This window comes from Argiope bruennichi, chromosome 4 (genome assembly GCF_947563725.1).
Source record: "Argiope bruennichi chromosome 4, qqArgBrue1.1, whole genome shotgun sequence".
In the NCBI taxonomy this organism is placed as follows: Eukaryota; Metazoa; Arthropoda; class Arachnida; order Araneae; family Araneidae; genus Argiope; species Argiope bruennichi.
The window spans coordinates 17463877-17535965 of NC_079154.1; the positions used below are offsets into that span (position 1 = coordinate 17463877).

General features: G+C 29.1%; 1 protein-coding gene across 1 annotated transcript; it reads right to left on the bottom strand.

Moving 5' to 3' along the window:
- Positions 1 to 38283: 38283 nt before the first annotated feature.
- On the bottom strand, positions 38284 to 50158 carry LOC129966063 (U6 snRNA-associated Sm-like protein LSm4). Its single transcript, XM_056080426.1, has 5 exons — positions 50008 to 50158; positions 49838 to 49879; positions 44666 to 44764; positions 42643 to 42820; positions 38284 to 38493 (listed from the first exon to the last, which is right to left on the bottom strand). Exons 1-5 carry the CDS (start codon positions 50008 to 50010, stop codon positions 38405 to 38407), a joined length of 411 nt encoding a protein of 136 aa, XP_055936401.1. The 5' UTR covers positions 50011 to 50158; the 3' UTR covers positions 38284 to 38404.
- Positions 50159 to 72089: the final 21931 nt, after the last annotated feature.

Below are 72089 nucleotides of genomic sequence, written 5' to 3' on the forward strand. Positions count from 1 at the left end.
TTAATATCTAAAAATATTTTTTATCGTTATGTAGTAGAAACATAAAATAAATCAGTCATAATTAATCCGTTGTTGTCACGAATATATTTAAAGTTCATGTACAGAGATAACTAGTTAATAATTAATCTTTCTAAATGCTTCTTTTACGGATAAACAAAATGAAACTAATTGTGTGAAAAAGACTCCATCAGAGAAGTTGAAGTTTCAACAGAAAGTATCTAAATTGAATTTCGGTACTGGAGAGTAATTACGGTATATCACGTAAGGCTACGTTATTAAAAATTTTCAATAAATAAAGTTCTTATTGTTCAACGTTTTTTACTTTATTATAGAGAAAGTATAGTAATTGTCAAAAAAAAAAACTCGAACTCCAGATTTTGGCGAAACTTCTCGTTTTAAACTTGACTGAGTTCCAAAAATATATTTTTTAAAAAATGTCTGTCGGTCTGTGACAAAGATTGCTCAAAAACGCTTTGAGCTAAAGAGATGAAATTTGGTATACCGTCTTTAAATAAAATTGGCAGATTTCTATCAAATTGTGAGAAAAATCTGTTCAGAGGAAATCCGTCTGTCCGTCTCGTCGAATATAAGTTAACACGCTAATTTCAAAACGAGGAGAGATAGATAAATAAAATTCGGTACACTTATTTAACATTTATATTGTAGACATATGTCAAATTTTGAGTAAAATTCAACAAAGGGTTGATTGTCTGTAGGTCTGTAATTTCAGAAACATATAAACACGATATTTAAAAAATGCAATGACTAAAATATATCAAATTTGGTACGGGATTTTGTGACTGCAAGTGCAATTCGGAGTTCACGCCTAAAGTTAATATTTTGTAAATATTTTACACCAATGCCATGCAAATACCAATGTTCTCTGGCATTACAAATTGATTAGAAAGTATGACACAAAGTTTTGGAAAGATCACTCCCACTAGTTTTATTGTAAAATTGAAAGGGGAATTGTTTATTGCGAATTATATTTTCAATATTTAACATAATAAAAAATCGTTTCATTCTGGTTAATTGAAGCGAATTAGTTTTAATAAAAAAAAAAAGTTTCAGAATTTCACCTTAACAAAACGAGGCTTTATTTCTCATGCTTTTCTCAGATTGGGTTTATATCTAAGTAATCTCATTAAAATTTTCTTATTCACATATTTTATCGAATGTTAAAAAAATGAATACTTTATTAAATAATTATTTAATGAAATATTAATTTAATAAATTATTTTAAATCCAAATATTTATTTTCTTCTACAGAAAAATTATTCTCGAAATACAATGAGAGATCATGAAGGAAATCATATAATAAACTAAAACAATGTTCTATGATAAATTCTTCAATTCTATGGTAAAGTTTTTATTGCTTTATAGCTTTAACATATCTTTTATTCAATTTATACTTCTTGAAATTTTAAAACTTTGTCTGCTTTTAGTAGACGAATAAAAGGAAAAACTGAAAACTTTTGACAATCTGAAAGGTAAAATTTCCTTTCATAAATATTCCGAAAGGAATTTTATACAGTAAGAGGTAAGCATTCGAAAATCAAATAGAGCAGCCAGACGTTGATTTGCAAGTATAAAGATGAAAGAGGTTTATTTTTCTTTGCAACAAAATTTGTTTCACGAAATTCTAAGTAGACTGTGATAATTTTTTATACTACACTCTGTTGAAACAGGATAGCAAGGCAGAAATTGCCTTATGCTAAAATAGAGTTTCCAAGTATCTTACAATACTCCAAGTCAGGCAACCACTACTATTTCATCGGGTTAAGGATTTAACCCTTTGCACTCAGGTGGTGCCTCTCCTTCACTGTCCAAGACGGGGCATCATTTTGAATCTTTATATTTTCATTTTTCAATTTTGATTGTTAAAAACGTCTAAAGAATGGTAAAAAGATGTAGATAAATTTTTCAAGGAAATTCCCCTTAAAAGAATTATATATATATATATATATATATACAGTGGCTCAAAAAATTGAGAATACACCTTATTTTTACTTGATAAATCTGACTTTCAATATAAATAACACATTACCGGGAAATGCAAATATATTTTTATTTTTACACATAACAAATAGTTTAATTTAGAGTAAAAATAAAGAAAAATCAACGGAAAACTTCTAAATTGAAAAGTTTCAGAAGCATTTTAAATAGACATACTCAGAATTTTGCCTCAAAAAATTGTGAATACACCAATGAAATTCTTTTAATAACTCGCAAAGAATGAACGTGTCAATATTTAGCTGCATGCCTTTTGACTTTTATAATGGCCTCTAAACGTCGGAGTATCGATTCGACCCATTTTTGGTGGTATCTGAAGATCTTTTAACCCATTCTTCTTGCATCACTTGTTTTAAATGGGTTTTGTTTCTAATTTTGTGTTATTGGACTATTACTTCGATGGTGGCCCACAGATATTCAATGGTATTGATGTCGGGTACTGTGGTGGTGTGTGTAACTTCTGTTTACAATGAAAAAGGACACCATATTTTGACGTTATGTGCATTCTGTTAGGAGTCGTTGTCCTACTAGAAAATGAAATTTCCATCTAAATCCAAACTTTTAGCGCTTTCCTTTAGATTGCTGCGAAATATATCCAAGTAAACCATATAGTTCATAACGCCATATGTTCCTAGCCCGGATGAAGCCATGCAACCTCAAATCATGACGGAGTTACCATCATGTTTAACTGTAGGATGTAAAATTTTTTGGATCCAAAGCAGTATTGGGCTTTCTCCATATGACGATGACTGTCACTGCCAAAAATGTTGAGTTTTCATTCATTACTAAATATAGCTTTCTTCCAAAGGTTATTGGTCTTCAATAGACGAGTTTTTACAAACTTCAGATGCTTTTTCTGAATTTGCAAGCCTATGAAAGGTTTCTCTCTAACAATGCTACTTTTATATCTAGCTTGTCTAATGGCATTTTGCAGAGTTTCAACACTTACACTTCTGCCTGTGATTTAAAAAATTTCTGCAACAAGTTGGGTGAACTATATGATTGCAACAATCTAAAGGAAAGTGTTAAAAATTTGGATTTAGATGGAAATTCCATTTTCCAGCAGAACAATGACCCCAAACAGAATGCACGTAACGTCAAAATATGGTGTGTGTTTTTTTCATTGTAAACAGCAGTTACGCACATCTCCACAGTACCCTGACATCAATACCATTGAATATTCTTGGGCCATATTCAAAAAAGTAGTTCAAAAACACAAAATTAGAAATAAAACCCATTTAAAACAGGTGGTGCAAGAAGAATGTGATAAAATATCATCAGATACCATCAAAAATGGGTCGAATTGGTACCGCGACGTTTAGAGGCCATTATAGGGGCCAAAAGACATGAAACTTAACAGTGACACTTTGTTTCTTTGCGTGATATTGCAAAAATTGCATTGCTGTATTCTCAATTTTTTGAGGCAAAATTCTGAGTATGTCTATTTAAAATGCTTCTGAAACTTTTCAATTTAGAAGTTTTCCGTTGATTTTTCTTTATTTTTATTCTAAATTAAACCATTTGTTAAATGTAAAAATAAAAACATATTTGCACTTCCCGGTAATGTGTTATTTATATTGAAAGTCAGATTTATCAAGTAAAAGTAAGGTGTACTCTAAATTTTTTGAGCCACTGTATATATATATATATATATATATATATATATATATATATATATATTCGGAACAATAAACAAGTCCTTATATTTGGTGAATAATTTTGCAGCAAATTACTTTACCGAGTTTAAAGGGTTAATAGAAAGATATTAGTCAAATAAGTGGTATCTGTACGCTTAATTGAGAGTTTGCAGATAATGCTTTCAGTAGCTTTAATGTTTTAATAAAAATTTGTGTGTCTATAGAATATTCAAAAATACTCTTTTGGAAGAAAATATTTTTTTTTTTCAAATGTAGCAACTGTTGGTTAATTATAAAAAAAATTAACATTTTTTATAAGTGTAGACTCGTCTGTTAGAGCTGCATAGATGCACCTCCCTTCCCTCCGCTCTCCGATAGTATTTTCTAAACTTGCATTTTCCGGATATGGTGGAGGTGGGGGGGGTCTTATTTATTTAATTTTCCACTCTGTGAGTTTGATTAATTTTTGTGTTAAAAATTAAATAACGAAAATAGAAGGAAAAAACAATAAAAACGTAGTGAGAAGTCAGAAAATGAATCAATAATCAGAAGAAAGACAGATCGATTCTAGTTCTCGACCAATGAAAATTCGCTTTACATTCAAATAATCAGTTTTCTTGAAGACAAAATGATGCAATCCTTTTAAATTGGTGATTATGTGTGATGCAATCCTTTTCAATATTCTGAAGAAACCCTTTTATAAATTATGTTCATAAGAAAAGTTTGACTAGAATATTGCAAAGTAGTTAGACAATAGCACTAAGAAATATTTTATTGTAAATTGTTCAGTGGACGATTGGTTGGTTGATTCGGGTGTTTTTGGCGCAAGAGCCAAATTTGACGATGCTGCGCCAAGAAAATGATAATACCATAAAGCAAACTATAAAAACACACATGTTAAAATATAAAAGCAAATAGCATCAAAATAAAAATGGAAAAAATAACAGTGCCAGAATTTTTAATGTTAATAAATTTAAATGAAACAGCGATGCGTAAAAAGCGTTACAATGAAGCGAGGTAACAGGCCAAACAAGAACAGAAGGGGAAAAGTGCGAAATACAAGTATTAAAGCCAATGGTTTTTAAAAATTTAAAATTGTTTGGGTGGAATTTCTCACCAACCACATTCTGTAAATTTAATGACGAATACTTAAAAAATTATGAATTAGAAGAATTAAAAGTCGGACATTAGATTAAAATATCATTGATGGAAAATCTACGCGACATGTGGGGCACTGTGAATTGCTCAGTGGAATAATATTATGAAAATTCAAAGAATTGCAGAACGCAGTGTAGAAATGAAGTAGATTTATCTATTCGAAGTATATCCTAAATGAACAGAACTTATCTGATATTCAGCATTTATATATTTAAAGAATATTCTGGAATAATTTCTCCACAGTTGTAAGAATATATCTTCAAGTCAATAAATTGTGATTAAATAACAATAGCAAGCATATTTTAAGATCAAAAATCCAGTCTTCGGATTGCACTATTATTCAAAACAGGATAATTCAACTTACAGTCCAAAGCTGCTATATCTTTTTGCTGTCTCTTTGTGTGCCAATTTTTAACAAAATGAAAAATAATTTCATACCAACCGTAGTACGTAGTTTCATAAAAAAACCAATAATATATTTTTTAAAGCAAAAAAAAACTTTTTAAAGAAATTATTGAACAATCCATTCTTTCCTCAAAATATTTATTTCATGTGGTTGTTTATTATACATTTTTATATTTAGATAAGAAAGTATGGTGAATTAATAGAGAAAGTATCAAAACTACGTCTACTTCAGATATTTTTTTATTTATTTATTTTTGAATAAGATATATGTATTTTATACGATTTAAGTAAAACTATTGATAGAAATTTAATTGATATCACCATTTATTCGATAGTAAAGATTTGAAACATCAAAAATAATTTTTTTAAATGATAGTACCTCTAAAAAATATTTAAAAATAATTGTCAATAGAACGATAAAAAATCTTAATTTTTTTTTTTCTCTCTGTGAATCTTTTTACTATTTTATTCAAATTCCATACTTTGAAAAATTTCGCATTATCTGATTATTTCTTTTAGAAAAATGAAAGGATGCATTGGAGCATATAAAATATCAAAGACCAAAATTTTATGCTATCATTTTTCTCGGAAATATTTAACAACAGAATAGCTGAACGCTAGGCAATTAAATATAACAACCAGACTAGAAGAAAATGCATTTTCCTTTTTACTCAGATTTAAATCTTGAAAAATCCGAGAAAGGATGCGATAATTTCCTATTATATCTGGGCGTGACTTGAAAACAAAATAAAAAAATGGCCTTTTGTTAAAGTAACTCGAACTATGTAATTTATTATATGGTTTTAACAGAATTATTTAGGGGTGTTTCATTCAACTAGGTATTTGAGAGAATAGGTTTATGAAAATGTATGGGATCTTGATTTGCTAAAAAGAGTGTTTATATGAGATGCACGCGATTTTATAAGAAAAGATTTCGTGTTTAATGGTAATTTATCAATAGAACTTTTGAAGAAATCCATATTTTTAACTGAAGTAGCGGCAATTGAACATTGTATAAAAATAATGTTACTAAATGTATTAACTAAAATTTGATCGCTGCATATTACAAAAAAAAAAATGAAGAGCAATAAAAGTTAGTCATAATGAATCAGTTTTTATCACGAATAGATGCCTTAAATGCAAGCAATAAATTTTAGTCAAAATTTATTAAAATTGATAATCATAAATTTTTGTTAAAAGTTATGATTATGATTCTTCTTTTTTTTCCCTGTGTCGGAAAATAAAAAAGAAAATAAGAAGTATTCTACATGTGCGTAAAAATAAGGCAATCGAATTAACCTTATAAATGGAAAAGGTTCTTAATAATCAGTATTAATATCACATTCACATATGAATTATTTTCATAATTAAAGAAAGCTAGTATAATGGTATTTCATCGCTTGAAAATAATAAAGCAAGAAAGTATTCTACCTTTTTTTACTTAGTTCACATATATTTTAGTGTTGCATGTTACAGTAAAAAACCGAAATTTTAAGGGGGTCCGGGACACATTTTGAAAAAATTTCTATTAATTAATTTAAAATTTTGAAATTTTTTATACTGATCAACCATCTTATTAATAAGCAAAATCACAACACAAAAGTTTTAAAAAATTTTTTTAACTTAAAATTTCAATTTTTTTTGAAAAAATTGACGTTGTTTTAAATCGATATAACTTAAAATATTTTTGATCAATTTTCAAAATTTTTTCATTAAATCAAACACAAATATATATTCTTTCATTTTGATTCGGCAATTTAAAAAATATTAATTTTAAAAAAAATTTAAAAAATTTGAATGAAAATTTTGAAAAAATCTTGGGCACTTTTTTTAAAAAAATTCATATCTTGAAAAGTAAATTTTTTTTTTTTAATTTGCTGAATCAAAATTAAGGCAAACAGTTGGAAAAGTATGTGTTTCAAATTTCAGACCTCTATCTTTATATGATCTGGACTTATATCAATTTGATCACAACAAATAATGAAAAAACGCAACATGGTTAAAAATGCGTTTAAAGTTTAAAAATAAAATTTATAAGAATTAAAACTATTTCAATACATTTAAAAGCTTCCAGATGCATAAGAGACGCCTCCCTTCCTCACAAGTGTTTATTTTAATTTAATTTTACATTTACAATTAAGAAAACAAACTTTAGAGCAGAAAATTAAAAAGCACGTTGTCTCATGAAATGTAAACACAGAGGTTCTAATAAACACTGAATCTCTTCGTTTCACTTCATTATTGGTGGAGTTGAGTTGCATACAAACTAAATCTAGGATTTAAAATAAATTCTTTAAAAATTTATTTCAAAAAAAAAATCAAAAATTAAGCTAAAACAGTGCCGGGAAATGTATGTTTACATTTAAAGAGATGAAGTTGCCATGGCAACGCCTTTTTGACAGTTGGAATTTCAAAGCAGTGGTCAACAAAAATTATGATATCTCTCGTTCTAATTAAGACAGAAACATGATTTAAATGTTATTTTAAGCAGAAAAGCATGCAGAATTTTTTCAGCTAAAAAAAATTTCGAAAATTTGACGATTTTTGTGTCCCAGACCCCCTTAAAATGTTTATATTCTCAACTTCGACTTATTGTTACATTCCATATAAGTCGACGGAATACCGAAATTATTGTTTTGTTGATACATTTAGACCATCATCGGAGTATGAAGATAAGTACAGATAGACTCCCAAGGGAATACAAACTAAAAGCAGATACCTTTGAGTTATAAGTACATCAACTTTAAAGAGTGAAAACCTTTTGCTGAGGAAGCCGTTTACAAGTTGCACCAAAATATTTAATTGAAATTTCCACAACTGTTAATTTCGACTAACCAACTGGTAGCCAAAAGCAGCTAGTCCATTATATATATAGAGAGAGATAGATATAGATAGATAGATAAAATCTTTAGTATATGATAAAGTCGATTAAATAGCACTCCCGTATGTTTTTGTTCATGGTGATCGACTTGAAGAAGAGATGTGTAATCTAGCAACATTTACTTCTTAAAATTAGCTGTTTCGTTTTTAATTGTTTGAATGTTCTCCGAGAATTGTCGTCGTCTATTACGTTAAGCTGACCGAATTCACCTGCAAGCCCTTAAATAAATCGTTCTTTTGATAATTTTTTCACATTCCGAGAATATCGCAAGAGCCATTCAAAGAATTCCAAAGAACCCATTTCAATCGCTCTAATACTGCAAGAAAAATAAGTAAATAAATAAAAGAATTGAAACAAAAATAAAAGATACAAGCTCAGAAAGAAACTTTCGAACTCAGCTGGTTTTTGCGGAAAACGAAATAAACGCTCGAGATAAATTAAGAAGGCGATAAAAAAAACGGATGCGAAATCTCTTAATGTTCATCTTTAAGGTCATGAGCACAAAGACACCGCCACTTTTTGCCCACATGATTACTATGTCAGCCAATCAACGCCTGTCAAACGAAAACATTTGTATGATGACGTCCGGCTAATACGAGACCGTTAGTCTTTTCCTTCTTTTTCCTTGTTCTTTTTTTTTTTTTTTCGTTCTTTTTTTTTACATATGTGGGGTGCAGCTGAAATCGAATTACGTTGTGTGCGTATGACGTAGTATCCTAAGTTTAGAAACGTTTCGAGTTATGTTTTGCTGTATGTAGAGGCCTGGCAATGCTCTGGTTGCTTTTTATAGCTTAAAGTCATTCGCGGTTGTGTATGGTAAATAAACTTTTATTTTAATTGAGTTTTGAGGGCTTACTGAATTTCTGCTTTCCATTTTTTATAGTATATTTTTAAGGGTGAACCTCAGTTATGGAATAGCGACTTAGAATAAAAAATAAAAAGAAAATGTGATAAGTTTGCCAAAAGATAAAGCCTTGATATTCAAAAATTATATATATTCTTTTTAAAAATAGGTATACGTATCCTAGTGGTATCTCAACAAAAAATTAAATTATAATGCTAAAATTTAGATAACAAAGCTATCATTAAAGATATTCAAAGACTCTCACAACTTACCAAATCCACCACAAATCGAAAGTTATTCGAAAGTTATTTATTGCTGGATTTATTGAGTTTCAATTTTTGATACATTATTTGATATTCCTCAATTTTTATTTGTAAATATCTAGATTAAAAATTCATGCAAATTTAATCACATTTTAATTTTAAATATTTGCTTTATTCATAGTTGATAAGGTTCAAGTTTCGAATTCTGTCTAGGCTGAACTATCCTTCTAACATCCGTAATTTTCTGGAGTAAAACGCATAAATTTTTGCCATTTAAGTTAAAACTACAAACGTACCTTGGACATTTACTTCGTTTATATTTTTAAGATTGAAAGTAATAAAACGTAATATATCTTTTTTCATCGAAAATTTATACGGCTTTACTATGGTTTATAGATATTATACAATTAAAATTAGTGAAATTTAAATGCGAAATCTGAGAAAAAAATGAGAAAAATTCAAATGAAAATTTGTACTTAAAATTAATGATGCTTAAGAAGTAATATTATTTGATGCAAATAAAAAAAATATCGTTTGTAATGATGAAACGCTAGGAACAAAAATTTTGAATTTATCTCTATTTTCTTCTCTGAAATTAAAGTGACAAATAACAGAGATTTAATAAGATATGTATTTTAATTAAATAATACTCAGTTCAACCAACGAATTTGCTTAAATTACTTAAAGAAATGAAAAGTTTTTCAAGATAAGTCATCGAATAAAGCGTTTAAAGAAACGCTTTCAATTTTTTATTCGATGTTCAAATTTTAATTCAACTTTCTTTAATTTTTAATTCAATTGCGTTTGAATTTTCAATTCAAACGCAAATCAAATTCTCAAATATTAAATACCAGTCGTATTTGGTAATTAACTGCTTCACTGCGGTGACTCGTCATTCTAATTTCACTTCAGTTGTTTAAATATACGATCATATACATGATTTCGACAAATTGTCAGATTTTAAAGCTTTGTTATTTCAGTTATTTTACATATGTTCTGTTCAATGTGTACATGAACCCATTTAATGAAACCCAGCTTAATGATATCATAGCGTACCGTTGAACATAAAATTAAGCTTTCTCTTTTGAATCTGTCTTTTAACTCCGCAGTATTTATTTATGTAAATTATATAAATATTGAACAGAATTCCTCTTTTATAGCTTTCAGTAATAGTAGAAAATTATGCGATTAAATATTTGGTGAAACAATGAAGGCAGTTTGAACTTCAGTACAATGATATAATCTATTGTAGAAAACTGCAAAAAATTTTTTTTTAATTGCAAACATTTTCGAAGATTTTTCACTGCTAAAAAATTATTTTTTCGTTGTCATATTTTCAAAAGTTATAACTGAAAAACTTCAAAATTTTGCTCAATTTTTAAATAATTGAATTTTTAATTCATCTGTCCTTCACATTCGTAGTATGTATTATTTAAATTATATAGATATTAAATATAATTTATCTTTTTTAGCTTTCAGCAATGTTAGAAAATTATGCGATTAAATTTTTAGGGAATCAATGAAGACAGTTTGAATCTCAGGAAAACGATTTAACCTATTGTAGAAAATTAAACAATTTTTTTTTTTTTTAATTTCGAAAAATTTTTACAACTACAAAATTATTTTTGTAATTTTCAAAAGTTATGATTGAAAAGAACCACAGAATATTGCTTAATTTCTAAGCAATTAAAATTTTTTTTAAAGTTTCTCTGAGGTGCACATTCCTATCCTCCCAAATATTTTGTGTCAAGTTTTGTAATTCTAATCAAATCATCTTGCCTACAGAGCACCAACACACACACACACACTTTCATCTTTATTATTAGAAGAAATCGAGATACGAGATAAAGTCTTAGCAAATACATTTTTTTTCGTCCATTCAAAAACAAAATAAATTCTCAGACTTACATCAACACATTCCTATTTATCTACTTAACCAAAAAAAACTTCTTGAAAGAGTGGTCTAGTGTTTAGGGCCATAAAAAAATAATGCGAACAAAATAAAGAAAAGACTCTTCATCAAATTGCAACAGTATTTCATCTAGAATATTATATTCCGTGCAACTCCATCTCCGAACTGCAGGCAAACTACGCATATCGTTTATAAACATGGTGTTCGGATATTTCAATGCTGTTCGAACGATACTTCGTGAAACGTAATCACGCAATACCTTATTTTGAAAAATGAGAACTTCAGCAATATCTATTTTCCTTCGTATTCGTTCTGCATATTTGTTTTCTTTACGCAGGTGCTTCTTTTTTATCGTACAAGATCTGTAGATAAAAAGCAGATACGAATCATTTTTTATTTGTATTTTCTTAATATTTTTTTTTCTTCTCTCTTTTTATTTATTGTCTAGGCGAGGAATATTTATGCTTAAATGTGTTGTTTCAACCATAGCTAATGTAAATAATTTCAGCACGATTTTTGCAGCTTTTGTTTTATGTTCTTGCATATTTTTGTGGCAAGCATATGAAAGGTGTTGTTATTAATCTAAATAGTGTTACACTGTACAATTACATATTGCACAAAAATAAAGCAAGATTATTATTATATTGTTATGCTGCAGAATGCGGATAAATCAAGAGTTTTCAATTTGAAAGTTCTCTTTGGTCTATTGATTTTTCTTATCAACGTAATGCTCAAATATCATCCATAAGTGAAGTTCATTTTGTTTGATACGAAATTAAAATTAAAAATGGATTTTATATTATTTTTTTCAGCTAAAAAAGCATGAACAGAATTAAAATTTATTAATTTCTCGCGAAGATTTTATTTTTAAACACAGCAGTAATCAAAAAAGTAATGAAACATTCTTAACCTCATTAAATAAATTAAATAAAATTTATAACAAAATAAATGTAAATTTTATTATTCATTATGAAGTTTTATTATAAATTTACTTTACCTCATTTCTTGATGTGCCACAATTCTAAACTTTTGTACAATCATACGTTTCCAATGACAATATGGATTTTCAATATTTTTAGAATATTTTAAACCGTTAATTGGTTAATTTAATAATTTTTTCTTCCATAATGATGGTTGTTGTTGTTACTTATGGCACTTGCCATAGACAAGCTCGCTGACCCTAGTGATGGTTCCACTTCGTAGAGAATTTGAGTAAAAGATTTATAATTTCTATAACATTTACAATAATAGATGATAAAAAAAAGACTGAAAGATGCAAAACGATTAAAATAAAAATTTCCACTTTTCAGTGCAATAATAACGAAATGCTTTAAAAAAAACTATTTTATCAAATTTACTTCACAAATATTGCACTCAAAAGGCTGTTTTTGTTTAATGAGATCTTAATCAGAATTATGAATTTATAATTGTATATTTAATAAATTATTACGTAATTTATAATTGTAATCATAATAAATTAATTTATTAAAATCACATTTGATTTACGTACTAATTATGTATTATTTACAGAATTAGAAAGATAAATTCTATTTACTTACTAAGTAGTAATTCAATTTACTTACTAATTTTGTACCTATTAAATAGCAAATTCTGTCGTCATATTTACGTCTAAATTTGTCGTTTTTTCCTTGCAGTACTCAACTCTACACTCTCTTTTAATTCAAATTTTAAAAAAAATTAAATTACTGTTGTTGTCCAGACGACTTTAAAAGCTACTAAATTTCACTATAATATTAGGTTTAACACGATTTCGAAGTCTTTCATTCCCTCAGACATTCTGGGTTCGAATCAAAATTAAAACTTCAAAGGTCAATGATTTGTAACCAACTTAATTAAAATTATTTAGTCTACTGAAATAAATAAGATAACACTGGATAGTAGTTTGTTTTATGATTACCATGAATCATTTTGATGTTTTATCATTTTGAAAATGAGTGTAACGGATTTTTTTAATGCTATCCGAGTTTATGATGAGCCACCTCTTTGTATATAAGCAAAAGCTGTTTATTTGAGTACTAATAGTAATTTAGTAACAGTAGATATGAATTTCAAGAATAATATTCAAAATTCGATAAACAGTTTTCATTTTTTTTTATTTCGTTATTTTAGAATGGTTAAATTTAACTGATAAATGATTTAAATTTTAGATAAAATAAATAATCGTTTGGCGAAAAGAATCTTTCAATATAAGTAGTTTGTCCAGATTAGAAATAATTTCATCGTTATTTTAACTTCATTTTCTAAGGCAGTTTAAGCTGATAGAATTTTCAAATAATTTTTCTGAAAATTATACATTTTAACAGATATAAATAAATTTTTTTAAAAATTTAAGGTTAAACGTAAGTCAAACAAAACACTTTAGATACTTCATTAATGGAAGTTCCAAGAAAATAGCTAATAACTATTGCTTTTTTTTTAATTTTAAAAAATATTGGCTTTCTTGTAACACATTAACAAGGAGGAAAAAACATGTTGAAATAATTTCATAGCATAAAAAAAAACATTGTTGATTAAATCATAAAAGAGAAACAACAGGTAAAAAACACAATGCAAAATTAGTAAATTCACAAAATATATAAATGGGATAGCAGCATAGAAAAATGCGAATAAAATTCCCAGTAAGCAAATAAATATATTTGATAACCCGGTTATAAGACGAATATGTGCGTGTGTTTCCGTTTTAACATATCTTCCGTAAACTGAGACATGCAGGTTGAAAAATTTATTAAAACGACTTATTATCAGATCAAACTTAAAGCTACCAAAGTTGACGTGTAATTATTTCTTGAAAAGTAGGTACTTATAAACAAATGCTTTTTCAAGATTTTAACTATATTTTAATTTAAAAAATAAATAAAATGTTTTACTTTTTTATCAGTAACTTCTTATCATATTGCGGAAGTTAAACAATTTTTATAACATTTTAAAATTCAAAATTAAACTCTTCATTTCTGTCAAATTTAATTTCATTCGCTTTTTCTTTTATTTTAATAAATATTTAAGAATGCTTTAACGATATTTTCTCAACAAACTTATCATTGTTTGTTTTATACTTATGCGCTATTGTGCGTTGTTATGTGTCCCTGTTATCACTACTATATAATTAAAAGAAAATTTAAAACTAAGGCAAAAGTAGACAAATTAAACCTAAAAAATTATATTTTAGGCAATAACATTGTAATTCGATATTTCAGACAAGAAGTTCGGGGTCCAAGAAGTTTAATCTCCAAATCAGCATATTTCCTAGAATGTTTGAGATTCCAGAAAAATGTTTATAAACCACAGAGAATATTTTTTTAAACTCAAACATTCAATAAATTCTACTATTGGCAGATAATGCAGATACATATACTAGATGAGTAACAACTCCATTAATACAAAAAAAATGTTTGAATAATTTAAAATCCTCTTCCTTGCATAATTAATTATGGCTTTACATTGTGATTATTTTCATTACAATTATAATTTTGAATAAATTTGCATAAAGTTCAATAAATTAGAAGAATATAAAGAAAAACAAATATGCACAATGTTCAAATGATCATTTCAAACATTACTAAACACGTTAGAAAAGCATTTTTAAGTTAAATATGTAAATTAACAGACGATATTCTTTTGTTTTTCAACAAGGATTTCGTTAGACATTTAATACTGTTTGCACATTTTTAACAAGAAAAATATTAAATAAAACTGAATAATATAATTAATTTAAAAATAATTACATATACATTTTAAGAAACATGAAAACCACAGAAAATATCTCGATGAAATAATAAGAAAAATAAAAAGTTTTGATTATATTTCCAGACAAAACAAACATACCATCACTCAAAAACAATTATATTGCAATACTTCCCTACAACACAATGTATGATTTCTTTCTGTTTTCTTTTCTAACGTGTTTAGTAATGTTTGAAATGATCATTTGAACACATTGTGCATATTTGTTTGTGTTTATATTCTTCTAATTTATTGAACTTTATGCAAACTTATTCAAAATTATAATTGTAATGAAAATAATCACAATGTAAAGCCATAATTAATTATGCAAGGAAGATGATGTCAGTATATATATATATATATATATATATATATATATATATATATATACTGACATAAATTATATGAAATTAATTAGGAAAATACAAAACGATAATAATAATAAATTTTAGATTAACATAATCTAAAAGTATTCTCCATAGAAGCAAAAATATACGAATTCTGATCACATACTTTTTTAAAAGAGCATCCAAATGAAAATGGGACTATGTTTCTAATGGCATTATTTTCTGCTTAATTCAAATTTGTACAGAAGTTAATGTACAACAGAGATCAAAAAGTATCCGGAATGATGGCATTAAACAAAAAAGGATCAATATGTTGGTCAAAATGTAATGCATATCTTTCAGTACAATGTCTCTTTCGATTCAATGCACTTTTATTAACATTTTTGCAATTCCTTTTAAATATACCTCGAAGTTGTCTTTGTGAAACCCCTTCAGAGTTAGTAGTGAATTTCCTTTTATCTAATTAATGGACAGGAGAAATTGCGGATAAGAGAAACTATCGCACGGTGCTCTATCTGGTGAATACGGAACTTATTGAACCGCATTTGATAATTTTTTTATCAAACATTCACGAATATTAATGGCTCTGTGAAAAGACGTATCATTCTTTTGCGAAGTACTTAAGTAATTCCACTACAGTTATTGTTGTTTTCCATTTTTTTTTCCATATTGTTGTTTTCCATATAGGAATTGAATAACTTTAATTATAATAGTTAAATGAAAATCATCAGCCACCAATTCTCGGACCTGATTGGCATGTTGATGATAAAGCGAAATAATTGGTCTTATAGAGCATAATTCATCTATGTGAGATTTATTTTATTTCTATTAATTCTTTCACTTTTTATCATATTTATTTTATTTCTTTGATATATATACTGAGATTATAGTCCAGACCTTGAATTAAACATTTATTTCATGCAAATATTTAATTCAGTTTTTCCCACAATTAATAACAAATTTATTATATTTTCACATATTCATGATTATATTTCAAATAAATTTTTTTTTATTAAAAAGAAATTACATCAAGTAAAATAATTTTTATCTTTATCTTAAAAAGATGAAATTATGTTGACAAAATGCCAACAAAGAAATTAATACTTAATTTTAATAGTGCTTATGAAAATCTACAGAATAATTAGTAAGTTGAAATGAAACAGATTTTTTTTTTAATTTCTTAGATTTACAGTTTCATTATAGCATTCTGGTTTAAACAATTTGAGTAAACTCCACGAAAAAGGGTTTTTTTTATAACGCCACTGAATCTCCTCCCTCTGACCTTTATCAGCAAATTTTGCCCAATTCAAATATCTGAATGATATCTCCATAATTAAACATTTATTTCATGTAAATATTTACTTCAATTTCTCTCACAATTAAGAGCACATTTATTATAATCCCCCATATCCATAGTTATATTTCAAATAAATTTTTGTATTAAAAAAATTACTTCAAGTAAAACCATTTTTATCTTTATTTTGAAAAGAGGAGATTATGTTGAAAAAACGGTTAACTCAGAAATTAATATTTAATTTTAATATCATTTATCAAAATCTACAGAATAATCAGTAAATTGAAATGAAACAGAATTTTTTTACCATTTCTTGGGTTTACAGTTTTTTCATAGCATTCTGGTTAAAATATCTTGAGTAAACTCTACGAAAAAGGATTTTTTTCATAACGCCACTGAATCTCTTCCCTCTGACCTTTATCAACAAAGTTTTCCAATTCTCCATTTCTAGCGAAAGAGGTAATGTGAGGGTGCAATAAAGTACAGTACACTCCCGAGTATCCGATTCGCTACTATCCGGTCTAATTTTCTTTTATCGTAATTAAATGGGGAAGGAAAGACCCATTGCCAAGGCATTGGAAGCGGGCATCTGCTACTATCTTCCTGCGTGTCGTGTGCAAAATACAAGTTGTGACAAGAAAAGAGCAGCGTTCTGCTCGTTGTTCATTGTTTTGTCAGTGTGTAATAAATAGATCTAAATTGTTGTCGCTGTTCCTGATTATAACTACATAGTACATATAGTATTCGTAAATTTTTCTTGTGCTTAATACTTTGTTAAGTATACCACAATGAAAATTACAGAGTTTATGTTAAAATATGAACAGTTTGTATCCTTTTATACGTGTTTATTATTTCACTTTGTTTTTATACTTGCATATTACTTTATTTTACCCTTGTTCCTTAACTAGATTGCTAGTTTTGAATGGATTGATTTGGCCGGGATTATGATACTCCCCATCCTTGGCAATGATATCAAACGAGTAAATCACATTCATTGGTGCAAAAATCATTGCTCCATCTGAAATCTGCTCAACATAACATTTAAATTGATGTTTTTTCTTGTAAATGCTTCTAATTTGATTTGTGTGTGCAAGCTGAGGTTCGAACTCGCAACGTTAGGGTTCATAGCCGAGTAACAAAGCCACCAGACAAAAGTGTACACCCTTCTCCGGAAGTTATTATCTGGCCTATGATGTTACCACCAGAATAGTCCCCCACCAGTGAGTCGGTAGAGTTTATCGCTCCAGTTATGGCGAGCGACGAACGTGATTATCGCGCCAGGCGTTATGGTGAGCGACGAACGTTGTTATCGCGCCAAGTGTTATGGCGGGCGACGGCGGGCGTGTGTGAGTGGTTGCTGCCGGTAGATGGAGCCAAGACAGCTGAATGAAGGATGCGGTTGCTCAGAACCAGGGTCACCAATGTGCAACTGAGGTTCGAACTCGCAACGTTAGGGTTCATAGCCGAGTAACAAAGCCACTAGACAAAAGTGTACACCCTTCTCCGGAAGTTGTTATCTGGCTTATGATGTTACCACCACATGTGTGTACATGTTATTTTATTGCTCACTTCTTTAAAAATGGGTGTGCTTATGTTTCTACTTTTGCTGCACTTATATACATGCATTATGCATGATATGTGCATACAAATTATTTATTGATCACCTTTGATGACCAGTTGGTTTGCCGGGGATATTGGTTGTATTTCATTACAGCTATATTGCTTAGATATAACTTCATGCTCATGATTCCTTCAAACTGCCAGCCATTAAAGCCGTGAAATTTTAATTGTCTTGCATACGTTCTGTGAATTTTGTATATCGATCTTTCTAATGGAAACCAACCTCATGACAAACACGTTATTAAAAACGTAAATGCTCAGGTAATCTATCTTACAAATTCCGCTGAACTGTAGCATCACATTTTATCCAGCTTGTAAGCTACACAGATATTACACAGAATCCTTCCTCTTTAGCTTTCAACAGTGAAGGTAAATCATGTGATTAAATATTTGATGAAACATTGACAGCAGTTTAAATGCCATGGCAACAATATAATTTATTGTTGGAAACTAAGAAAAAAGGTTTTTCTTAGAATTGCCGAAATTCATCAAAAGTTTGCTAGATTACTAAATTAATATTATTAAAAAGACAAACTTTTCAAACTTTAAAACGGTGTAAAAATCATTTTTATTTAAATATATCTTCGGAAGTTATTGCCATAAACCACAAAAATTCAGTTTAATTTTTAATTAAATTAAATTTTAAAAACTCTCTCCTGGCTGCTCATCTTTCCCCTCCAAAGCATATGTGTGTATCTCTTGCTCCAACAGTCTGTTCTGAAGAGCGCCAACACACACACAATCATCTGTATTATTAAAAGAGATTGATCATCAAGAGAACTAGTTATCTTGGCCGTTTTATCGGAATAGTGACAATCAGTCCATTTTTGACCATACTAGTAATTTCACACCCTCATAGTTAGATACATTCTAACTAAAGTCTTCTATGCGATGTATAATTTTTTAAAACAGCTCCCTGACAAGTTGACAACCACAGTTGTATCTCCTGCCAATTGTGTCAGTAATATTAGAACGAGGAAGCGCTTGCCCATAAATCTTAATCACTGTCGCTCATACTTCTAAAAATCCTTTTGTCTCGGGCGCATTTTTCCGCGGTGACTTATCCAGGGCAAAACATTAGAGAAAAATGCTGCGTAGTCGGTTGGCAAGAATTCCGTTCACACTCGCCAAGTTATAAATTGCAATTACCACAAAGGATTGTGTAACGAATCCTTCCAAGGGTTGATCACCTCACCCAGATCACTAAAGTCTTAAGACTAAATAAACTTACCCAGTGATCTGCAGCGAAGCGATTTATTCGAAGAATGCTGGCATCTCAAAACGTGACAAAGTCTGAATAGCTTGTGGAATACCTGCGGTACATAATTGATGAAACAGTCTTCTCATCTTGACGATTGTTATCAATGAAAAGGCATTGTTCTGTACTTGTTCAGGATGACGCAATGTGATATGTGTACATTTTGGCACGTGTTGTGTGTGTATGAACCTTTTTGCAGTACCTAAGCAGGTTCAAATAACAGTTAAGATCGAAATTGGGAAGCAAGCCATGAGTAAGGCAATTAGCGATTAAACAGTAAAAAAAGAATTTTAATGAGTCTGTTGCTCCTCAGACTTAAAATATAAATATAATAGATACCCATTCACTTTCTAAAAAAATATTTCAGCTATTTTTGTTGTAAGTGTAAGCCGAATAACAACTTTAATTGCTTAAGATGTGCCTTTTAATACGGCTTGATGCAACAAGTTCTTGGTTGTTCAGACATTTTATCCCGCATTTTAGTTCGTAATTTAGAACTTTCTAAATTAATATGCATTTCTGATAACTTAATTGATGCAGGCATTGTAATCTATTCAAAACTTCATTACAAGCAAACAAAACTTTTTCATGTACTATCACCCGTTTTTCTAACGTTTTAGAATATAAGTTAAAATTTAAAATAATAAAGTAAAACATCGCTTTGAACTCACAAGAATAATGTTTGATAAAATTAATTTTTCAATAACACGGTCTTTAGTATTCAAAATTTATATTTAAAAAAATAACGCATATTATTTAAACTGTACGTTTGTAAAACATGGGAAATTTACATTTACCCATTCTCACCCATTTGATCATTGAAATAAATTTTCTTCATTAGAGATTATATATGCAATGACAATCTTACTGGAATATTTTGATGAATGCCACACTAATACGAAGCAACTCTAACAAGAAAAAAAAATTGAAACTTTACTATACAAAAAGAATTTTTTCATTCAAAGATAATGCTCTGCTAAAAATAAAATTGTGGAAATTTTTCGTTTCAATTACAGCTTTTGTAAGTCAATAAGAGGTAATCATTTTTTGTAGAGCGAGTATAAAAAAATTTCCACTTTTCTTTATAGATGATCTCAAAAGATAATAAAAATTGTACCAGATAATTGTAGAAAAATAATAAATATAAAAAAAACCTTTAAAATAATATGTATTTGTGTATTAAAAAAGTGAAAAAAAATTATCAAAAGTTTGAAAATCAAATCAAAGATTATAAAAACATTTGCGTCTCAGATAGAAAAGTTTTAAGTCAATAGAAATTACAAATTTATTTTTTGTGATTTTTAATTTTTAATTGCAGTTTTTGGTTGTGAATCTTATTTTCATGTGACGATTATTAGGGACTTTCTGTTTCTTATTATTTTTATTTTAACTTTATATCCTTTTACTATCATTTTTCGAAACTTATACTATTTAATTTTTTGCTTCCAGATTTTCATAATTTATAAATGTAATATTTTAGTAGAATAGTAAATATTCTATCTTGCGTTAGTAATATTCCTATTCTAAGAATAATTTTTAATTGTCTTTTAATAATATTCTTCATTCCTTATTTTAATATTTAATGAAAAATTTGAATATTTCAATAAAAACCATGAAATAAGGGGAATACTGATATAAATTTTCTATTGGAATTTTATATCAGTATTCACCCTTGGAACTTTGTAGTCAATTGGAATTTCAATCCTGTTTATAATACATTTTAATTTTCAATTAATATCCAAGAATTGTATCTTAATTTTTTTTACATAATTTTGCTTTAATTTTGTTTAAGAAACATTACTTTCGAGTTTTCATTGCATTAACATTACGGTTTTTAAATATTTACGTTTTTATTATTTTCTAACTTTAGTCTATAGTATATTTCATAATCCGTGGCTATAAATAACAAGGAGTTTAAAATTATTTTTTATTTCAAATTAATCCCTAGATATTGAAAATTCGTGAAATTAATTTTTAGCTAACAATTAACTCATTCGAACGATTAAAAATTATTCTAAACTATTAAATTATTCTTTTTTTTATATTTTACCAATAGTTATATAAAATTCAGAGCTCTAGAGGAATAAGAAAGTGAGTGAAAAATCAGTTACAAAATACCACTTTTACAAATCCTGTGGATTCAAATAGAATCATTTAAATTGAAAAAAAGAAAAAAAATTGAAATTGGAACCAATAAATTATAAGTACAAACGAGTATAAAATTCAATATTTCGTTTCTGTTATAATAACATTATTCAAATTTTGTGATTAAGTACATTTAGCATTACAAAGAGTACATTTACATTACTATTATTGACGACAGCTATCTACTGTCATCAATAATAATATAATTTATTTTGTAAGAAGCAAGAAAACTCGTAACCATTGAAAAAACTATTAATAAAGGCATCAATTAGAAATAATTAACCAGCGTAGTCTCCTCAAAACTTTCTGGCATTTTTTTTAATAAGTTTGTCATGCCAGGAAACGCCGTGCATGATATTGTTACGAATCTGTGATTCCCAGCATAGTTGGTTCCATAAGAGGTCCCGGAGCTTGGCGACAAACTTGGCGACTTGACGACGAATTTGGCGACTTTGGCGCCAAAATAGATTATACCCGAAACATCGAGAATTTTCCCATTCCGTCCAGTAGGAACAGAGTTACGCTTCGAACGTTCCTGATTGGTTAAGAGGCTTCTAGACCCGCCTCCTGAGACCTATAAAAGGAGCTGCAGCTGCCGGGGAGGGCAAGTAGTGAACCAGTGGAGTCGACGGTGAAGAATTGGTCTTCCAAGGATAAGCGGAGCAGCGACGGAGTCAAGCTAATGCTAAACTAAGCTGTGCACTACTGTCTGCAGTAGAGTGTCTTGTATGCTGCACGTCTCGGCTTAGGATAATCGTCTTTGTACTGTCCTGTGTGTCTTCGTGTAAATAAACGTCATTGTTTTATTTTCTACTGCCGTCTGCTGATAGAGCGTTCTTCAAACCATATAACTCCCACTATCCAAACGAACCCCGCGGAAATTTCGTAACAATATTGACGAAATATTAACTTTTGGCACGATTTCAACATTTTTACTGATTTCATGTCATTTTTGAAAAGTTATTTAGTGGTTAATCCCAGGTATGCGATTAATATCATCTGGAAGTAGAATTTGTGCTTTACACAAGTTTTTTTTTCAATCGATTGGAACAAAAATATGACACAAAACTGCCCTTTTAGTCACAAAATCCCATACTTAATTTGATATATAAAAGTTACTGAGTTTTTGAATTGTAACATTAACATGTTTCTGAAAGTACAGACATTCAACCCACTTTGTTGTTGTTTTTGCCTCACACTTGTCGATACTACCCATGTTCAATCTGTATACCGAAACTTATCTATCTAGCTTTCTCCATTTTGTATTTATCATGTTAACTTATATTTGAACAGCCAGACAGATGAACTTCCTTTGAACAAATTTGAATCAAAAGTGGAACAAAAAATCTGCAAATGTGGTGTAAAAACCGTATGCCAAATTTCAACTAGCTCATAGAGTATTATATTAAAGACAGAAGTACATTTTCCAAAAAATGTGTTTTTCGAACTCAGAGACATCTAAACCTTGGAGATACTTCGAAATCAAGAGTGGCGATTACTATATTTTCTCAGTACTATGAAATTTTTGCACTGCCTTAAACAATAAACAACTTCCGTTCTTTAAAATGCAACAGATATTTCAAGTCTTTCAAATGAAAATTCTATTTTCGCTGATCAACAGCAGAAATGGCGGCTTCATTTTGATGGCATACTAATGAAAAGTTATTGCCTATTGCAAGATGAAATATTTTCATTGTTTGATGAATAGCCAATTACTTACTAGACGGAAAATTCACCAGTTGCTAATGGAATCACCGCCGTTTACGTCATTCAGGATATTTTTCACCAGTAAATGGAAAATATGGATACTAAGAAAAGAGAAGTCGATTCATTTTCATTTGTCACCATCATGATACAACGGAGATTGTAGAAATACCCGTTCATTAAAAATAGAGAAATCTCGTTCAAAATAATCATTTAAATGGAAATTTTTTATGCCTAATTCTACTTATAATGATTGTGTATTTATTTTTATAATTATATTATTACATATGCATTTATTTTTATACTTATAAGTATAAAATGCTAATGTTATTTTTTAGATGTTTTGAAAAGATTCCATTATATTGTAATAGTTAGTTTCCAAAATAAAAAGTTCCTGCTCTTTAATGAAAGATTTGGTGCAATGATATTTTTAAGATTTTCCAATCTCAAAAATTTAAAACTCGATAAAGATTCTTCTTCATTTCGCTAAAAACCCAACAGATTTAAAAATATTTTATAAAATAAGATATGAAACTCCCACTCAAAGGAATGATGCTTTATACTCAGCACACATTTCGATACATTAAGGGCAGCCCAAAATTAACTCAAGATTTGAATTTGTCACTATTCATAAAGTGCTGTAAAAATGGAGACACTGTTCATAAAGTGTATAAGTAAAGTGTTGTCAAGCCAGCTGATAGTTTAGAGTCAGTGCAAATGAAGCATTACACGATACAACAACATGTTAACGCAAGATTTGAACTAAATAAAAAACCCAGTTCTTTTTCTTTAAATTGTCATATTTTTATTGAATAGTAAAATATATAGTATAGGGTTATGTATGGAATAACACATAGGGCTAATGACCTCCATGGCTTTGCTGGCCAATTTTCAAATTTTCGAACTGTGGCCACCAGACTTTCATTATTTTTGAAATATTGTGCAACAATGATAACACGTTGTTATATCGTGTAACTCTCCATTTTTATTAACCATAAACTATCAGCTGTCCAATAGTTCTTTTTTAGGGTTGCCAACACTTTACTGTGCGAATGATGACAAATTCAAATCGTGCGTTCCTTTTGGGACACTTTATTTTCCTCTTTTAAATTTCTTCTTACTCAAGATGAAGATATTTTTTTATATATATTGAACCGATAATATTTTCAGTAAGCAAATAAGAATAATGGTCAATGTAATATATTTACGATAACCAATGATAATTCAACAAGTGCAAAGATGAGAAAATGCATCTCCATGCAGTGTTCAGTAGTCCTAAGTGTGATGCTAATGGAAATAATTCGTAATAATCATAATATATATATATATATATATATATATATATTACACACATATATATATATTACGTGCCACAAAAGCAGACGGCAAAAAGGGTGAACAAATGATCACTAGTCTTATATAACATAGGATTTCTGGCCAGGGGCCAATTCAATACACCTGGTGATCTTTGACACTTTTTCGAGGGTAACTAAAGATATCACTTTCTCTTAATGGCGCATTATTTTTACAGAAGAATTAATTAAACCGAAAGTGGAATTGGATCGCGAAATAAGAATACTTTAGAATGAAGTTACGATGAGCTAAATTAAGACAAAATCTTGGAAATTAATTTGAGTTAAATGAAGAGTTTAAAATATCATTACACACACACACACACACACACACACACACACACACACACACACACACACACACATATATATATATATATATATATATATATATATATATATATATATATATATATATATATATATATATATATATATATATATATATATATATATATATATATATATATATATATATATATATATATATATACAATTAGATATTATCTGATGATATCAAAACTAATAATTTAAATAGGATTTAATTTACGGCAACAACAAAAATACATATTTTTTATGACAATACTCTATATTTGAAATAAAATGCTTTCAATTTCATAAAGCTTTTTTATATCACTGAGACGTGTAGAGACAAGAATTACATCATTCAATGACGATCCAGCTACTTCATAGCTTTCAGTTTATCATCAACTGGAGCTATCAACCGATTATGAATTATCAATTGCAAAAAATTTTTCATTAAAAGTAAATGAATTAAGAAATAAATCCTTAACAATTCACTTACGTACCGAATAACACAAACGAATCGTTTAACAAAAATATGTTGATTGCTTTTAATTAATTCATTGGTTTTGTGAATAATTATAATTTATTTAACTGGAGGCAGTAGTATGTCCATAATTTTATTTATTACTCTTTAATAAATTTGTTATCATCCCTCTCCCCCCCACACACACACTCACACAGAATAAAAATTCTGGATCTTCGCAAAGACGGTGAACGCCACGTGAGCTTTTCATATTCATAATTTCGCAAGTGAACATTTTGTACTCCGTAGCATAGCAAAGAAAACCGAGAATTCAATTAGAGAGTTTTTCCATGAAAAGATTAAAATCAAAATTTACTATAGAACTTCAGTTTTAGTTATGAGATTGATAAACAAGTTTCATTTATTTAAGTCTATTTCATTTATTATTAATTATTCATTCATTAATTTCATTTATTATTAAGGTATCGAGTTTACAGCCATACTAATGTTGAGGTCGACAGATAGTCAACTCGCTGTCGGATTTGGTTCCAAATTCTACTCTTTACATATCAAACTTCTACGCTTTAGATATCCAAATTGCTACCAAATTTTATCCATCTAGCTCCTTCTTTTTGTAATCATCGTGTTCACTGGCATTCGGAAATACAAGTTTCCTTGTATGCAATTCATTCAAAATTTTATTGAAGGAATAGAACAAATTGCTTATGCACATCATTGAAGAGAGCGCTATTTAATTAATATTTATCATTTATTTTGATTCATTAAATAAATTAAAAGCTGTGGAGCTAGTCTCCTCCACACTTACTGTCATATTCCCCAATAAATGTGCTATCCCTCTTCCACGCATAAAATTGTGAACATTGGGGGAAAAAACCCATAAATATCTTTTTTGCCATTGTCGAACAATAACATTGATACTTGCTGTGCATCTATAAATTTTATTGAACCACGTGGTATTTAGATATTTTTGACGATTAATTTTTGGCTTGCAATTGATACATAAATTGCATATACAATCTAGAAAATCAACTATGTATTTTGAACCAAAATCTAATATACAGTTACAATTCTAGTCAGAAAATCACATTCCTAAATGGTTGCGTTTTTTGAGTGTTTCCCTTTGCATGCCTGAAAATGTACAGATTGACAAACGGCCAATTCTTTGATGGCCCTATTTTAGATGCTAAAACTGTGTACCAAATTTTATTGGTCTAGCTCTTAGCGTTTTATAGTTATCTAGTTTTCTGTTCTCGAATAGCAAGTCAGAATAGCTATATTACTTATTCTGGATGTAATATTTAATAGAAATCTAATATTTCTATCGAATATTACATTCGATATGTATCAAAATTCTAATGAAATTTCTTTTGAAAATGTCATTCAATACTGGACAGAAATTTAGAAATGTGGAATTAAGTTTATAGATCAAATTTCATACATCTAGTTATCGTGTTAAAAGATATGCGGATATAATTCCAAAAATATATTTTTCGCACTCATGGCAGTCTAAAACGTGGATATTCGCAAAAATTTCGAGTTCAAATATTTTGATGAATACAATACTTTCTCTTTTTATATTTTGTATAAGTTCGAATATTTTGATGAATACGATATTTTCTCTTCGTATATTTCGTATACGAAAAAGTAAAACAATTCATCAGTCAATAAAATATGCCATGATTCATTGGCTAAAAATATTATAGTAATTAATAATATAAAATTAATTCGGGACAGTATCCAATGTAATTTTGTTTCTGAATAGTAATCAATGAAATACCTTTTAATAAACTATGCAATATATAGTTAAACTAAAGCTATAGCCAAATTACATAAACAATACAATAACATAATAATCTATATAAAATCTATAGAACTATAATCGAATAAAATAATACATTACAGGATAATACATTTTTTATCATTTTGATGAGAAAATATTAGAAATTAAAATTTTAGTATTTTTTTTATAGGCGGATAATTAGTTCAGCTAAGGGAATATATCTTAATAAAGAATTAACTGTTATTTTTCCAACGGTCTACGTAATGTCAAGTCTTTGTGAGATGATGAGGGCAACAAACACACACGGTATTCCAGAGAGAGAGAGAGAGAAGAAAAAAAACTACTAGCCTTTGTGGACCAAAACTGCTGACCTATGTAGGTATATATAATTTCCACATACTCCCCCCGGTTCGTGGGTTAAATAGATCCTCAAAAATACAATTTTCCTATCAGGATTTAATCACAAACCTGTCGTTTACTTTGATGAAGAAGGATAGATAAATATGACTTATTTTCTTAAAATTAAATTTGCATTTACATTATATATTATAAAAAAATATCAAAATAATGCAGCATGAAAAATATAATCTCTATTAAACAAATTGATGACATTTATTTTATGAAAAAAACACAGAATCGCAATAAGAATCACAGAACGTGTGAAAACAGAAAATCGTGCTTGTCTAGAATCTAAAAAAAGAACGTAACTTCTGTTTGAAGTCATGTTAGCATCGTATTTTAGAATTAAATAACTTAACAACCAATAAAGATATGATTAATTAATTGACAGCCAAAAATTAACTTTGAGTTGATCATCGTTGTGTACTTTAGTAATTTATAATGATTAAAGAAAAGATTCCCATATTGAAACGAATGTATTTCATCTGAATTGAAAAAATCGTGTCAAATAAAAAAATAGTAAATAAAATTGCCTGAATATTTCATTGCAAATGAATTAAAAAATACAAAAGTTTAATTTCGAAAGTAATACTCTTTAAACTGAAAAACAAACCCCGAAGAGTAAAATAAATAGTTACAAATCTTTATAAGAAATCTTTAAAATGGGAATAATTTATCATAGCTATACATGTTTTATTTTCTCTGATTTAGATAATGGATAGGAAAATCTTTTAGACATCTAAATCGATGCAACTCTGTGAACCTTTGTTTCGAATAATCAAATATGCAAGTTGGTACTTTTCCAACGAAAACATCTGGGTGTGTTGCCCGTTCCACTTCTGCCTAAACATTACACAAAATGAAATATTTGTTTATTTATGACTCGAACATCGAAACTTCAAAACGAAAAGTCCGACGGCTAAGGAAATACACAGAAAATCGTAAAATATTTTTCTCCGAAGTAACACTGGAATATGTGGGCGTCTGTACATAAAATATTTTTTTATCATACTTTTTACTCTTTGAATGCACTTTTTTGAGAGGAAAAGTCGAAAGTTCTGCAAACGTGAACATATATGTCTAAAAAGGTAGTTTAGTCGGAAAGTAGTTGCTAGCAAGAGTGGTGATTTCTATTTTTCGACAAGATTTCTCAATCTCTGAAAATCTAATTTGGATCTTGTAATTGTTCCAAATGACTCTTTGATGCTCGAAGTCACTTTCGGATTACTTTTATTTTGTTACTTTTCTTTTCTTTTCAGTTTTTTTTCTAGCAACATGCAGTACTAAAATTATACCACTACGCTACGCTCACAAAACCTTGTACACGCTGCCAAGAATGACTTTATTTACTTTTGTTTTTTTGGCGACGTATTGAGTAGAAGTATCTGGCATCGGTTCAATTGTAATTGGATTTTACGAGCTTGCAATCTGGCATCGACGATCGCCTGGAATCACCATTAATGCGAGCTTTCTATTTATTTGTTTTATTTTGACTGCTCAGATGTAAAATATCTCATAAAAAGACAACTTGAACTCCAAGTGAATAGGGGGGGAAAAAGAAAAAAAGAAAGGAAAGCAAAAAATTGGAAAATCTTTAAATTGAAATAGGTGCAAAAAATATGGCTCAGGTGGAGTTATTCTAGAAAGTTAATTGCCGAATAAAGTGTTCTAGAAAAAAAGATAATTGCCGAGACAGAATTCTGATTAACAGGACAACTTCCCTCAACCACTCTTTTTTTTTTTTTTTTTTTTTGCCTTTTCTATTTCATTTTTGCAAAGAAATTAATTTTTCTTTTTATGTATATCTAATTAGTAGCATCTTTACATGTCTGTTAATATCTGTGCGCATCACTAAAATTTGTTGCGCACAGCTAAAAAAAAATTTTCAAACAGTTTTTTCATATTTGAGTACACACATATAAAAAAAAACACGATTTTCTTTTTTTGAATATGAAAATGTAGAACAAAAAAACTTTTATCAATACTCTAGTCAAAATGAAAATACGTTAAAACTGGCTGTAACTCGAATAAAAAAAATTGCAGACGATTTTAACATATTTTAATGCTAATTATTATTGAAGATTCATATAGCGTTTTTCAATGGGTTAAAAAACTTAAAAAATTTAAACTAATTAGAAATATTTGATTATCAATAGTTAACTGTTTATACAGATCAGTTTCCTGAATTTCTGCCTACATAAAATGATAATGTGGAGAAAAAAAATTCCAAAGCACAGGTAATGGAATCAATTCATGGGATGACAGTTATGTAACAAATATGATTACGCATGACATGTAGCATCTAATTGTATATTATCTAAAACTGCGTTGCAATGAATGTCCTTTACACCTTCTTATATGCACAAGCACTATGGGAAAAAAATGATACAAAGTAATGAAATTATAAAAAAAAGAAAGAAAAAGAAACACTGGGAGTGGTCTCTCCAAAACTTTCTCGCATACTCTCTAATAAATTTGTCATGCCAGAGGAAACCTTACATGGCACTGGCGATAGCGTACAATAGTTATGGAATTGTAATTTTTGGCTTGAATTTAGCATTTTTACTGAATCTATCGTGTGATACTTGGCGAATTATTTGGCGATTCATCTCTGGCATGTGTTAACAATATTCAAAAAACGAATTTGGAATTAGACACGTTTGGCCTCAACCGATTGAAACAAAAATTTGGAACAAAACGGCACTTTTAGTCACAAAATCACATATAAAATTTAATATATTTAAGTTATTGCATTTTGGGGTTATCGTATTTACATACTTCTTGAAGTACAGTTCGACATATAGTCAACTCCTTTTCGAATTTGACCCAAAATTTGATCAGTGTCTACACTAAAAATGTTAAATATGTGCACATAATCTTATCTATCTAGCTCTCTTCGTTATGTAGTTATTGTTGTTAACTTATTATCGAACTGCTGGACATCCACTGAACAGATTTTATTCAAAATTTGATAGAAATCTGCAAATTTGTTGTAAAACCCGGATACCAAATTTCAATCGTCTAGCACCAATAATGTTTGAGTTAACATTGTCACAGAAACACGGACGGTCATTTTCCAAAAATGTGTTTTATAAACTCAGGAAGGTCTAAAACGTTGAGATTCGTCAAAATCTCGAGTTCGAATTGTTTGACGATTACTATACGTTCTGTGTACTACGTATACAAGAAATTTAAAAAAAAAAAAAAAAAAAAAAAAAAAAAACGCCTTTGAGATTCTGGTGAATTTCTACGTTTCTAATTTTTATTCAATTCGAGTTTTTTTTTTTTTTTTTTTCTTTCTTTCCTCTTTTCTGGAATTATATGTCTGTAAACACTATCACTTAACTACCGGGAGTGACTCACCCGAAATTTTCGCACATACTCCTTAATAAAAAAGATATCCTCTCCCTTTGTTCTCACAGAAATGGGAAATTTAAATGGTCTACGCCAAGAGTACTCCGATTTTCATTTTTAAAGTCCGATACACAAGCACTTAGTGGGTTTTTTTGTAGATAAATTATAATGTTTATAGATATTCTAATATATTGTTACAGATTATATAATGATGAAAACCTAATATTATCTTTGACATATTTTTTTGACAGCTTGAAACCAAATTTGGACACAAAACTAAAATTTTAATTTAAAAATTCACACGAATTTCGTTTATATAAATTGCGTTCTTTTTTTTAACTTTCGCGTTTTCATACATGCACTTGTATAGACAATCAACGCGTGGACATTTGTGATTCAATATTTGACACGGGTCTATTTTTAAAACACTAAAACTGTATACCGAAATTCATGCATCTTACTGTTTGCGTTTTTACCAGTATTGTGTTCACTTGCACTGGGATAGACATACAAACTTCCTGAGAATGGATTTGCACTGGGATAGACAAACAAACTTCCTGAGAATGGATTTGCACTGGGATAGACAAACAAACTTCCTGAGAATGGATTTGCACTGGGATAGACAAACAAACTTCCTGAGAATGGATTTGCACTGGGATAGACATACAAATAGACATACTGAGAATGGATTTTTAAAAAAAATATTTGACAAAAATCTGCAAATTAAGATCAGGTATCGAATTTAATCAGTTTAGCTCACAGCATTTTTGAGTTGTCGCTTTCATAAATAATTCTAATTTTTTTTCTTTTTGATACAGGGAGTTTTGAAACGAGGAGATACATGAAAATCTGACTGTCGAAGGCTTTGACGATAATAATATTTTTTATTTGTACACTTCATATGTAAGAAAATAACAATGAAGTGGGAAAGAAGAATTAAACTTCATATATAGTTTTGTCACCAGAATTGCAGGTATATCTTTGCAAAATGGTTGATATTTCTCGATTCTTGTACATGTGAACAATTATTATAACCAGGGGGAGGGGTTTCCCCAAAACTTTCTCGTATACCCCCTAATAAAGGTGTTATCCCATATAACGCCTTGCATAACATAGGCGTACAATAGTTAAGAAATATTGACCTTTGGCGTGAATGTTGCATTTTAACTGAATCTATCGTGTCCTCCTTGGCGAGTTATTTGGCGATTAATCTCTAGCATGTGGTTAATAGTATCCGAAAATCGAATTTGTGTTTTAGATGCGTTTTCCCCAACCGATTGAAACAAAAATTTGGCACGGAACTATAATTGTAGTTATAAAATGCCACACCAAATTTGATATACTTAAATCACTGCATCTCTGAATTATCACGTTTAATGTGTAACATGTTTCTGAAAGTACAGACCGACAGAAGGTCAATCCTTCGTGGGATTTGATTCAAAATTTGAAAGGTATCTACACTACAAATGTTAATTCTATGTACCGAATTTTATCTATCTAGCTCTGTTTTGTAGTTACTGTATTAAATTGTATTCGAACAGCAGGACTTCCTCTAAGTGAATTTTGCTCAAAATTTTGATAGAAATTCGCAAATTTGGAGTAAAGACTATATACCAAATTTCATCCATCTAGATCAAGGCGTTTTTGAGTTTATTTGTCACAGACAGACAGCAGATATTTAAAAATGTGTTTTTCGAAAAACTCGCGGAGGTCTGAAACGGAAAGATTCCTCAAAATTTCGAGTTCGACTTTTTTACGATTACTGTACTTTCTCTATACTACGTAGATCATAACATATAATCCTATCATAACATATAATAAATCCGACAATCAGAAAATAGGTTTCCATTCCATGATGTAAATTTCTCACCGTCACAATGCTTGTAACTTCAAAGCACTTTCTAGCATATAGGATAAACGCAGAAAATGCAATATTCGCCAAAAATAAATAGATGCCGACATTTTGGTAAAAATTCAGGATGAATACCCAAAGTAAGAAAGAAACATTTTTGAGGTCATGCCAGAGTATGTGTCGAAAAAGAAAAACTCATAAAACTTTGACGGATAAAATTTGACGTGTGGGATAAAACCGTGGATTTTTATCGCATGTTGGAAGAATTTCATCATTAGTTAAGATACCTTTCTAAAACATATTCGAATTTTTCACTATGTTATGATAGTACACATACACACACACACACACAAAAAAAAAATACTTTTATCATTTTTTTCACTATTACATTGTCTGCTTTATCAAAATATATAATTCAGAATGATCGGTAAAGTAATTTTAAACCTTGTAAATTGAAAATGGCATTTCGTATAGCCAGGAAAGGAATGTGTACTTATATTAAAGCGACTATACTAAATTCATTGAGACAGGATTTAGCACCCTGCAGCAAAATAAGGAAATTACGAAAAAATAGCTAAAAAAACGAATATAGGTAAAAAGATCAGTTAGAAAAATAAACGCTATATCTTAATAAAAACACAGAAAAAGATTCATGGAGTTATTTATAAAATTGGCGGATATATTTGCGATAAAAATTATTAATAATATGCGACTCGAAAAAAAAAAATTTGTCTTTAAAGATTCCCTCAATAACCTCAAATCCCCTCCACTTTCTTCAAGGCGTTTCCAGAACTTTTTATTTATTATATTGGTTTATTTTCCTCGTTGCTTAAATTTCACTTCGCCATTGCTTAATTTGTAAAAATTGTATAATAGTATCGGAGAATGCAATTTCCAATTTGAAACTTATTATTGAAATGCTTACATATTTCTCAAGCCGTGGTCAAAGCCACCTTCATTAAAAGTTCCGTCGAGAGAAAAGTTATGAAAAATATAAAAATATTTGTCGAGTTTGTAGATGAGTGTACTTTAAAGGGAATAAAAAGAGTAATGCTTGGAAATTTTCATTTCAAATTAGCTCTCTCGCTATAGAATATAGATTTAAATAAAGCAATTATTGCCTCATCATAACGAAATACTATATATATATATTGTTACGAATCTGTGATGTGGCTTCCCAGCATAGTTGGTTCCATAGGAGATCCCAGAGCTTGGAGACAAACTTGGCGACGAATTTGGCGACTTTGACGCCAAAATAGATTATACCCGAAACATCGAGAATTTTCCCGATCCGTCCATTAGGAACGGAGATACGACTCGAACGTTCCTGATTGGTTGAGATGCTTCTAGCCCCGCCTCCTGAGACCTATAAAAGGGGGGCAGCCGCAGCTGCCAGAGTAGTCGTAGTCGCAAGCGACAGAGAGGAGAGTAGTCGGAATCGACAGAGTAGTCGGAAGCGACAGAGTAGTCGTAGTCGGTATCGACGGTGAAGAGTGGTCGGAATCGACGGTGCAGTCGTAGTCGGAATCGATGGTGAAGAACTGGTCTTCCAGGGATTAGCAGAGTAGCGACGGAGTCAAGCTAGTGCTGAACTAAGCTGTGCGCTACTGTCTGCAGTAGAGTTTTGTTGTATGCTGCACATCTCGGCTGAAGATAATCGTCATCTATGCTGTATATAGTTGTCGTCCTTGTGCTGTCCTGTGTGTCTTCGTATGAATAAACATCGTTGTTTTATTTCCTACTGCCGCCTACTGATTGAGCGTTCTCCACACCCTATAACTCCCACTATCCAAACGAACCCCGGAAATTTCGTAACAATATATATATATATATATATATATATATATATATATATATATATTGTTACCACCCCTTAGAAGTTCAAGGATCATAAGTTCTTGCTCATTCCCTTCTTACTTTCTCGTATAAAAAATAGCATTGTAATCGTCAAAAAAAAAATAAATAAATAAATAAATAAATAAAAAAAATATCGAACTGGAGATTTTAACAAATTTTCACGTTTCAAGCTTTCTCGAGTCAGGAAAAGACATTTTTTGGAATTATGTCCATCCGTCTGTCTGTCTGCCTGTGAAAAAGATAACTCAAAAATGTTTTGAGCTTGACCGATCAAATTTTATATATAGTCTACTCCAAATTATTAGATTTGTATCAAATTTTGAGCAAAATCCATTCACAGGAAGTTTGTCCAACTAATGCAAGTAAACATAATAAAAGATATGTTAATTAAACAAAATTTGATACACAGTTATAAATATAAAAAGTAGGTCTGTCCCAATTTTGAATCGATTCCGTCAACAGAGAGGTGAATAAAATTTGATGCACATATTTAACATCTGAAGTGTATATTCATATTAAATTTGGGATCAATACTGTTAAGACGTTGACCATCTGTCAGTCTGTACATTCACAAGCATGTAACGCTATAATACTGTTACGAACCTGTGATGCTACTTCCCAGCATAGTTGGTTCCATAGGAGGTCCCAGAGCTTGGCGACTTGGCGCCAAAATAGATTATACCCGAAACATCGAGAATTTTCCCGACCCGTCCAGTAGGAACGGAGATACGCCTCGAACGTTCCTGATTGGTCGAGAGGCTTCTAGCTCCGCCTCCTAAGACCTATAAAAGGAAGCACCTGCAGCTGCCGGGTCATCGTGAATTGAGTCGTGGACCAGTGGAGTCGAAGAGTAGTCGGAAGCGACGGTGAAAAACTCGTCTTCCAGGGACTAGCGGAGCAGCGACGGAGTAGAGCTGCTGTGTATACTGTTGTATGCTGCACGTCTCGGATGAAGATAATCGTCTTCTGTGCTGTCCTGTGTGTCTTCGTGTAAATAAACGTCGCTGTTTTATTTTCTACTACCCCCTGCTGATTGAGTGTTTTCCACACCATATAACTCCCACTATCCAAACGAATCCCGGAAATTTCGTAACAATACAAAAAGGCAATGTCTAATATATGAATTAGGTATTTGGTTTTGCAACTAACTACACGTGTAGTCAGTCATACGTCGAATTTTGGTTTTGATCTCCTTTTTTTTTTTTTTGGTTTGTTTGTTTGTTTTAACCATTTCCCAGCGATTCATTGTCAAAAAGAAAGAAAAAAAAAGCGCTAAAGGTCGCATTCTATTAGGTTCTTTCATGACTATTGTTCGTCACTAACATGCGGTTTATAACATATAAATTCATTTATTAAAGAGTATGCGAGAAAGTTTCGGGAATAGTAGTCCCGAAACTTTCTCGCATATCCTCCAATAAAGGTCTTGTATCCTTCCCTGCATAAAATTATGGATCTTGCTTAACGCCATGAATGCTTTCTATAATACTGACGATCAAAAATATGGAATATAGACATTTCAATATTTTTTGATGGTCAAATTAGTTTTGAACGTGACTCCAACATGTTTATTGAATTTATCGTAAGTATATGCATTCTGGAAGTCTTCCCCCCCCCGACTGATTGAAATCAAAATTAGATACGGAACTGAAACGGCAGCCACAAAATCTTATACCAAGTATCTTACATTTAAATTGCCGAGCTTTAGAGTTTCCGTGATTGTATGCTAATGAAATTACACTCCCATATATATGTGTGCGTGTGTGAATTTTTAAATGCGTTTTAATATTCCTCTTTTTTTCAAAGTGTATAAAAATCCCAAGAATAACTGCCAATTTATCATCATGAAAAACAAATTTCCATACCTTCAGAGCTTTTTAGAATGAATTTATTAAAGATAAAAAATCAAGAATATGTGGAAACTTAATAAGTAGACAAAATCGTATTTGATTACTGTTCATTTTCGGGATCTGAAACCCTTACCTTTTTTGCGCATGAGTTAGGATTACATTTTGTCAAAAAAAAGCCGAGAAACAAGATGAAAGGAAATGTTTACATTTAGCAATAGGGTGAATTCAGATGATTTGCTGAATTCGAAGGCGTAATAACAGCTCATCTTTTTGCGTACCATCCTTTAATGAAGTGCCAGTGTCGAAAAATGCTAATGTCGGGATGATGAAACAAACAGTACAAATTAAAAAGGGAGTTCTTTACTTAAGAATATACGAGCAGACAAAGAGAATATATTCCCGAATTTCACACCATTTAAATTATTTAACTGAGACAGTACAATAAAAAGTCCCATCTTTCTTTGTATCGCAAAAGTCTTTAATCGAAAAGTTCAATAATGTATACATAAATTATGGTTAAAATTTATATTATTGCTGGCAATGCAAAAGGCTGCAGTGAAATTAAATTTGTTTGGAATTAAATTAAATTAATTAAATTTGAAACTGAAATTAAATTTGTTTGCAGTCCATTGGTTGGTATAGATGTGAAATCACCAATGTTGTAATGGAATATTGCATTAGCATCCACTTGAGATTTGTAGGAGAGTAAATTTCAACAAGATTTAATTTTTGAGATATAACTTTTCTGAATGTGAATATAATAAAGTATAAAAGATCTACATGAATCTCTAAGTTGAATGTAGTTCATTTAAAGTTTGAAAAAAAAAACATCCCTCTGAAAAAAAAAAAAAAAAAAAAACTGGTCTTAGACCCATTTTAACCTATAAACTTAAACAAAATTCTAAAGAGGGGGAAAAAAACTGATGTCTTTAATCAACTTGCAATTAAAAAAATACCCATTTGATTAGTTTTAATTGATAAGTTTGAAGATTAAAATGCATTGCTGATTAATTTACATAGTCCAATTCTGAAATTGAACAATATTTGTAATCTCTCTCTCTATATATATACATATATATATATATAAGAACTAGTTCAAATCAAAACTGAAAAAATCTATGGATCAATATGGATTAATTCTGGTTTTATGATATAAAGGAATAATTTTACAATCTGGAATCATGAACAAGTATCACAGAAACCCAAGTTAGAAATCCACACTCTGATCATCCATAACTAACTACAGTATGACTTCCACTAGATTGCATATTTGACAATCATCAGGTACACTACAGAGGAAATCTTTGACAGAATTTGATTCCTTACCTATTAATTATTACCTAAAAATTCATCCTATTAATTATAGCAATGTATTATATGATAATCTTCTCATAAATGTGAAATAGAATTAAATAATTGTAAATAAAAGAGGTTTAATAAATTAAACAATCCATAATTAAAAATCTTGCTATATATTAGAAGAAAAGTTTCATGTTTAAAATTCAACATATTTACAGTAAATGGGAGAAATTTGATACTAAAATGAATAATTTTTAAATTCTTAATAATTGAACTCCAAAAAAGATTAGTTTTTGACAATTTTTCTTAGCAATAAATTTCATTTTAAATAAAAAAAAAATTAAAAAAAAGGAGGTGGGGTAGATTTTCTTTAGACAGAACCAGTATTGAAGTTCTTTTTCTTTCTTTCTTTTTTAATGAACTTAAAACACAATATTTCTGCCAGTATTTTACAAATTTTTGCTAAAACATTAATCTGATTTCATTTTTTATGTAAATAAAGGACACTGTCTGGTGAAAAAGATCCAAATAAATGTTACAGAATTTTTTTATTAATATTTACATCATAGTAACAGAATAATATGATACTATCATATTCCTTTCAGAATGAAATGATGAAATGAATGATCAATATTTTCTTTAATTTGTGATTTTAATTAGGTTTTGGCCTTCCACCTGGTCTCCCATGTGGTGCACCCCTTGGCTGGCCACCGCCACGACCACCTCTATTTCCAAAGGTACCTTCAAAGCAATAATATATATTAGAAAAAAGAATGAATATAACTGCTCAAAGGAAAATAAGATATAAAATGAAATTTTGCAAAGCATAGTATATTAAAATGCAATGTTATGCAGTATATTGATTTTTCCCCCCTACAATGCAATGTTTATGACCTTAGAAATGACATGGAAGTAAAAATCAGGAGACCAATAAAAAAGAAAAAGAAAAAAAATGAAAAATATAGCAAAGCAAAAAATTTAAGGGAGGAATTAACAAAAAATTTATGTAACTGGTCATGACTATTCGAAAAAAACTTTTTAATGAAAATGTCTTTTTATTTTTATTCAATCTTTATATGAAATCAGAATTTCTTCCCCCTATTGTTTAATAGTACTAATAAATAAGATTTCACAGGTCTTGTAAAACAACAAATCTCACTATCAATTTTCCTACAAACTTTTACTAAAATAATATATGCAATGGAAAGACTTACTGGGTAAAGAGGGAAGATGAAAACAGAAACAAAGGAGACAAATCCTTCAAGGAGTTGAAAATGAGATGTATTCTAGTTCCTTTTTCTTTGTTTAAATCCCCACATTAACTCTTAAACATATTGTTACAAACCAGTAATATTGCTTCCCAGCACGAATAGTTTCATTGTAAGAAAGACCATTTTACGATCAGCTCTGTTGAATGCTGATCGGGTGCCGCGTCATTGATCTTAAGAGTTTGGTGACAAAATAGATATTGCTGAAAACTTTGAGAATTTTAATGATCTAGCCCATAGGAACGGAGATACTCCTGAATGGTCCAGAACCTTCTCAGCTCGCCTCCCGGGAACTATAAAAGGCAGGTATTCCCAAATTGCAAGGAATCGGTATCGTAGTCGGAGTTGGAGTCGAAGCCACGTAACGAGCAAGCGAGAGGATAACGAAGCAGCGGAAGAATAGTCCAGCGTTGTGTGGAGCTTAAGCAAATGCCGAACTGAGCTGTGTTCTGAGTCTTGACATTTATTGTAGAAGCAGCATTGGGTCCTGTGAGGAGTAGCCAGTCGTGCAGTAGTAAGTCGGCAGCTGGATACAGCTAAAGCGAAAAGACAGTGAAGAATTACAGCCGCTTGGAGAGACCGTAGAGTGAAGCTACGAAGATTCCTTCTTCTGCTGAATTCTGTCTGACCGCTTTGTGTGCTGTGGCTGTTATTACTATCGATTACGACTTGTGGGCTACTGTTTGTTGTAGTGTGCTGTCCTGTGTTCGTCTCGGCTGTGTATTAGTGTATTCGTGTTAAATAAACGTCGTTGTTTTCTTCTACTGAGGTCTGCTGATTGTTTTCACACCATACACCCACTACAAGTGAACCCGGTGATTTTACGGTCTCAGTAGTAGCGGAATCCGTAACAATATAACTGCAAGAAATTTTGAGTTTTTTTTTTTTTTTTTTTTAAATTCTTCGATTCTCTCATTTATCCCTCCCAATAAAGGTTTTAAAACTCAATAAAAATAAATTTGTATGGGGGGGGATAGTATTAAATAACTCATTTTTCTTCATTGTTTATTCCATAATTTGGAATATATAAGCTATCAGAAAATATTTTTAAAATATAAAATGTATGTATTTTTAACAGCAAGAGTAATACAACAATTTTTAAATGCCCAGCAAGCCAATATCAATTTAGTACAAATATAAGCAAAAAAAAAAAAAAGCAACCAATGTTGGCAATGTGAATTTGGAAACAAATAGCATGTTTTCCACTAGTTCATTAATATACCTATCAGTATATTATCTTCCTTTTAATAAATTATATATTCAGCACAATTATAAAAACAGCGTTTTTTTTTTTTTTTTTTTTTTGTATGAACAAAATTTCAAAAAACAATGACATAGCTTATCTAGGTTCATGTGGTCAAGTAATATAAATATTTCAAATACTTTAGATACCCTAAATAGAAAAATATTGCAGACAATTTGGAAAAATTTAGATTAAATCCAAACACTATTTTACTGCTCTTTAAAAAACCTGCTTCATACATTCTTAAACGAACATATTAAAACAAATTTAGGTGGTGAAATCAAAATTCTAAAGACACAAAACTTTTCAAAAATTTTATATGCATCATACTTTTATGTTTATAAAGTTATGTAGTAAGCACTAAAATTAATTTAGTATAAAAAGAAAAAGAAAAAAAAAAAAAAAAAAAAAAAAGAAGAAGAAGATGGAACAAATCATTTTAATGGATTTTTTTAATCAAAAATTCAGAAATCTAAATATGGCAATTTAATCACTTGTAAAATTCCAAAGAATGAACTATAAGTGATAACTGCCTTTTTTCAAGCAGAAATGAAGCAATACTCAAATGGAATACAAATAAAATTTTGGTTTACCTGAATAATTCTATTTTCTAAATTCATCTGAAACCAAATCCCTAATGCTTCTCTATCAACTGGAATTTCTTTATCATGCAATTAGCATTAATCATTGTTTAATTTTTAAAAAATTGCATTCTTTCCCCCCTTCATTGCATGTTTCTTAAGAACAACAACTCTTTTAACTAATATAAAAATAAGTCTTAACAATTGATATAAGCATTCATTCAATGGGAATATATTTAACTGCAATGGATTTTATTCTTATTTATTCAGTAAAGATTATCTCTAAACGGAGCTCCATTGTGGTTAAAATAATATGCCCTCTTAAGTGAGACTATAAATTCTCAGTATTAAATAGAAATTGTTATGCAAAAAAAAATATTTTATTTTGCAAAAATGTTTACAAAAAAAAAAAAAAAAAAAAAAAAAGGGAGAGATTTTTGCAGGAAAGGTAAGTAATCCCAAACAAAACATCTAAAAGCATGCAGTTTCAAATGCAACATGTGACTACTGGAAATATTCTTCTTACAGTGAAGTAAAAATTCATTAAGTATGCTGATTTTCCAGTCTAAAGTTACTTTTTTTCTTCTTTCTTTTTAATGAGCAAAACATTTTTAAGTGATGATGTAGTCATTGACGCTTGTATAAGAATCTGGAACCTGTTTACACCAAACCATATAACATGCCATTACTGCTTGGAATGACATTTTAGAAAATTTCATAACCCATACCAGCTTTCATTAACTGAAGTGAGGATCTACTGGGTATTCTTGATTTAAGTATTAGAAGAAAGTTATTACCTTAGCATACATTTGCCATTTCATAGCATCTTATTCTTTTTTCAGTTTGACACTGTAATGCAATTCTGTCAATTATCACACTTTGCAATGGAAAATCTCATACTAATGCATCAAAATAACTCATTAGTTGCATATCTAAAGTCCCATTAAAATTTAAGACTTTTTCATTCACTGTAGAGGATAACAAGAAAAAAAAAATATTAACATGCTTTCCTTCTAATATTATAAATAATGGTTATTAAATTATGCACTAGTTGCTATAATGAAAAATACTTTTTAGACCTTTTGTTTCGTTAGATAATGAAAACAGTGGAATTGCAAAATAACAAAAAAAAAAAAAAAAAAGATAGGAATTTCCATGTCTATCACACATTTTCACCTGAATCCAATTATCTTCTTGAAATTCACCAAACCACAAATTTAGTTTGTCAGAGAATATCTGTCTTGCTCATTACTCAAAATTCAGATGCATTTCGGGAGAAAAAAAATCATGTATATTTATTTGAGAGGCAACCATTTTTATAAAAAATTACAAAAAATTTCCCATGCTGTATTGTCTCAAAATTAGTTACTGCATTATAAATCTATCATACAAAATACGAAGAGATCAGTTTTTTACTTTCCAATCATTAAATCTAAATAATAGATTAAATAAATTACCTGTTAAATCTATAAAATGGTAACTGATCAACATCTGCATCATTATATTCATGTAGGATTCATAACTTGTTTATTGAGAATCACATGTTTTAACCTTTATGAACAATAAAGACCTAATTACAAACTATCTAGATAGTAAAGTTTAAACAAGTTCTGCATTCTATCATTACAATAACCATTGAAAAATTGAGATTTGAGAATGTGAACACTATTAAATCTTGGCTATACATGGACAACCAATCAAGCTTTTAAGTAATTTATTCAGAAATCTAGGAATTAAACTTAAGAAGAAAAAAACACATTGGATTGCTTTATTATATATAAAAAATAAAATAGCTTACCTCTTCCACCTCCTCTACCTCTTTGTCCCATTCCTCCTCTTTTCATATCACCTCTCCCTCTTCCTTTAGAGAGAGTCTCTTCTTTAACCATATCAATGACTTCATCAGGTATTCTCATATATTTGATTGTACTTCCTCTAACATAGCATTCTGGCATTCTCCAAAATTTATCACCATCCTTAAGAACAAATAGATAATCAGATAGAAATAGATAATGATTTAAATGCCCTTGATTATAGTCATAAAAAATGTATATTATAATAGAATAACTTTAGGATGTCAAGAAAATTATGATTGATAAACAGAATTAAAGAAATGTTTAAATGCCTTTATTAATGTACCAGACAGAATTTGGTAAACTTCAATTACTTTCAATTTTTAGTCGTGTTTTATAATTGTATATATCATAGAATCTTGAGAGGTGCTTTTATTTATTTATTTATTTGCTTTGCAGAGTACTGCTGCTCATGTGGGAGCAATTTCATTAAATTAAGTAATTGAATAATTGATAATTAAATCAAAAAACATTAAAATTATGTATTATTATCAAGACACACAAATGTTTAAATTTCCAAAATTCAAACACATTAGATTTTATACATTACTAATAACTGTCATAGTTAAGAAAACTGAAGTAAAATTTCAAAGTCGAAAAAAAAAATTTTCTTTAACTAATTTTAAAAAGTAAAACAAAAACAAATAAACCCTAAATATTTTATTTTGCCTAAAATATTTTGTAATATTTTTCTTATTTGAACAAGCATTAAATCTATCAACTTATAATGAAAATAAAGCTTTACTTTTAATAACTCTTTATTTAATGCTCTTACTTTTAATGCTCACTTTACTTTTAATAAAATTTTAATTCCATTAATACATAATTTATTCTATTAAAATAAAATGCATTTGTCCATTTAATTTTAAATGAAAGCTACATTTTAATTATAAAAAAATTTCATATAAAAGTTAAACTCCATTTTAAACTATTTTTTTTAATAAAGTCTCAAGTAATTTAAACATGCATCATAAAAATATTCAAACATAAAAGAAAATTAAGAGAAATTACCCAATTGATTGAAATAATTAAAAAAAAAACACGATTTTTAAAAAAACTAAAAGAAGTTTAATGAAAAAGAAAATGCACTGATAGAAATAAAAAAAGCTTCAAGTTTCTGTATAAGGTAGGAATAAATATAACCCGTAATTTAAAAAAATTCAAATTGCATGAACATGAGGGCAATAAAAAAAAGCTTTATTTAGTGTAATGGCAGGTATTCATAGAAGAAGAAGGGAAAAAAAATGCCCTTTTAATTTCTGATTATAATTTTTGTTACTCTTTTTAAAAGAATTTTTTTCGACAAACTTTAAAAAAATTATGTACAAAACTGATTGCATTAAAAAAATAGTATACTGCATTATTTTCTAATATAATTGCAACTTCAACAATGATACTCCCGTTCCCCCTTTCAACAATAAGAGGAAAAAAAAAGCTCAAAAAACTGCAGAACCATGAAAAATTTCTTGGTAGCATCTAATGCTATGCAAACATACTGTAAACAAAGATTGCAGAGAACTATACAAACCTTAAGTTCTCATAAAGTTCACTGTACATGGTAATTGTAAAAAAAAAAATTGATGAAACCACATTTGACAGGATTTTCCCAGTTCACATTTTAGTTACAACTTATCTAGTGTGCAAATTTATTGCAACAGTCTGCTAACTTCATCCATCAATACCTAATGAGCAGCTGCAGATAACATCATTAGAATGATAATATCCTGCCTATTTTATGCATATAGGCAAAAAATAGGTAATGCAAATGAAATAAATAATTGCAAAATAGGAAAAAGGAATTAACTTCCTAAATTGCTTTCATAAAAAAAGTTCCTCTTTTAGTAAGTAATTTAAATCATTTAGTCACAAGACATGAGTTGTAATCAAAACATTTCTTTAAATTTTTACAGCAGCTTTACAGAATTTTAAAATTATTTTCTTAAAAATCATTATCAGAATAATACTTACTCGTGATGTGCAGATTACTTCTCGAAGATTAATATTCATCCAGTTATCACAATTTACTAAATGACCATTATATGTCTCACCATTTTTCAACTCTACAAGCTACAAAGGAATAAAACATACAATATAGCAAAGAATGCATGCTTTAAAAAATCTAAATAAATAAAAAAAATTATCAAAAATTTTAAAAAATCAATATAAATGAAACGAAAAAAAAAAAAACTGAAAAGAATAAAAGAATTATAAATGGAAACTAATTTATCTTTAAAAAATGTGAATAATTAAAGTAAAATGGAAAAATCAGTCACAAAGACTGAAAATTGAAAACACATACACACACACACAAAAAAAAATGCATTTTCAGTTCTGCAATGAAAGCAAAGGGAAAAAAAGTGAGACGTAAAAAAAATATGATAAAAATATAAAAATATTTAAATGACAATAACATTATAATCAGTTCAGTAACAACAACTTATCCATAAAAAGACATCAAGATTTTTATCTCAAGAAATATAAATATTTATAAAAAAATAAAAAAAATCTCTATTAGCTGGAAAGGAAAAACAGATTCCTTTAGGTTAATATTTCCTAATTCTTTTCAATCCTTACACAACATTATATAAAAAAAAATAATAAAAAATCTGAGCAACAGTTTATTTTATGCAAACAAGGTGTGAACACAGATCGATTCAAAAAATTGGGTGGCTATTATAAAAATGAGTATGAAAAGAAGCATTTTCTTTAGATTGCTAAATATCAAAAAATCTGAATCAAATTTTAAAAAAGAATCTACTATTCAAGAAATAAATGCATGCCAGATTTCAGGCATCTAATCTTAACAGTTAAAAGGATTTTTACTTATGCATATATTGCCACGAAGAAAATATATTATAAGAAAGCAACAAAATATGGTTTATTTTAAAAGGTGAAATAAAGACTAAATAAACATGCTTATATTCTTGCTTCCAAGGAAAAAAAATTATAATAAAAAACATTCCAAAGTACTAAAGCATACACAACTTCTCTAAGGATTATCAATTTTACATTATGCTACCAACATTTTTCCCTTTTATTTTTATTTAATTAGGTTTTATCAATTGATTAAATTTTAGTCCATTAGCATTTAAACATTTTTAAAGTTAGGAAAGGAAGTATACATAATAGTTTCATTTATTTAATAACTGCTGGCAATATAGGTCATACAAAAAAAAAGTTTAAGTATTAAAAATCATTTTTCAGTACTAAACATCTAACAACTGCGGTTATAATATATATATATATATATATATATATATATATATATATATATATTTGTTTTAACAAGGCATTAATTTGCTGATTTAATTTACCTATCTGAAAATTTCAAATCCCCATTTCTCCTCTCTTTGAGCTAGATGACCCAATAATAAAATCAAGATTTTTATTATCCTTACAACATATCTATGGCTGATTAAAATCCAATCAAAATTACCCTAGTTATCTTATTAACAATATATTATGGACAAAATGTTATACACATAGATAAAATTTTTGAATTGAGGAGGATTTTGATTTCTGGTTACCATAATTGGTAAAGATCTATAGAAAATTTCTCAAAGTTATATCATGAGAACCATTCCAATAGTTAGTCTTCATATAAGGAATTTACCCCAATTGTTTATTATTTTTCAAACAAAAGAATGGAAACTAGATGTAATAAAAATTAAATTAATGAACAATTATTCAAAACAAAATCATGTATCAAAGTGTATTTTAACAAATTTAATTGTTGGAGTTATGTTAGTGTTCATTGTTATAAATAAATCTGGCTATTTAACAATTTTCTAACTGAATAAATTCAGAAGCTCAAAAAAAAATCTTAATTGGTAACAGCACTTTCTGAAATGAAATCTAAAAAAATTTTTTAAAAATCAGAAGATAGCAGATTGAAAAAACTCTTCACAATTATTTCACTTACTAATGAATTTTAATGCTTCATGCATATTGTTACAAATCTGTAATTTTGCTAATTGGCTCGAATAGTGTCATCCTGGGAAAAACCGTTAAAACCTTTGTAAGATCCGTCCTGTGCGTGGTGAGCTTGGCGATCATTTGGCGACTTGGAGATGAATTTGGCGAGTTTGGCGACTAAATGGATAATACCGGAAAGTTCGAGAAGTTTCATAATCCATCCAGTAATAACCGAGATACACCCAGGTACGCCCTGATTGGTCTGAAGATTCTAGCCCCGCCTCCCAGAACTATAAAAGACGGGCACTCTGAAGCTGCAGTGAAGAATTTGTGTGGATCGTCAGAAGAAGTTGTGTGTGAGAGTCGGAGTCGCCGACAAGTAAAAGATTTTAGAGGATTAGACAGCAAGCAAACTGCTGAATGCGCTGCATTATTACGATTGATTGGCGATATTTTGTAAGAGAAAAAATTTTGTAACAATATTGTTCAATGAAAATCTTAGTGTTGGCCTCTTTCCTTTTCATGCTTTATTTTTATTATAAATCATAAAGATAAGGACTTGTACAAGATTTAACTACAAACACACATATATTATAATATTTAGCTAGCAATACTTTCTATAAACTAGGAGACTTAAAATAAATAATATTTATAATTCAACTTAATCACAGAAAAAAAAATATTATATTTTTAGGGAAAAAATATTTTACACTTTCTGAACTTTTATATTTATAAAAGTTTAATAGAAAATAAATTTTCATGAAAAAAAACAAGAATAAAAGAAAATTTAGAATTATACATAATAATTTGATTTTGGTTATTATAGAAAAATAAACTAATAACAGTAAAATAAATTACAATAATATATTAGAAAAAAGTAAAAATCTTTTTTCTGCTTGGTTTCAATCAACAAGTTGTGAATCACTGCATATTTTCTATAAATTATTATTGGCATAACAAATTTAAAAGAAAAAATGAAATGCTAGTATTAAATATGATTATATTGAGGAGATAATTTAAAATTGATTGTACATATTGTTTACATGGATTTCTAAAATAGATGCAGTGTGATTTAGATCATCCTAAACACTTATCAATATTTATTTGCAAAGTGATAAAATATGTTATATATAAATGTAATAGGATCTAATAATTATTTCTCATATAACGTTTTGCGTATAATTTACCACAAAATACTGAAATCAAACTATAAAAAATCAAGATATTAATGCTAGATTTTATTATTATCTATTTCAAAGCATCTAATCGCACTAAGGGGGGGAGCACTAGAAGCACCTCATAATCAGATATATACTAAGATCCCTATTTTATTAATATTCCTGGTCAATTTATCTCATGATAAACATATCACCTTTTGATTAAATCCATTCAATATTTTCTCACTTTTAATTGCAACTAAATACATTTACATGCTTATCATATCTTCTAACATATTTATCAAATTTATCCAACATATCAGATTTAATCCATATTATTTCAAATAGAATTAGTAGTAAAGAAAACAAATCAATTGCAAGGAGATAGTCAAAAAATATAAAGTTCCTTAAAGCATCATTATATGATTACATTGGAGTACCAATATTTTAAACATTATATATTCTTTTATTACAGATCAATTAGCACCTTTCAAATTTAATAAAAGACTGCAACCACAAAAAAGAAATTTGAAATTATGATCAAAAATCATATTCTATATATTGTTCCCCCAATTAATTCTTATTTCATATTTGTTTACAAATGAGAGTAAATAAAAAATTCTCAATAAAAAGCTCTTCAAAATAATACAGGAGAAATTATGCTATAACAATCCTTACAAGTTTGGACAATATCAATTATATAATTCTTATAATTTAATTTATTTTCCCTTTTTTTTGTTTTTGATGATATTTAAATATTAATTTAATTTCAAAATAATAAGCTTTTGGTTAATAATACAGCACTTTGGGATTATCCCATCGACTTGTCAAAGCTCGCAAAAATGCGTCAATCCTTTCGGTATGTTTTTGCCATCTTTTGGCGACAATATCGAGTTTGGCAAAAATGGTTGATGGGATAATCCCAAAGTACCAATAATACTTGGAATTTAAGGGTTCTCTTCATATCTAGATATTGCTACTCTTGTAAACACTACAGATATAATTACATTATAAAATTTGGCATGATAGATAAAAAAAGTAATAAAAAATAAACAGAGAAGAGAATTTAAAGCAAATCAGAAAATTAGCCCTGAATTTTGCATTATTTTTGAAATGGAATATACTTGCAGTTTAGCTGAAGTTATAACAATATCTAAGTTTTAAACTCATTAATTTTAAATATGACAGTTATTCATCTCCTAAAATTTAGTTCAATATTTTCTCTATTTTAATTTTTCTTTCATATTCTTTCTTTACCTTAGTAAAACATTTCAGTAAAGGCATTCAAATATTAAAAGAATTTATTTTAAATTAATAAAAAACAATCACATCTATTCTAATTATAATGATAAATAATAGTATAATATGATTTAAATTATCCACTGGTTTGTCAATATATTTCCGACTCAGTTTTATCAAATGATCATAATCGTATTGCAATAATCTGGAATGCACTATAATCTAAATTTTTCTTAAATCTACAAAATGGACTTTCAAAACTGATAACAAAATAGGTTATTGCATTGTTTTTTGTATTTTACAAATTATTGTAAAAGTTTCTCAAGATATATATATATTTCCAACTTTGATGACAGTATTAAAGTAAACTTTTTAAAATCAAATAACAAAATGAAAACAAAGCAGCAACACTAAGCAACTAAATTTATACACTATTTTTTCATATCTAATATATTTGATCAGATAAATACTCTAACTACAAGTATATTAAATAATGACCATAAATATTACAAGAAATTTAAAACAACCGTTTTACTATTAAGAACTATTTCTTTCTTTATAATGTTCAAACTTATTTTTAAGGTATAAAAATATATGATTAATATGTGAGCACTGAAAGCGAAATAAATAAATCAGTAACTTTTTCCAAGTACAATAAGGAGAATTTTAAAACTTATATGCCCATTTTTACCTAATAAAATCAATACATTACCACTACAAAATATTGCCAATAAAATTGAAAAAAAAAAAACATTTAAAAAATTAATGATCTTAAAGAAACACTGAATAAAACGATTTTTGGAATCAGGGAAACTTAACGAAAACTCACCATAGGATGGTTTTGCGCCGTCCGTAATAATGATAATGGAAGCTATAATAATAAAAAAATATATATACATTAAACATATATAAATACACAGCCTGTTTTTTTTTTAAAAAAAATTAGTGAATTCTGATGATTTGATTATTTTACTATATATTATGTATGACAACACTTACCATAGTTAACAAATAGATACAATTAGAAAATAATGACTATAAAAGGCGTTGTATACTTAATTAAATTCTTCCAAATGCTATGAATAAATATTCTTTTAATTTCACACTTCACTCAGGTATAAAATTCAAAACAACAGAAACTCAAACCAAATTGTTTTGATGAACAGTTACAGTGAAAATCTATTTAGAATTTTTCTCTCTAATTAGTTAACAGTTTCTTGTCATTCAGAAACAAATGAGAAGACATTAAATTTATTTAAGCAATATAAAATATTAATTTATTTTAATATTAAAAATTTTCTTAAATAAACGAAATTTATTCATGCTTAATTTCTTAGAAGTAAGCGTACTCACATCAAAATGTAATGTTTATTTATAAAAAATGATATTTTTCTTTTAGTCCTTTGTTCTTTCTGACAAAAATATATTATATTAAAATTTTTTATGAAATATTATAAATTTTTTTCCACCAAAATTTAGCATATTAGTAAAATTGGGATAGTGTCGCACAAGAGTCTTTAAAGAACTGAACACTTTCAAACGAAAAGTCTCATTATTCCTAAAAATAAGCCAAAGTTCAAATAGTTCAGAGTCATGAATATTAAAATGAAACTAAAGAATAGTCAATAGTTGGCATGGTATTATTTAAGATTGAAGACTTTTGATTCTTGAAATTTCCTTTGTGAAACTATTGTCGCACTTGAATTTTTCCCAATGAGCTGTCCATTAAAATTTGAAGATTAGAGATTCTCCAACGCATTGCTGGAAAATGAGATTTATGCTAACATAGTTGTATAAATAAATAGAAAAGTATAATTTCTAACCATACTTCTATTAAATAATAATATCTATTGTATTTGCAGTCCAAAGAAATGCATTCAAATTAACATTTTTGATATTGATCCGGTCCAACCAGAAATGCAAATTCTATACAGGTGAGCCAGTTTTTGTTTTGAAAGAAGGATGCAAGATGTAAAACATGTTATCACCAAAGATGTCGTCGCTTTACATCCTGCACTCTTCGTCTGAAATGGAAACTAGCCCATCCGTACAGAACTGCTCGGCTGATTGGGCCGTATTAGTAGTGAAATTCAGTATTAGTTCATTCTCTCATCCTGTAGATTGTGCGATATCTCCGTGATGTCGATCGTAATTTTGAATGCCGCAAACATCATATAGATGTCGTGTGCTAATAGGGTTTTTAAGGGGAATTCTTAATTATATTATTGAGCAATTTTATAATTATGTTTTTAATTAAAACGCTAATAAAGATTTAATACATTAATTCGTTAATCATAGTTTCATTTATGATATTTATAAACATCTAGTAATAATAAAATTAAAGAATTAAATTTAATTAAATACTCCTTTCGCTTTTAGCACAATGTTATTTTTCGAGACAATACTACAAAATATATTGAACACTGATGGATACCGATTGTTCTATCAGCATTAATATATTGTGCAAGTATATTTAGAATTAGTATATGCTTAAAAATATTCAAGAGCGTCCTAAATTTTAAAAACAATTAATAACATAAAATTTTGAAAGAAAGTATTAGTTTTATTTTTTATTAATCAATTAATATTATTATTTTGAGGGTTTTTTTTTTTTTTTACTTAAAAAAAATGTACTTGAACATTTTTCTCAAAGAAGCTGAATATTGGTACTAAAGTAGAACAGTATATATAATAGAACAATTTAAAGAAATAGAATAATATAACAGCTTGTAAAATTCTAATAAACAGCACTGAAAAGTAATCTATTTACTCTATTGAAACAATGAAGAAATAAGATTTTTATTACATTATTCAATATTATATGATAAAATTCCCAATATTGTTCAAAGAAGGCTCGAAATGTTACAAATATTTCCAAAATTAAATCTAATTGCATTTCAGCAACAAGATTTTTAAAAAACTTTCACTTTCGTATACAAATTTTTTAAACAAAACTTGCTAATTTTCGTTTACATCTTGTCTGTTATAGTTACCTGCAATATTCGAACTCGGAACCTTTGGCGAAAAGCTTCTGTATATTAACTACTAGATATTATTATCAAACTTTAAATAAAACCATGTTGTTTTTAATAAATTACAGTTAGATCTATTCTTAGGATTTGCAATTTTTTAAAATTAACTTTATTATTACATTTAATATATATGGTTGATAACTTCCCGTTTAATGGACTTCAGATTGTTGAGTTTAATCAAAAAAAGTTCTAATATATATTTTAGATTATTAGATTATATTGCAATCTTATATTATATAAACAATAATTATTCCTATAGATATTCTTGCTTTCATTTTTCAGTTCATTTCAGAAGCTGTAAAATATGTGGCAAATAATAGCTTAAAAAGTTGGAAAAGTAATAGAAATTAAAGATGTGTAGAATAAATAAATGAATATTTCGAATGATGTCCTGTGCTTTGCTTTTTACGTTTGTAACACACATATATATTGTATATGTGTATCTATATAATGAAATATTTCGTAATAAAAAATGTATAAGTTGCTGTTAAAGCATGGAAGAAACTTGATTGATGTATATGGCACCAGAACTTTCATCAAATGAATCTAAATGTAATTGCGCCATTCTAATTCTATTATGTGGTTTCAATTATTTAGGATCTACATCTAAAATCTATTTCTAGCTTTCAATGAATCGAAGATATCATAAAACACAGCATAACATTTATTGACGAACACGAACACAAAGATATATTGTTCTACGTTACATCTCTAATTAGACACTACAAATTCTGAATCGCAAAGTATAAAAAAGAAGCGTATCAAAGTTCAACAGAAACTGCGCATTCGTCGGTTTCATTTGGTCTACAGCTGGAATAGGGGAAAGCAGTCTCTAAGACGGAACAAAACTACTTTTAGCAATGAAGGAGATGCAAGGCGGTTTTTTATATGCTCATAAAATAAAGAGGCAAGTCATTTCATGCCTAATCATGAATAAAAAGTAATGTTTAGATTAGTTATATTAACGTTCCGTTGTAAGGCAACGCTAGGGCTATATGGGACGGACCTCGTCATTTTGAACCGCGGTCAGATGACGAGAACGACACCTGAGCTGGTATCACCCTCTCCATATCACACCAGCGGGAGGGCGGTTGGTCCTGACGGATTTAATGTGCAACAGATCCCCTTAAACGACGGTTCTTAGGTGGAATCGGGTCTCGAACCTGAATTTCTATTTCTCACGAGCCGAGACCTTACCACCATGCCACGCAGCCAGAGTAATAAGTAATGATAAGAATAGTTTATATTGTTAAAAAAATGCGGGAATAAAACGCAATAAAGAATAAATATTTTTGTCCTGAAATGCAACTGTTATCAGAAGACATTAAGTAAAATAATAATAATAATAATAATTCTACATTTTACCATTACTAATTATTGTAAAAGAAATACAGGTGCAAATGGACTGAAAATCCGCAATTAATTGCAGCTTGAAGAAGTGTAGTCAAAACTCACGATGGTTTCGAAAACTCGAAAAGATTACTTGGTTTTCAGTAACTTGGCTGTATCTTATTAGCGCCAAATGACCAATTCTGAGAAGTCTCAACAGTGAAAAGTCATACATATTTTTTACAATAAAGACACAAACGGAATACCAATGAGTAAGACAAATGATATTAATCAACAAATTTTTGTTGTGGCAAAGGAATCCCACTCTGAGAAATATATTTCATCCGAATAGTTAGATTTCAAAAATCAACATCAATTATGCTTCCATTTTGTTTATAACGACCAAGACATTTCATGAACTACCAGAATGGTACAAAAGAAAAAAAAATTAAGAATTAAAAAATATATTATTAAAGAAGTAAAATGATTTGAAATAGAATAGTAAATATCTTCAAAACTGAATATAAAAATACTGTTTTATTATTCTGTCAACAGTCAAAATTTCGTCTGTCTCATTACTTGGAGAGCTACAAAAAAATTTTTTTAAAGGAAAAACTAGGAACACTTTAAGGAAGTGGAACAAAAAATTATTTTTCAATTTTAGTCAAAGAAAATAGGAGTGGTTTTATTCCTTAAAAAAAATGTATAATTTGTATATGTTTGACAAGTCTAAAATTTACAAATTATTTAACAATGAATCTAACATTAGGCCCTATGATAGAAATATATAATTTTGCCTTTTTTTTAAACATGATTTTTTTTTTCAAATTTCAGTACATATTTATTCATTACCATTATAAGACATTTCATATAAAAATATTTACAAACATTATGCATCTATTAAACACATTTTTTTAATTTTTCTATGCGATAGTATTAAGATTTTGAATATATTTATTATACAAAATATCATGTATTTTTTAGATTTTTCATATTTTATGATATTGAACATTTTTTTTTTGAAATTTTTATTATTACCGTATTAAAGGAAAATTATTTAATTGAATTATTAAACTTATGCCCATTTGTCACGAAGCTTGGTGGCGTCGTAGTAGCGCCTTGCGCTCCCAACGCACAGGTTCGAGGTCCGATCCTCGGGGTGTGGACAAGGTCCACTCAACCTTGCATGCCTTCAGTGGGTCGATGAATGGTGGACCAAGCATGCTTAGGAACTAAACACTGGGGGTTCCGCGTTATGCAGATCACCTAACCGGGACATATGCATTGCGCCCCAAGGCCCTAGGCCAAGAACGCAGATATGGGCACTATAGGCCTTGGCCCACATGGGTTGTCGTGCCACTAAGTTTAGTTTAGTTAGTTCATTTGTTATAATAATTTTGGAGTGATTTTTCACGTAAATATTTTCTTTCCGAACGTATCAATCAGTTATGGTTATCAACTTTAAAGCAATCACATCACAACACATATTCGACTTCCATCTAAGAAACATCTTTAAGAAACATATTTTTCTACAGTTTTATAATTAATTTAAATCTTTCGTTCTATATATATCAAATTTTCTAGCAAATATAAAATTTTACTTGCAAAAACCTCTTTGTATTTACTGTTGAAACTTCGATGATTTTCATAGTCGAGACTGTCCAAATTCCCTTAATATAATAAATTTTCCTTGTTTTACTCTGGCATTTAATACATATTTCTGCATGCATACTCATATAATGGATATGAAATTCTACATACTCATGTAATGGGCAAATATCATAAAATGGGTATATATATATATATACACATACATCTATTATGTTCATATAATCTAGAATGTGAGATGAAATAATATATCGCTTAAATGGGTAAAAGAGAATTCATAGTAAAATAATCTGTCAAAATCATATAAATCTATCAAATTAAATTAAATATATAAATATCTCAAAAGGATATTATATATTTAGTTGTATAGTAATATATATAACTAGCCGCCTTTGGCGACCAGCCGGTTCGCCCATCTTAATGTTCGTTAAAATTTTAATAATTAAATATTTTAGGCAATTCCTACTTTAATAACTTCTTCATCAAAATATTTTAAAACTTCAAATTTTGATATATAATTCACTCATAATATTATAAACGCCTTCAGTCACAACGTAATATGTATCTCTCTAATTTTCTGTTAGTTCCCGTAGAATTTATACTATATATTAAAGTGGAAAGGATTAATCTGCAATTAATATAATAATATTTTTTTACTGAAACAAAGTATTTTTTTGTAATATGATTACTGAAAAGAGTCACTGAGCGTTTAAACTTTATGGGCACTAAAGAATATCTTTCCTAATTTATGTAATATTTCAAGAATTTGTCAACAAAATATTCTCAGATTCATCATGACCAGAACGATTCATTAACAATGTTTAATTTTAAATGCATCAAACATTAAGAAAATAAAACGAATCGTTTAAAATAATCGGTTGAAAACAGGTTAAAAAAAACTACTTAAAAAACGATGTACTTAAAACTATAAGCGTATACAAAAAATATATAACTAACTTAAATACAATTTAATTACAAAAACATGCAACGAACCTAAAAATAATTTAAATCGAGTCCGCTTCCGTTGAAATGTAAACAATCATAATACAATGCGCATGCGTGAATTTTCAACGCCAGTTTCGGAACGCAAATGCGTGATTTTTTCTACGCCAGTTAGGGTAACGCTATGCGGATTAGAAATTTTTAATTTCCTTTATTCTGTTTTATTTTAATTCAAAAGTACTTAAGAATGAATCTGAAAGATCGATTCATTAACAATGTTTAATTTTAAATGCATCAAACATTAAGAAAATAAATAGAATCGTTTCAAATAATCAGCCGAAAAATCTTAAGCCTAGCCTCATGGCTGTTGGGAAAAAAAATTGATGCCGTACTCATTTGGCGATTTGAAGATTTTTTTGGCGGGAAAGTTAGTTTTTAATTAATAATTAAAATTCTAATTAAAAATTCAAGAAAAGGGCTATCCTATCTTTTAAGTTAGATCAAACTGCACACGGTGTGCAAATTTGATTAAAATCGGTTAAGTAGTTTAGGAGTCCATCGCGGACGAACAACGTGACACGTAATTTATATATATTAAGATATGAATCTATCAAAATAAATTAAAATGTCAAGACTATAAATTAAAATTAAAATGTACTAGACTATAAGATTATATTTTCTTGTAATCAAACAATATAATTTTAATGAACAATATTTTTTCGGCAATAATGATTTGTCGATTAAATTTTTTGAATATTTTTTTATTTGATTAAGTAATAATTTTGCAGATTTAGTAATTATTGGTTCCCATTAAAAAATCAGACAACACATTCTCTCGGCACTTAATTGTTAAATGGACATCATTTGAAATCATTTATGTGCCATGACAAGCATAATTATTTCATGATTATAGTTGAATTAATTAATCAAAAATTTCATTGCAATCGAAGAGTTTTGTAATTAGATACTGACTGAAAATATAATAACTTAACAATTGCTTTTAAGAATATTATCATCGCTTAAATGTTTTCAAAAACTTCATTTGGATTAGAAGCGAATTCTTAATTATTTAATGAAAACTCTTTCCATCCCAAATGATGATACAGGACTCGACCCAAAGAGCAGAAATCCTTCAATTAACTATTATGAGCAGGACTGATTAATATGACTGCTTAAGACTGTGGCGTCGGTTTGACGTCATTAATTAACAATGGGGATGCCTGACGCTGACTCCCAGACTCATTCGAGTGAATAAATCATTACATAAGCCCAGTTTCATGTCCATTGACTATTAATGCCTTTTGAAACCAAGACTTCTAATCCAGTCGACTGGAAAGTTGATACTTGATTGGAGTTTTATTGATATGTATGAAGGCGGAAAATGAGTTGAGGAGATACGGTTGAGACAATAGGTTTGTAAGCTGTATAAGATTCATCAATTATTGTTTGAATTTCTTAAGGATAATTCTTGTAATGATTTGTAATGTAAAGATCGTTTTTCAAAAAAAAAAAAAAAAAAAAAAAAAAAAAGATAGTTGACATGATTGAGTTTTGCTCAGAAGATCAGATATATATATATATTTTTTTTTTGTTAAGAAAGTGAAAAAAAATGAGTTTCTTTTCTGATTTCTGATATCACACACACACACACACATGGGTGCACACGTGCGCGCACGAATTACTACGTCGTTAATACATTGTGAAGAATACGACAAAATAGCGCTTCACAAAATAAAGCTTATATGGAAAAAAAAATGGTTGTGTGTGGCCAAAACTAAAAAAAGCATGCATCTGTCAAATATAATCCATCAAATGTATATATCTATCAAATCTAAAAAAGTATTAACTAAAACTGAAAAATATCACAAAGTTATTTGAAAGGATTTTTATTACTTCTTAATAAATCGGTAAATAACAATTATATTTATAAAAGGCTTGTTTAACTTTGCTTAGTTCTATTTGGATCTCGTTTCAAAGTAATACGGCGATTACTTTAGGACGGGCATTTGTAATTTTGAGCCGTTGTCAGATAACGAGGGTGACATTTGAGACAGTACTGCCAAAGCCAAGTTTCTACTCTAACGTGGACAACATCTCACGGATTCGGTGTGCGCCAGGACAGCTCATAGAGAAGCTCTACAGTGAAGCTCGTTTTTCGAATCTGAAAACTACCGGTCCCAGAAATCTCAACCATTAATACTGAAGCTTTTTTTGAATGTGAAAGTGACTTATGCATTTAACAATAGCTAACTTTTGAAAAGTAACTTGACTCTTGTAGCTTTCAATGCCTTTCATAAACGGCATTTTCATTTACATTAATCACCCCCACCCCAACCCCCCTCAAAATTATGATATTTTGATTTATTTACTAGGATATCATATTTCCGAAACGGAAGTGTCATGTAATTAAATAGTAGAAAAAGCTGTTATAGAGTTAAAAGGTTAAAAAAATGTTTAAAAAAATTGAAGATGTTCTGACTGATCAATACCAAAAAGCATTTTATACACCAGAGGAACTGTACATTTTTATTTGAGTAGCTGAAAATCAAACAATAAACCATCAACTGTTCTAACTAATCTTTGCTAACAAATATAGAATAAATGACTTGAAATGATCATTTTCTTGACGGCACTGGAACTAAACAGGGCAATGGCAAGGATTTCATAGAAAGTCCGTGCCATTGCCTTGATTCGAAAGACAAGGGAAGACTACAATGCGAAAGGCAGGTAGGCTTTCAGAAACTTCTGCAGCCATAGAATTAGCATTGAGGAAGCCCGTGCCACTGCCCTGATTTGGAGGCTACAATGTTGAAAACAGGTAGGCTTTCAGACTCTTCTTGCAGCCATAGAATTAACATTAAGGAAGCCGTGCCATGGATTTAAGAACTTTGAATATTCTTTTTTTCTCTAAAATTTTTTAAAAAAATTGCTCACCAAGTTAGCATGCAAGTTCAGAAAAATTTCTTTTGTTTTGCTGGATCATTTTTTCTTCCTTAAAATTAAAACATAGTTAGTCATTAGCATGTCGCTTTCTCGTCTCAAAATGAAGTGCCATGTTAAAGTGAAAGAACATTTCAATTAACAGAAATAATTTGGAATTGGAGTTAATTTTGTTTAATATATAATTGCGATGTCTGGAATTCGCACTCCAACAAGGAAATGAGAAAGGGAAGTCCCTTTCTGAAATTAGAACTCAAACTAATTATTGTTACTAACGTATGCGCAACTTAATGGCATCACTCACTAAAATGTTTCTAAGAATGTTCTCAATTTCTATGTTATCAAATTTAAAGATTCAATTAGCATTTCTTAAAAAATTGAGATTGATGCAATACTGAGTAAAAATGGATACAAATTAAAGGAAAACTAAAAAAACTACGAAAGGAAACGGTACTCAAAATTAATAATAAATTCAGACTATAATTTTTCCTTTTTTCAGACAAATTGTGACTGTAGTAAAGGATGAACCTATAAGAAATAAGAACTAAAAATAGTAATAAAATATAAAGTCTGCACTTCCTTAAAGGAACATATTTTGAGAAACAGAGGAATGAAATTTGAAAGGTTACGAACGAAAGTTTTGAAAACTTGATGATAGAAACAGAATACCTCTCAGAAGGAACAACTCATAGAAAAAAAATTAAGCTGAGTTTAGGACAAATATTTTTCATGTTAATGAATTTAATCTAAATATATAATTTTAGTGAAGGATCTACTTGCCAAATTCCATGCATCCAGCCTGTTCATATTTTGAGTTATCGGTGTTATTATATACTCGTAAAGAGATAATAAACAAAAATCAAACCAGCGGGAGGGGTCTTCTCAAAACTTTCTCGCATGCTCTCTAATAAAAGTGTCATGCCAGAGAACACCTTACACGGCAATGGAGTACATTAGTTATGGAATATTAACTTTTGATATGTATTTAACATTTTTACAGAATCGTGCCATGTTTGGCGAGTTATTTGGCGATTAATCCCTGGCATACGTTAATGGTGTCCCAAAATCGAATTCGCGTTATAGACATTTTTTTTCTCAACCGATGGAAACAAAAATTTGGCACAGAACTACAATTGTAGTCAGAAAATACAAAAATAGAACACACACACAAAAAATTGAATTGAAAGAATTGAAATACAAGAATTGAAATCATCGTGTTTTAAGTCATATGTGTTTTTGAATTATCGCGTTTACATGCTTCGGAAAGTACAGGCCGACAGGCAGTCACCCCATGGTTGGATTTGGTTCAAAATTTGATAGGTGTTTACATTATAGATGTTAAATCGTAATAACGAATTTTATTTATTTAACTTTCTACGATTTGCAATTATCGTGTTAACTTAAATTCGAACAGCCGGACAGATGGAATTCCTCTGAACAGACTTTGCTCAACATTTGTAAGAAATCTGCAAATATGATGTAAAGATCGTATAACAAATTACAACCGTCTAGCTCAAAGTGTTTTTGATTTACCTTAGTCACATACAGAGAGACAGACAGACATTTTCTAAAAATGTGTTTTTCGAACTAAGGGAGATCTAAAACAGGGTGATTCTTCAAAATTTCAAGTTCGAATTTTTCGACGATTACTGTCTTTACTCTATACTCCTTTTTTTATTCGAGAAAAAAAATGACTTTATTCAACAGGGACAAATCTAAAACGGACAAATGTTTTTAGATTAAATGTTTCTGGTTGTTGATTATAATATAGTCTTATTGTCCATTTAACATAATTCTGTTATATGAAGATAATTTTATTGTAAGAATTTTATCCAAATAAATTCTTTATTAGTTCATTCCACATATATTATTTGAGAATTTCAAATTTGTAAGCATTTCCTATCTGAATAGCAAAATGAAAATACAGATTATTAACTTATAAATGATAAACCAAATCTTATACGAGACAACAAGGCCATCCATTATGTAATAGTAGACTAATTTTCTTACTTCTCTTTATGGAAATGGATGCGAAATACCATATCTTGTATTAAAACACATTCACACAGCCATCCAATCATGAAAACCAATAACATTTAGTTTCCTTCAGGATTTTATTGTCAGGAATATGTTCTGGTTTATGATGACGTATTTATAGCAATTCCTGTACGAAGATAGAGCTGTTTCATGGGAATTCCAAGGCCAGCTAGTGATAGCTGGAGCCATTTCTGATGCTGTTGCCCAAAAGCTATCCTGTGTTATGGCTTAATCTTGTACTTACGTAATCGTTGGATGTTAGGAATGAGATCAAAATGATCACTTGTGCCATTGCTCATTTCTGGAGAAGTTTTCTGCGTCAGGAAATCGGCTTGTAACCAAACACTATGGGTTTGAATGGTTTATACTTCTCATAATTGTTGTAAATTCTATGTGGCAGTGGTACTATATCTTTAAATAGAAGAAATTTAAGAAAGAAATACAAATATAATGCCATTGATGTGTTTTTATTTGCCTATGTATGAAGCATAGAAATAGGAAGTAATGGAAATTGGAATAGTAAAAAAAATTCCATCTGGGAAAAGAGATTTTCATGAATTCCCAGACTGACCAAGTAGATGAAATAAAAGAGTTTTGCTATTGAATTTGTTTATATGTAAACTGAATAATTCAGAACACAAAGAGCTAGACGAATAAAATTTGGCACATTGCACAACCTCAAAAATTGGGATGGGAATATAAAAAAATGGGAATGGGAACATAAAAAAAATGTGGTAATAAAATAGAATATAGTACATGGATGTTCATATAAAAGTATTTTTAATTTAGTAATTATCTTATTTTTTTTAATAGAAGTTGCACAATGACAGAATTTTGTATATTGAAAAATTTGTCCACAAGATTTCAATGTTATTCCAAGCATTAGAATTCCCCCAACCTGAAAAATCATTTATGGAATTATATACAAATTTTATCTATCTATAAACCTTTGAAATTTTTATATTCCATTTTCTGTGCATCGTATTTCTTAATACTTGGACTGACAGACAGAATATTTGAGAATGGATTCTGTTTATAATTTGATAGAAATTTACAAATCTAGTGCAAAGGCTACATGTCGAATTTTATCGGCTAGTTAGAATCGTTTTTGAATTTTCATGTTCACAAATAGTAATTCCATTTTTTTTTGACATATTGAGATCTGAAATACAGACATTCTTCAAAATTAAGAGCTCGAATTTTTTGACGAACACAATAACTTGTATTGTGTTCGTGAAATACATATCTAGGATATGCATTTCATATCCTAGAAAATGAAAACTCCGTTAAACATAAAAAATAAAGTCGTTAGAAAAGTCGTCTGCAAAATTGTGTTTTTTAAATTCCATTTAGAAATATTGTCTGATTTTTTTTAATAAAAATTATTGCTCAATATTTCTAATGAGTTGAAGAATCAATAGCTACATTCGGAACTTTGTGGCATTTCGAAATTTCCCTCTTCCATGTAATTTAAAAATTTTAAAAAAAAATCACATACGTTATCGTAAATTAGATATATTAAGACATTCGTAATTACTTTGTGCATTTGTATTTTAAAAACAATGTCATCAGTTTTGATAAATATTTATTTATCTGAACATTGCAAAATCGATAAGAAATCTCGTAAATTATCGAAACTTGTATGAAAACTCTTTTATAGAGATATCCGTTTTAGATTATCTTATCTTAAGTAGATAAAGAGAAATTTTGTAACCGTCAAGAATTCGAACTTTTACAAATCACAAGGCTTCTGATATATATGAACTAGAAAAATGTTTGTATATTTGAATTTACGTTTGTTTGTTTGTTTGTTCAAAAATGTTTTGAGCTAAATGAATGAAATTCAATATGTTATTTTATAGATTAATGAATTATAAATGAGTAAATTCCAATTCAATTTTGAACAAAATTTGTCTATACATCAGTCTCAGTGAATATAAATATGAAAACTATAAAACGTCTGCGGCCGGAATAGCCTGGTTGGTAGAGCGTTGGCGCACTCTCAGGTTGTGAGTTCGAACCTTGCTGACCGAAGACTCTCCATGTGTTTGGTGATTGGCGCACGTATAAATCTGGCGTAGTCACAAAATACTCCATGTCGGGAATAATACCACTGGGGGTACTGGTTCAGAGGTGACCGTTCTCTGATTCAGGTCTAAATTACGATCTGTGGATGAGTGAATTAAATGCATGAATGAAGTTCGCCCCATAAAAAGTGTGAGTAGCTAAGTCGTACTTTTGGCCATAGTTGGCGCTACTGAAAAAACAAAAGACGTTCATTCGGCTTAAATTGCTGACAGATAACTGTCAGCGGGCTTTCAAACTGCCATAAGTCACAACGCACATAAAACGTAAAGCACAAGACGAATGAAATTTCTTACACAGTTTTAATATCTAAAACGTAAGTATCTGATTTTGAAAAAAAAAAAAAACCATCAACGGATTGACCGCCTGTCTTTCTGTACAATAGCATGCATGCTAACTTGATAACTCAAAGATTCAAAAATGCTACAAATGAAATTTAGTGACCTTATTGCTAAAAGTATAGTTTTCTGTCAAATTTTCTTTACAATCAGTCGTAAAGCAGGTGTCCAAAATAAATATTAGGGTTTTTTTTTATTATGAGAATTACAACTATTATGAGAATCACAAAACACTCATGCTTGAGACTCTGAAAATAAAAATCTGAGTTCTCGAATTTTTCGAGGAAAATTCAAAAAATTCTTATTCTAATAAATATATGTACCTAATCTGGTAACCCTAAGTCACTCGGTCTGTCCTGTAGAGTGCCAGCGTGCGCGCACACACACACACACACACACACACACACATCTTTCACAACGAGTGATTGCATAACGAGCAAGACAAAATGTAAAAAAGAAACTTGCTTAATGAACGCCGAGGAGGCATCATGGTATCATATTCTAGATTGGCCTGTATCAGTTTGTGCTCAGCGCCTGTTTAGAAGGAGCCCTTGTATATGTATGGAATAAGATTTGACCGGATAGCGGTGTCGAACGAGACTCCGAGGGATTTTAGGAAGATTTGGGGGAACTTTAATCGATGAGATTGTGTCTCTGGTCAAGATTTTGGGTCTAGAGGTAGATAATAGTGCCATCTAGGAACTGGCGGAAGAATATAGCCAGAACTACTGAAGAACTTATGGAGCTGCATTCTGTGTCAAAGCAAAAAACTGCATAAGATATTTAGTTAGGAGTGAAAAAAAATAGTAGATTAAACAGAGCTACAATTCTAAATGAAATAAGGAAGATATTGAAAGCATGGGAAATCGGTGCATAAAATGTTAAAAGCATCACCCTAATAAGACAAAAGTTATGAGCAGTAAAAATTCATTTAATGATGACACTGTGTCTGAAATTAGGAAGGGTAGCCAAAGACGAATGACTTTAGACAATTCCCTTGAAAGAATATTATATTGCTTTATAAATAATAAATTACATTATCATTAATTCGTAAGAGCAGTTTTTCGTAATGGAATTGTTTGTTCTATTTTACATGGATTCCTATGGAAAAAAATTGTTTCGCTTATGAGTAAGATTCAGAAAGAATTATACTCATTTTGCAAGGTTTCACTATAAGTGATTATCAATCCATTCAAGAAAAACCATTGACTTCGGCCATTTCAATTTTCCCCCATAGAAATAGAATTAACAAGTAAAATATTTTTTGTTAATTTTCCCCCATAGAAATAGAATTAACAAGTAAAATATTTTTTGCTAAATTTCATCAGCATCAACGTGAACATTTGGCTGACATTTTATATTTTTAAATTTCATATAATTGGATTTAAATAGACATTGTTCTGTTTGAAGAACTGTTTACAAAAATTAGATCTCAACATGCAAAGGCGATGAATTTTTATCTTGCACTGTTTCTCTGTATTTATGAATTAAATAACATACAGAATTCCAATTTTATAATTATATTAAAGATACAAGCATTTCATTTTAATATTTTTATAGGGAAGAGGTTTAATTTGAAAAAAATCTTTTGCTCATTGATTATAAAAAAACAATAGTTTTGAAACTTTTTAGAAAATAATCATGATCAAAATATAAGTAAAAGACAAGATAAGATCATGACAAGTAAAATAGATATTAATTGGAAGAGAAAAATTTAGAAAAAAAAATTCTTAACAATAAAATTGTTGACCGTCCTTGTTAATTATTAATTTTTAGTTTTGCAGTTAAAAAAATAGTCCCAAGGAAACCTATAAATAATGAAATATTTCTTTTTTAGTAGTTAAAATATGTCAGAAAATAACATTAGCTTCGAAATGTTAAATCCATCATATTTATTTAGTTCCCAATTGCAATTTCTACAGAAAAACTAGAAATGGGATCTAGAGATAAAAAATTTTATTGAAGACTAGTTTATGATAATAAAATGGAGTCTCAATGATTCATTCCAATCACGCCGTTTGATTGCATATAAAATCCTTAATTCTTATGCATAAAGCTTGTTTTTGACTAACAAAAGGACAAGATATTATTCGAAAAAATATTCCGCATGAAATAACCCACATTACTTTTGGAAATCTTACAGTAACTCGTTTTTTATGCAAATTTTGAGGTTAAAAGATTCTAAAGAATTTGCTATTCTTGTTTCGGTTTACAGTCAGGACAATTGATGAAAGAAAAAAAAATGCTGCTGGAAAAAGCACTGATTTCAGTATTATGTTTTGCCACGGTAATAAAACCGTTAAACGATAACTACAAAATTTAAATATATCCAAATCAAGTGAACCCTCATCTATAATTTATAAATGTAATTTGTTCAATGTTATAATGTTCAAATAAAGTAATCTTAAAGAACATCTTGATAAATAATAATTCAAGTTAATCCCTATTAACACTAAATGTGGAACAACATTGATTCGATATCTTTTCAAAATTGGTTGGCATTCAGAACATCAAACAATATCGTGGGAATAGGAATCATACAATATCTTGTGCTAATAGGGATGAATACAAGAATGATTTAAAATCAGAATCTTGCGTTAATCAAGTATAAAGACAATTGAAATTCATTAAAAAAGTTTTATCATATCGTTACAGATGCATCTATCCTAAATAACAACAGATTTGAAATACTACTGTAATACAAGAGTGTATCTGCAATTTTTGCAATAAAGTCATTACAAGTGATTACCCGGATACACTTATTGTCTCTAGATGACCAGAATCCATTAGATAATAACCATTTCAGCTCGTACACCAAGCTTCATAACTTTCACTATAAAAAATTGCCTTCCTAAATTTTCTGTTTCTTAAATCTCCACTATCCTTCCATGCACAAACAGATTTATAATTAGAGCATTTTCTACAAGAAATTTGTATCTATTATTTTGAGAACTTTGATGTATAAACACCTCTAGTGATTCATGTACTTCAGATTTATCAGTAAGCAAACGGTTCGTTTATAATTTTTTTATTGGCTTCTCTTCAATATTAATTGGTGTTTTTATTTTAGCTTGGCCGGGAAACTTGCTTTCGAGTGACTTCATATTTTTTATGTTTGTATATACTATATTAAATGAAAGTATGATCGAACTTGACAATGTATTATTTAACAGGAGTTTTAGAATTTTTTTTTTCTTTTGAAAAAATGGAATCATTCAATATGATGCCTAAAACTGATACATTTTTTTTCACTTCTCTTTGTTTAAAATACAGTTACATTACACCATACCTAAGTCAGGAAATGGTTTCAGCCAGTGGTTAGCTAATATTCGGTTTGAAACACAATAATTTTGATTTTCATTTTCATAATGTTTCAGTTAATTTTAACTATTGATTCATTTATATCCATTGATATATTAAGAATGTATATTTTTCAGACCAGGAAAAAAAAACGAAATTAAATGATTTTTATTAATTTAAATTTTTGTAAAAAAGTTGTGGGAGTTCATATCCCTCGATTAAATAAATTTAAGTATTCTTTTAGAACTAAAGATTACTATATTTCAAACGTTCTGAAAACAATCGTGATACAAAAATTCTGCGTAATTACAGTTATTAAATAGTTCTTTACCAAACATCTATAGTCATATGGATAAACACATGAAACTATTTTTCTTAGCGAAGCAAATCTTTTAGCTCACAAAAGTTTTTTTTTTTTTTTTTAATAATTTATGTTTAGCTGTATCATTTCTCGAAGTTGACGATCATGCTGTTTTAAAAATATCTTTTTCGCATAATTTCTAAGTGAGTCGGTATTTTGGACATATCTCTGAGAATTAAGTTGATTTATTTGCTAATAACTGAAAATTAAGCATGATTCGAGCGAAATTTTGATGTAGATGGTGACTCTTTAAATATGTGACCCCCTTTTCTTGAAATATGTTATTAGAATCCGAAGAATGCATATTAATATGCTTTGGAGATGTAGAGAGGCTTGTATGAAGGAAATGGTTCGCGGAATGTAAGGGGAGTATGTAAGCTATTTAATTATTCAATGAATTACCTCTAAAATATCTTGCCCTTTGCCATAATGTCGTAAGACAGATGTCCTAGTCAAACATTTTGCATGCTGTTTCGTTACAAAAGAAGAAATAATATTTACAATTCGCTATCAGAGATCAAATATATTCAACATTCTATTTTAAAATTTGTCTATATAAATGAAATTTGAAAAAAAAGTAATATTTTCTACACTTTTACAAATTTGTAAATTCTTGATTTAATTTCTGTAATGCCTATTTATATTCAGACATCTAATAACTTCCGTCTAAATTTCTTCAGATCGAGAGTTCTTGTTTACGAAGTATTATCCTACAGTCAACGAAGTTACGCAAAATTTGTTACACTATTCGCTTTCAATTTTCGCTGTCACATGAAAATTAAAAATAATATTATCTACATTTTTACAAATTCGGAAGTTTTGGATTTAACTTTTGTAATGTCTGATTATATCAGACATCTAATAATCCTTTATCTGAATTTCTTTTCGCTGAGACCTCTTGTTTACAACATGTTATCCTACAGCCAACAGAGATATATAAAATTTGTTACATTATTCTCTTTAAATTTTCAATGCCACATAAAAATCTGCAAAAGCATTTCGTTATTCTAAATTCTTTCAATAACTAAACTTCATTTGCCTCTATTGTCTGCAAAATTAGGTGCTATTCAGGAGGTAAATATATAACACCTAAATCATTCAATAAATTATCTTCCTGTCTTGAGAATCAACTAAATATTTATTTGTAATTTTGTATAAATTATAAATATTTTTTAAAAACAAAAAGAGAAGAATTTTTCAAAATACATACTGAATAAGTTCAAGTTAAAAAAATAAAATAATTAAAATTAATACAAAAAGAGAATATTCAAAGTTTCAATCGATATTTCAGAGATTATAAATTGAAATTTTTTGAAAAAAATATCTTGATAATGCTAAGACGCTTCAAAAGACATTCATTAAATAGTAATATCAATTTAATATTTCTAATAGTTTATAATGAAATTGTTAATTAATTAGTGATACAGTGTGGCGTAAACATTTTGACAATGATGTCACTTGAGTGAGTGGGATATAAAGAATTGTTTTAGCAGAATCAAAAGAGCATTTCAAGAAATTAAAACATAATAGAAAATACTACAGTCCAAACAAAATACTTTTATAAATTTAAAAAAAATTTTGAAACTATGAGCGGAAATTAGCCTTTATACATAATTAATTAGCTTAAGCACATCCAAAGGCTGTTGTAAATTTAAATGTGATAATGCAGTCTTAAAATAGGAAATGCAATTTGAAAATAACGCAGCAGACATTATGTATTTATGTTTGCTATAGCTGCCTCCAGCTAAGGAAATTCGTACAGTGAAAGCTATTAAAATGGGATGTTAAAAGCTAAAGATAATTTGAAAAGTTTCATCAATTATGAATTATTCAAAGAAACTATTTATAGAATATTGCCCAAAGGAATCAATTATAAAGAGAAACAAAATCTAAGAAGCTACGAGCGACGAAGATTAGACTAATAAGTATCCAAAAAATATATATTTATGAAGTTTGGAGGAAACCCGGAGTGTCAAAGGATATAGATACATCATAGAAACGAGTAGCATGTTGGTGAAAATGATTGAAAAAATAGCCAGCTTTAAAAACATTCTAAAACTTTTCGCCCACCCATACACACGAGCTTGAAACCATATGTGACATGGTTTCATTGATATTAAAGGACAAAAGTAAGTAGAATCGGATAAAGTCAGACATTTAGCATAATACTAGCATGACTTATGCAGTAATATGTCAGCATATTCATACTCACTAGATTCTTCATTAAAAAATTCTTATTTTGTAAAACATAAATAAGCTGGTGGCAAGTGAATGCATTAGCCGCATTTTACAATAATAAGGGAGAACTTTATCAACAATTGTCAACTATCAAAATGTTACAATGAAACTTTGAAAGAATGATTTATTACATTTACAGCTTTTACGCCTACTCTCGTTTCTCGCTGCAATTCAAAATTATTCGAAAAGTCTGTTAAAGTGCACATGGATATGGCATATAGATAGGAAAAAAATGGTGATATTGGAACTGCGAAGACAAGCAGGTTGTACTTATCCAGACAGAAATTTAAAAACTGGCACTTCTTCAATCTTATCCTTTCTTTTCTTTCTCATTTCCCTCTGCTAAATTGTTTCCTTTGCCCTTAATTTCCAATCATTTCCCCAAAATATACATAAGAATGCTACTTACCTTTACTAAATGTTACCGTTTCTGTTATGACTATGGCGACTTGTCAATTAGAATTGCAGAGCTGTAGCACCTCTGATATCATTTTTAACACTCATTTTTTTCATATTGTCACGTAGCTACTTGAACGCGGAACTTAATGACACACAGGAAGTAAAGCTAAACCAATTTATTAGCTCAATTCAATGAGCGAAGTACAAATACAAGACCTGCACAACTCTGAGCTGAGAGAACTTCGTCTTTTATACCTGCAGGGAAAGTTCCAGAATACTTTTCTGGAGACAGTAAGAAAAGTCCAGTGCACTTATCTGGTAAACTAAAGAAAGGTCCAGAATCTTCTGGAGCACGAAATAAAGGAAAACATAAATCAAGGAATTCAATACATATTTACACAAATTTCGAATCTTATTGTCGTCAGCAGGATTCGAACTCCCGATCTCTTGATTACGAGGCTAGTGTGATGACCAATCGGCTATGGAAAGTCGACTGCTTCTTTTCAATGCGGCAATATTAAGAATTCGATGAATGAAAGGGAATGAAAATAAAATTAGTGAAAACCAGAGAAAGAAAATAGAAAATGCATCAATAGTTATTAGATTTGTAATTTAACAGTTATTAGATATGTAACTGGTCTATACGTTGATCAATCTCAGCAGATATCAAAAGTCGTATACTACATAATATGTAAGGAATACCAGAAACCGAAAACGGAAAATGCTTCTCGTCGAGTTTAATGGTGGCTAGACTGTTCTAGGTGCAGATACTACAATTGGTGACAAACTGTGTAAGTTTTTTCTATCCTTTGCTCTTCTCCAATGCAAGACTCGCCATTGATCTTCTGATATATTTCATACTTTTTCTCGTTAGCTATCATACAGTTAAGGCATAGCTCTGATAGCTATTATAGTTAACTATTATACAGCTTTCACATTACTCCGATATAAATTCGTCTGTCTTAACCCTTAACTGGGGACGTGCTGTCTATGAGACCGCTAGCGATGGATTTTCTGTCCTCCCTATTCTATTTTTAGTTCAATTGAATGGATTGACCCTGTAGCTTCCTGTTTTGTGACCTTCAATACACGTGCACTTTTTCAACCGATTTCAGCAGATGCTTTTTAAAATAATTCAGTTATTTCTTCGAGCGCGGTCTCTAAGACCGCATCTCCCTGTTAGTGTCCCAGTGATAAACAAGGCTTAGCAGATGACGCCAAAACTTGGGCCCCGAAATATCATCCAGTTTACTGATCCTATTATGAAGCAGTGCTCCAGACACTTTTAAATGAAGCAGAAAGGGATTTTAGTGATAAGGATAATTGTACAGAAGAGTTTTTCGATGAAAGTTCGCATTCAACTGATTTTTATATGTATGTTCAAATATAATTAATTTTTCTGGTGATAATGTATTTTGAAAAAATTATAAAATATATTAATATACCAAGATATATATATACAGAATTTATAGGTTGATTTTTTATACTAGTTCTTAACCTATATGTTTAAAATGCCCTAGAAAACCAACCGTGCTATGAAAGTCACACAAGCCGATAAGAAAAGGGCCAATTTTACCTGTTGTCATTTTTTTTTATTTTTCATATAATTGTTGAATTTTACATTATATTGTCTTCTATATACCTTCATATACTGTAAAAATAAATATGATTTAAAAAGTAAAACGTAATATGGTTTTTCAAGAATATTATTTATTGCAACATATAATTTGAGAAGAAAATGTATGTTCCAACGCATTTACTTTTTTCATTGATAATATATTTTGAAAAATTTCTAAAACATATCTATATGTGAAGAAAAATATCTGCAAAATATATTGACAGTTTTTCATACTAATACATTCATTAGAAAATTTAATTTGAGTGTAAATGAAATGCGGTCTCGTGGACCGCACCTCCCCAGTTAAGTCCTAAAATTTCACCTCCCCAGTTAAGGGTTAATATGCAAGCTGATATAAATGAATATCCCAACTTTGAAACACAACAAGGTACAACTTTATTGTTCATTGGACTTTAAAAAAACCAATTGAAAAGTTAAATCCAATACAGCTATAAGTGTTCAGTGTGAGCATCTTCGCAAATACGAAGGATATTGAAATGATATTATAACTTTTCATGATTTTTTTTCTGAATTATTGGTGTGAAACTTTGAAAAAATATAGATATGCATATATGATAATATTTTTTTTTTTTAGGCTATATTAAACAGAAAATGTTTTTTCACTGTTACCAAATGACGTTGATGGATTTAAGACACGCTATCTGCAAGATTTCAAAGATTATGACAAAGATGCTGGAAAAGTATGGAATGTGTTTATGGTATCGCCTTGGTATCTTTCGTATTTTTGAAGGGACCTATAATGAACACTTATAACTGTGCAGAATTTAAACTTTCAACTACTATTTGTAATTTCCGACGAAAAACAATTATTTTAATAGCCCTGCAAAGTTAGA

What these genes read in the sequence shown, in the direction of transcription:
- LOC129966063 (XM_056080426.1), bottom strand. An exon ending in CGGCGCAAAACCATCCTATG is followed by an intron (nt 44,765 to 49,837) that starts GTGAGTTTTCGT and finishes ATTCCTTTGTAG; the next exon opens with CTTGTAGAGTTGAAAAATGG. An exon ending in AAGTAATCTGCACATCACGA is followed by an intron (nt 42,821 to 44,665) that starts GTAAGTATTATT and finishes TTTGTTCTTAAG; the next exon opens with GATGGTGATAAATTTTGGAG.